Below are 72,089 nucleotides of genomic sequence, written 5' to 3'. Positions count from 1 at the left end.
TTTTTACACAGATTAGGTATATGAAAACACATAGATAATTAAATATGCAGATGTAGACGTCATTGCTGACGAAGAGAATTCCAAATGGAGTAGCTCCATCACTATTTTTTGATGCTACTGAATAAAATAACGACGCTGACAGCTATATCAAGAGGCCTTGGAAGTAGGTCATGTCAGATATAAGAGGTGCCGCTACGACACCAGGCAGTTGGCCTAGGCGAGGGGTCACCTACACAACAGAAAGGTAGATTTGCTATGGCGTAGAAGCCCGATTACTGCATGCCCTTCCCGTAGGCTCTGTTTGTGGTATGTGACAGGAAGTGGTGCTTCAGCAAAACAAGTACGTACCAAGCCAGTATAAATACTCCTCATTCTTAGATAGATGTATACAGTCTGGCAGCCACCATCTAAGAGGAAACAGTCTACGCTGATCTACGTGTCGACATGGTTCTATAAGGAGCCACTACGAGACTTGGCCTCCTCTATCTGCAGGATTACTGCTGCCTCTGAGGCAGATGCTATGGGCTTAGGGTCTTCCAGCCCGTAGGCCACTTCTGGCCTACCTCCAATCGCTGCCAGCCTCCTGCCTCATGGGCAGTCGTTCGAGGCCAGGGCAGTGCAGCCACCTATCTCCACGTACGCTAGTTCACTGATAAAATGTATTCTGAATTAATGATGTTTTCTTGAAGGCTCGACAACCTAAAACAGGCAACCACTCAACTACGGTGCCAAGGATGGGGTACTAACGCCTTCCGACTCTGTCAGCTTACTTCCACTACCCACCATAGTCTGGACATTACAAGTGGTGACAGAAGACTGCGCTGTGGTGTCAAACACCGCCGAAACGGCCGCCTGCAACTGGACCTGGGACCATGTTTTCAATGACAGCTAAGGCAGCGAGAGGCACGGTGGGGTGAGGGGACTAATTGTTTTATTCCTGATGGGTCATGTGCGAGGGATATGAATATCACAGGAACCATAAAGTTGTGTTTGTGAGATCGGAGGAACCACCCGATTTATCTTAATATCATGGGAACTCTAGGGAACACTACGTTCCGAAAGTGAGGTGTACACAGGGTAATTTCAAAAAATGGCTCTGAGCACTATGGGACGCAACTGCTGTGGTCATAAGTCCCCTAGAACTTAGATCTACTTAAACCTAACTAACCTAAGGACATCACACACATCCATGCCCGAGGCAGGATTCGAACCTGCGACCGTAGCGATCGTGCGGTTCCAGACTGTAGCGCCTTTAACCGCTCGGCCACTCCGGCCGGCCAGGGTAATTTGATAGGTCATAGGACACCATGTACTGAATCAGCAACACACTTCATATGGTCACTTTGGTAAGCAATGTATGGAGTCGAGAAGGACAATGTTTAGACAAGGAGTTTAGGATAACTATTTCAAATTGCCTATATTGTTTTCTTGTCCTATGTTTCGTTGTTTCAGTTGTGTCCTATTATTGTGTTTTGTTTCTGTCTGGTGTGATTTGATGGATACAAGTTCCACAGTGTCACTCTTAGGCACAGAGTGCTTCCAACTCGGATGCTGTTGAATCTTTGATCAACCAATTAGTGCAGCTGAAAACAGAAAACTTGGAAATGTATAGGAAGCTAGTTGCCATGGTATAAGGAAGTGTCGCATCTAATTAGACCGCTCCTTCAGTAGATTCAACTGCTGAAAGTTTGGTTACCTCCTTTTCTGGTAAGCCAAGGGAGGATGTATTTTCATTTATTCGTGACTTCATGGCAGCCGCTAGGCTGGGAATCTGGGCAGAAGACTAAGCTACGCTTGACAAGGGAAGTGAAAGCATTTCTTACATACCGTGAAGGGTTGACAAACGCACTTACATTCGAACAGTAAGTGAAGTTCTTATGCAAAAATCCAAGCAAACACATATCTGTTAATGGAGAATGATGAATCCAACAAAACCATTCTCCAAAAAGAGGAGCTTACAGTACTGGATGCCTTTCCAAGCATGCTGCCACCAAATTTTTTTAAAGTGGGTGTGGGCACCGAATGATTAGGAAACCCATTAGGATACCTACATGACACGAGCAGAGAGATACCGCATTAGGAGTGAAAGAAAAAAAGAAGTACAGACATAAGTTGTTATAACTGTGGATCTTTGAGACACATCCAATGACAGTGTTACCAACCACAATGTTAGGGATGTGGTGTGACAGCAGCAACAAGAAAATTGTAGAAACAAAAGGTATAACGGGCAAGAGTGGAATAATCAACCTTAAACACCAACAGTAATTCAATGTCCCCACTAAATTTCGATGCTGTGAAAATGTAGACAGAGATGGAATGCGTCTTTGGTGGAGTTGCGACTGGTATGAAGCGTAGATTTTTGTTTGATACAGGGGTGCACGTGCCAGTGGCGAGTCTGGAACTCTTAGGTGAGAGTCATTTCAACCCTCCACGTTGTGTTACGTCGAATAGGCAATAGTGATGTAGAGTTGCAGGGAGCTGCATGGTTGAGTTTTCAGGTTTGGGGCGAAATGAATCCAAGTGAATATGGAGGTTGTGCCTGATCTAAGAGGAGGGTACTGTGCGATCCTGGCATTGGATTTTCTCGTTAGTAATCAGACTAAGATTGGTCTTCGACTATACAAAGTGGAACTTAGGGGAACATTGTTCCTGCTAGAGGAAATTGTTGCCAGTGATAAACACCCATAAGGTTCATCTATCATGAAGGACAACCCAATTAAACAGCAAGTGAAATCTCTAAGACTCAGTTCACGTGATGAAGTGCCGCAAGACACTTGGAAATTGCTTTGGGCGAGCACGGACGTGAAACTACCTGTTAACATCTTGTGTTGTAGGATCACTAGAAGAAAATGAGGTGCTGGGTGCATCAGAGTATTTTTAATGTACTCTAGGAGTGTCGTGTGGATACAGGGAACTGACAGGTTAAAGAATGGTTCCTGTCAGTGTGGATAACTTCAGCAGTGATGAAGCAAGTTTGGCCAAAGAGTTGTTAGTCGTCAATTTAGATTTTCTAGACGAAGATAATCCACACAGGTCAAATATTGACTGCAGCCATAAACAAGCCATCAGTACAGCTGCATCACATACAAAACTATAGCATTTGAAGGGAACGGAGGGGACAGCTATGAACACGTTGTTAGATTTCAAGGAATTGTTTGATTCTCATGGTCCATAATGAATCAGTGCGCCAGAAACTATGTAGAGTACCCCATCAGTTATAACTGATAGGGGAGAACTCATCAACCAGTAGCTGAACAATGCCATAATATAGCTCTAGTCTCTGGGCGACACCTGTCGTCATTGTACCTAAGAAGTCATAGGAAAATGTGAGAAAGAATAGATTCTGTGGTGACTATCGATACTTAAATAGCAGGACAGGAGCAGATGCATATCCAGTATCCAACATTATGGAAACTCTGGATAACTTATGGCAGTGTCAATGCATTTTTACTTTAGATCGAAGGAGTGGATGCCATCAAGTGGAAGTGGTTCCAGAGGACGGAGCAAATACTGCACATTTTCAGTCCCTTGTGCTTAGCAGTATTGGCGAATGCCATTTGGTTTAAGAAGTGCACTAGTCACGTTTCAGAGGTGGCTGGACAGATTACTTATTGGTTTAAAGCTGTCCCAGTGCATGGTGCATCTTGCAAATTCAATGCGTTTTCAAAGAATCTGGAGGACCATGTGTAACGGTTAAGGGAAGTTTTTAGAGGTTTATGATCCGTGCATCTCACATTCAGTTTGAGAAGTGTCACATACCCTTGGAGATGATCAGTGAGGACGGAGTGAACATGAGTCCTACGTTGATACAGTCAGTAAGGGATTTTCCCATACCCCACATGAGTAAGGAGTAGCAGTCGCTTTTCAGATTGGCAAATTATTATAGAAAATTTGTGAAGGAACTTACTGATATCGTATGACCACTTACGCATCTGTTAAAAAAGAGTATGAATATCCAGTATAGAGCCGAACGACAAGTTGCATTTGAAAAATTAAAAGTGGGATTAACAACAGGCCCTATGTTGGTCTTTCTGGATTACATGGAGTTTATGTAGCCATGTGATGCTTCCAACTAGGCGGTAGATGTGTTTTGAGCCAGGAGATAGAGGGAAAAGAGCATCCAGTGGCTTACCCTTCCCGGTTGTTGACTAAATCCGCATGAGTGAGTTTGACTTTGAAGGAATTCATAAACCTGGCAGAAAATATGGTAATGAAGATGGAACTATTAGGAAGGCTGGTGTGGTGTGGGTTCTGAGTCACAGCCTTACAGAGTAACAGAGAGTGCAAGTGGCCGACAGTGACTGAACAGCTTAGGACTCAGCAGCAGTTTGCCGTTCGTGACAAGTTGTAATGCAGGTCAAGTAAGCTATGCCACACCTGCTGAGCCAAAAGAGGAGGTGTTAAGTGAAATATACCATCAGGTACTATCTGGGCAAGGGAGATGTAGGCCAACAGAGTGGAGAGCAGTGGAACATTACTAGTGGAGAACAAGGGAAAAGAATCTAGACCAGTATGTAAGTAATCGTGCACTGTGTGCATTTTATCCAGACTTAAGCAACCAACTAGTACCGCTGTAGAAATTACTGTAGGCAACCATACCTTGAGAGCTAATTCGAATTGATTTTTTGGGGCATTTCAACCAGGCACCAGTGGGAAACCACTGTGTTCTGACAGTTATTGATCATTTATCATGGTATTTTGCAATGATTGCCATCTGAAATCAACAAGCGACTGTGGTGGCACGATCCACGGTTCTTAGCTGGTCGCTGAAGCTTGATGTCCCTGAGAGGAAAGTTACAGGCCAAGCTACAAACTTCAGCCCAGACACGATGGACCATTTACGTCACAGTCTGGGGATTCAAAAACTAACCACCGCATCTTTACGCTAATGGCGGGGCAGAATGAGTCCATCGAACTACTGGGAGAATGTTGAACTACTATGTCAACAGTCTCCATAACGACAGGGATGTTTACTTACCATATGTTGTGGTATCACACAGTTCGAAGCTGCATACCCACACTGGTCTTTCTCTATGTGGGCTAGTCTATGGGAGGAAGATGCCATCAATATTTGATGTAATCAAACGGGAAATCTGGAGGAATGAAGAGCCAGTTTGGAACTTACAAGGACACTGCAGGATTTATGGAAAAGTGTACAAAAGGTGAACACCAAGGTCCTGGAGTGCCAAGGAAGGATAGGGATGCATACAGATAAATAAACACTATGCTAAGTAGGACAATGGACGATGCTGACAAATCCATACACAGCGAAGGGTAAAGCAAATAAGTTCATCATGCAATATGGACGGCCATACCAGGTAATTAAGATGACATCAACAGTGAATGTTGAATTACAATCACCAATATGAGCATCTGTAGTTTATGTGGGGCACTTTCGAAGCTTCAGGGCATTCTAGACATTTTGCTGCAGGTTTCAGTACCAGTCAGTAAGAATAAGGAGAAGAGGAAGACAAAGGATGGAGAGTAAGAGGGACTAGCACAAGCCACACACGACATGTCGAATGTATTAAGCGTTGGAAGTTATAGAGAATCCCAGCTGGTTAGTTTTTAGCATGTTCAGTATGTAAGAACTTTTGTTGCAGTTGGGATGTTTTGTTGTTATATGGGTAGGAAAGACTCTTAACACAGGTTCGTATGTTAGGTGATTAAACTATTATATTGTTAATGTACGGAGTTTAAGGATTTTATGTTTTTTTCCTTTGTGGGAACAGATTAGGGACGTCAGGTCTATTGAAAAAGAGAGGAAGAGTGATTGAAGTGTCCTTTTCCCAGGTTGTGGCAACACGAAAGATGGGCTTGAAGAGCATCATAGTTCTGACAGCACTGTACTTTACTGGAAAGGAAGTGGTGAGGGCACTGCAGGAACAGCAGTTGAAAAGTTTGATGTTGTTTCCAGTCAAGAGGATGCCATTCTGACCAGCCACTAGTGAACATTAAGGCTGATATGTGATGCACGGAAAGTGAGGAATGAAGTACGAAGGCATTACAACATTGCACACTTAGACAGGGAAAAAGGGAGTGGTGGACAAAATTTAAGGGGAGTATCAGTTACTACGTATGTCAATGAAGGGCTCCATAAAGTTTCCCAAGCGTTAGACTTGGTGCTGTATACATTACGATGACAGAAGAGAGTGTGATTGGATGCAGGTGGGAGGCTACTGACAGTGGTATTCAGGACTGAGGATGCCAACAGTGTCGAAGTACAAAATAGTACTCTTGAACAATTGAGGGAAATATATCAGATACTAACAAAGCTGTAGTATAATGGTACACCACGCATTTGGTGAAGCTAGAACTGGGAATAGTGAATGACATGTATATGCTTTGTGAGCTAACAATGGAGTTAATGGGGTGTGTCATGTAGGACCTGGGCATTATACAGACCCGGATGAATTCACTAGACATGCGACTGATCACAGTGAGACTTTTGTGGTCAATAGCTGACAGCATAGGGAGTGCACAAGTGGAAGTGACGAGATTGCAAAAGGCCATACATCAGGCTGTGCATGGGCAGCCAAGCCCTACGCTACTGCCCCATGAGCAATTTCTGGTGAGCTTACGGAAAATGCAGAAGGAGCTTCCACCCAGGTGAAACATCATTAGCTCTGTCAATGAATAGACCCTGTCACATTATTATGATGTTGTAGCGACCAAGCATGATTCTAGGTGCTAGTCAGATTCCTGATGGCAAGTTATCAAAGATGATATGAGTGTCACACCATCCATCCCTACCCAGTGAGATGGGAGGCTCTCAGAAAGAGTGTGTAGATACGAACAAGGGAGCTGTTGTTGATATCTGAGGATGGAAGAAGTTTTATTTTGATGTCAGTGGAAGAGCTCCATCACAGCAAAAGACAGCAAGTAACAGTATGCCCTTTTCTGGTAGCCCAGACTGACACAGATGTAAATGGGGTCCACTTATTTTTAGAGAAGACAAGGAAAAAGGGTGCCCCTGGGACAGCCAGGATCCTATTTACAAAGGGCCAGTATGCACTGAATCCATTCCATACATGATTACAACTGAGGCATAGACATGTGGTACAGTGAGAGTTGTGTGGTAGTGGATTATTGATTAATGGCACAAATTGCGAAATCATGGGGTCAACTTTTCCTCTTCCACTTACAATTACTGGGAGAACCACTGTAAATGTGACACAGCCTTCCTGGTATACTGGTCAAACAGACTACCACAAGTACTCCCAGCCCAGAATCAGACATACCTTAACAAGACACAGTGACCTGATCTTATCTTCTCTTTGGACAAACTTACAGCTTCACAAAAGAACATATTACAGCATGTGCAACATTATTGACGTAACCAGTATTGCACAGTCATAACCATGAGTGTAACAATATCTGACACCATGGTGTCTTTGAATTTGCTTAGTAAAGCTTTCATTTGTGTTATGTGAGGAACTAATTGGAAAGTAATTATAAGGGATAAGACGAGAGCAAAGAATTTGGTAACATTACTTTAATAATTTGTAGGTGTTCATTTAATGAACTTAATGGCTATTACGTAAAAAGGAGAAAAGCCAGTAGACTGATGCCATAGGTTAAACATTCAGCCAATGAACCTTGTGGCTTAAGCCGACTAGAGGCTGTGGGAGTGGCCCATGCCAGAGCCGACACAATGTAGCTACGTCAGATACAACAAGAACTACCACTAAAACACCAGGCAGTTGCACTGTGGGCTGGACGAAGGGCCAGCGGCGTAATAACATCAACACAGCACAAAGACAGAACAACTGTGTCGCAGAAGCCCAAGAACTTCTCACCAGCAGTGAAGGTTCTGTTGGGGATACATGACAGGAACTGGTACTTTTACAAAATAAGTTTGCACCAAGCCAGTATGAATACTCGTAATTTTTATATGTATGCAGATTGGCAGCCATCATCTACGAGTAGAGATCTATGTCTGTTTATAAGTTTACATGGTTCTACAAGCAGCTGCCATGAGATGTGAGCTCCAGTGACAACTGTGTCCCGGACCGAGTCTCGAACTCAGGACCTTTGCCTTTCGCGGGCAAGTGCTCTACCAACTGAGCTACCCAAGCACGACTCAAGCCCCGTCCTCACAGCTTTACTTCTGCCAGTACCTCGCCTCCCATTCTGGAAATATCCTAAGGACATCACACACATCCATGCCCGAGGCAGGATTCGAACCTGCGACCGTAGCCATCGCGCGGTTCCAAGTTGTAGCACCTAGAACCACTCGGCCACCCTGGCCGGCTACTAATATACAATTTTAATATTTTTGCCTACTAGGTAATTTGCTTCTGCTAATTGCATATTTATTAAAACAAATTTAATGCAGGCTGTATAGAAATGCGCTGCCAGAAAACGAAATTAGAACACCTTAAAAGATCATGTGAATTTTGATTCAAAGACAGGATGTGCCATCTACTGGATGGTAGATGTTTCAATAATGGTTTCAAGGTCATCCGATAGCGGATGGCGTAGTGGCATAGTTACTACGCTTTTAAAAGGAAAGCCAACGGCCATGAGGCTTAGTTCTGTGAAGGCGTGCAGAGCAAGCAGTCACAATGCCATAAAGACATACCCGTCCTTCCTACAGCCAACTTCGTGAGTTTGAGAGGTGTTAAATTGTGCCCTTTCGAGTGGCTGGATGGACATTTTGGACAATTGCAACAAAAGTTGAACATGACCCGTCAGTTGTGCAGTGATGATTGCAACAGTGGTCACGTGAGCATTCTCGTACTGCCAAGTGAGGTTCTGGACATCCACGCAGCACAGAAGCTTGCTGAGACTGCCGTATTGTAAGGGCAGCACTGGCAGATCGTACAGCTTCCACAGCACAGATAAGAGCAAATGAGACTCCAAAAGTGTCGACACGAACTGTTGCGACCCAGTTACTAGCAGTGGGACTGTGGGCTCACGCCACATCATTGACGTTCGTGGCTCGACTGGTGCCGACAGAATATCACCTGGGGGATGGAATGGAGCGCCGTGGTCTTCAGCGATGAAAGCAGCGTCTGACTGTATGCAAGTAATCGTCGTTTACGAGTGCTATATAGACGTGGTGAGCGCTGTCTCAGGCAGACACACTGATATCACCCCAGGAATTAAGGTCTTGGATGGGATAAACTACAACTCTGGTTCAACTTTGGTGTTTATGCAGGGACTGGTGTCCAACACTCGATACTTGTAGAATTTTGTTCGACAAGTTCTGCTGCCGTTCTTGGATTGGGAAGCTGACGTGCTGTTCCAACGGGAGGACGCCCGCATGCACACTGTCTGTGAAACTGAACATTATCTGCATGACTTGCAGCAGCTTCCCTGGTTAGCACGATTGTCTCACTTGTCTTCAGTCGATCAGGTGTGCGGCATGACGGAACGACAGGTGACTCGTACGACTTGTCCACCCACAACTCTTACAGAGCTACGTAAACAAATCGAGCAGATGTGGAATAACGTATCCCAAGACATTATTCGGCAACTTTATAATGCACTGCGTGCCAGAGTCATTGCCTGCATTGACGCCCGTGAAGGATACAATGCGTTCTAATGTGTTTCCACAAAGATCAATACCTGGTACCTCAAAACAAATTGAGCTATTAATCAGTAAATGTAATCGCTCCATGTATTGTTTCTACAACAAATTTTGAATGAGATAGAAAACTGTGAATGGATCTTCTAATTTCTTTTCCCTTCAGTGTGTGTTTTGTCAGTCCCCACCCCTGATTACCTAACCTCGCTCTGTAAGGAGCAGAAATGCATTTCGCTTCATCATGACAGATGAATTAAATTCATTGAAATGAAACGAAATACAGTGGCATGGACTGACATCAAAGAAATCCAGTAAGAAATACTGAAACTGTGATGTAGTAAAGATGTGACAAGAAATACATCAGTAAATAACGATCCAGTCCAGAGAGAGCCCTGCCTTATCTTAATACAACTTGGACGCGACTAACGATTCTCCCCTTCCAACATTAATCCACGTCATCGAGGGTTAGCAAGCTTTTTTTTGTCTTACTTTTTGTAATGGAAGTTTGGCCCGTCCTTACTACTAAGGTGATTAAGCAAAATTCCCACTTCCCTCTCACACAAAACGTTCCACTATTATACTGCACAGAGCTTACTGGTATAGAAGTGGCACTCACCAGTTAGCAGATTAGGAACCTCTGCTTCGCGAAACCTGTAGAGACAGGCCGAGTTAATGAAATTATATTGTTAGCTGTGAGAGGCTTGCAGAGTGCGAAAATGTCAAAGTTAACGAAAAAGCGCCTAATTAATGAGTACTGTAAAATCCAACACGTGAAGTAAGAATAAAGTGTTATGCAGCGTGACATGACAACTAGTCTGCTACTCGTGTGATACTTGCAAACGTTCGAAAATGTCGACGTTAACGAAAAAGTGCTTCGTTAACGAAATAAATAACCATTCGTGGGACTGAAACATGTGAATTAAGAGTAATGCGTTATGCAAATGTCATATAATATCTTGTAAAATAATTTATGAAATAAATAAATTACTAAAACTGACGAAATTATCTAAAATTGTTAAAAACTGATCTGTTGCCAGGAACCGAATCTACTATCGACAGGTGAGAATCTACAGCAGAAGTTTGGACGTTGAGACCGATTACAATGAGAAGGGTGACTTTTTCCGGTCACTTTTACGTAAGGTGTTTTGCTATATTCCCGGTTTTCTGCCATTTTAAACTAGCACAAGTGAATTAATAGAAATTTTCTCGTAATTTTATTCAGTTTAATATCATCATGTAACTGCTGTGCTACTGGAACTGACGACTTCGGTAGTGGAAATTTTATTTATTGGCCTAGAACGTACACTACACCACCATAAGTACCACTGCAAGTAATAGTCAACCGTCTTCAGCTATGGCTTCTCGAAACTCTCAATCTCCTCAGCTGCTTCTAGTGCGGTTCCAAAAGGCTGTGCCAGACATTTGCTAATTTGACTCATTTGAAAGCGACGGTACAGTAAGCTCTCCTAGACAAGCAATGTCGTATGAGGGAAAATACATGGGGATCTGTAGGAGAAAGACGAAGTTTTCTCTTCAAACTCTGTTATATACCTTCGTGAACCGATATCCAAGGAATGCTGTATAACATTATAACGATCATACCATTTGCGTGAGAATCATGTGAATAAGGTAAGAGAGATTTGGGCATGTACCGAAGCCTATAGATAGTCATTTTAGCATTATTGCATGCACAAGTTGAACAGGACAGTATGTTTGCTCTACTTACTCGTATACAACATACAACAACCAGCCCAGACAAAAAAAATGGCTCTGAGCACTATGGGACTTAACATCTGAGGTCATCAGTCCCCTAGAACTTAGAACTAATTAAACCGAACTAACCCAAGAACATCACACACATCCATGCCCAAGGCAGGATTCGAACCTGCGACCGTAGCGGTCGCGCGGTTCCAGACTGAAGCGCCTAGAACCGCTCGGCCAGTTCGGCCGGCCCAGCCCAGACAGTGCCCACTGAATCATAACTGCACTTTTCAGTATTGGAGGGTTTATGCCTGTGACTTTATCCCATTCCCATGTCATTTTTCTTGGGCAAACCAAATCCGGAACAAAATAAGATTGGTTGAGCTTCCTGATATATTCTTGTTTTGACACAGTCAGAAGTTGTACCTGGCGTGGGCGGAGAACGTATTCCCATGAGCAAGAAAGCAGCCTCATCGTAATGTATTTTCTAGCATTAAAAAGACGGTATGGTGGCTCCCTTGCACGTCATCTCTGAGTTATTGTCTAGTCGCCAGTATGCAACTACAAGCCATTACTCATCGAAAGTGTTCTAATAATAAACGTCCTACATACTTCCCATCAGCATCAGAGAGTGACTCTGTTACAGTGCTTCGTTCTATTGTCTTATGTTTGCAAGGCATAACCTGATGTTTGTAAGAATTACAACAACGGCAATGATACCACACTGTCCAAAATGAACTTTTTACACAGATTAGGTATATGAAAACACATAGATAATTAAATATGCAGATGTAGACGTCATTGCTGACGAAGAGAATTCCAAATGGAGTAGCTCCATCACTATTTTTTGATGCTACTGAATAAAATAACGACGCTGACAGCTATATCAAGAGGCCTTGGAAGTAGGTCATGTCAGATATAAGAGGTGCCGCTACGACACCAGGCAGTTGGCCTAGGCGAGGGGTCACCTACACAACAGAAAGGTAGATTTGCTATGGCGTAGAAGCCCGATTACTGCATGCCCTTCCCGTAGGCTCTGTTTGTGGTATGTGACAGGAAGTGGTGCTTCAGCAAAACAAGTACGTACCAAGCCAGTATAAATACTCCTCATTCTTAGATAGATGTATACAGTCTGGCAGCCACCATCTAAGAGGAAACAGTCTACGCTGATCTACGTGTCGACATGGTTCTATAAGGAGCCACTACGAGACTTGGCCTCCTCTATCTGCAGGATTACTGCTGCCTCTGAGGCAGATGCTATGGGCTTAGGGTCTTCCAGCCCGTAGGCCACTTCTGGCCTACCTCCAATCGCTGCCAGCCTCCTGCCTCATGGGCAGTCGTTCGAGGCCAGGGCAGTGCAGCCACCTATCTCCACGTACGCTAGTTCACTGATAAAATGTATTCTGAATTAATGATGTTTTCTTGAAGGCTCGACAACCTAAAACAGGCAACCACTCAACTACGGTGCCAAGGATGGGGTACTAACGCCTTCCGACTCTGTCAGCTTACTTCCACTACCCACCATAGTCTGGACATTACAAGTGGTGACAGAAGACTGCGCTGTGGTGTCAAACACCGCCGAAACGGCCGCCTGCAACTGGACCTGGGACCATGTTTTCAATGACAGCTAAGGCAGCGAGAGGCACGGTGGGGTGAGGGGACTAATTGTTTTATTCCTGATGGGTCATGTGCGAGGGATATGAATATCACAGGAACCATAAAGTTGTGTTTGTGAGATCGGAGGAACCACCCGATTTATCTTAATATCATGGGAACTCTAGGGAACACTACGTTCCGAAAGTGAGGTGTACACAGGGTAATTTCAAAAAATGGCTCTGAGCACTATGGGACGCAACTGCTGTGGTCATAAGTCCCCTAGAACTTAGATCTACTTAAACCTAACTAACCTAAGGACATCACACACATCCATGCCCGAGGCAGGATTCGAACCTGCGACCGTAGCGATCGTGCGGTTCCAGACTGTAGCGCCTTTAACCGCTCGGCCACTCCGGCCGGCCAGGGTAATTTGATAGGTCATAGGACACCATGTACTGAATCAGCAACACACTTCATATGGTCACTTTGGTAAGCAATGTATGGAGTCGAGAAGGACAATGTTTAGACAAGGAGTTTAGGATAACTATTTCAAATTGCCTATATTGTTTTCTTGTCCTATGTTTCGTTGTTTCAGTTGTGTCCTATTATTGTGTTTTGTTTCTGTCTGGTGTGATTTGATGGATACAAGTTCCACAGTGTCACTCTTAGGCACAGAGTGCTTCCAACTCGGATGCTGTTGAATCTTTGATCAACCAATTAGTGCAGCTGAAAACAGAAAACTTGGAAATGTATAGGAAGCTAGTTGCCATGGTATAAGGAAGTGTCGCATCTAATTAGACCGCTCCTTCAGTAGATTCAACTGCTGAAAGTTTGGTTACCTCCTTTTCTGGTAAGCCAAGGGAGGATGTATTTTCATTTATTCGTGACTTCATGGCAGCCGCTAGGCTGGGAATCTGGGCAGAAGACTAAGCTACGCTTGACAAGGGAAGTGAAAGCATTTCTTACATACCGTGAAGGGTTGACAAACGCACTTACATTCGAACAGTAAGTGAAGTTCTTATGCAAAAATCCAAGCAAACACATATCTGTTAATGGAGAATGATGAATCCAACAAAACCATTCTCCAAAAAGAGGAGCTTACAGTACTGGATGCCTTTCCAAGCATGCTGCCACCAAATTTTTTTAAAGTGGGTGTGGGCACCGAATGATTAGGAAACCCATTAGGATACCTACATGACACGAGCAGAGAGATACCGCATTAGGAGTGAAAGAAAAAAAGAAGTACAGACATAAGTTGTTATAACTGTGGATCTTTGAGACACATCCAATGACAGTGTTACCAACCACAATGTTAGGGATGTGGTGTGACAGCAGCAACAAGAAAATTGTAGAAACAAAAGGTATAACGGGCAAGAGTGGAATAATCAACCTTAAACACCAACAGTAATTCAATGTCCCCACTAAATTTCGATGCTGTGAAAATGTAGACAGAGATGGAATGCGTCTTTGGTGGAGTTGCGACTGGTATGAAGCGTAGATTTTTGTTTGATACAGGGGTGCACGTGCCAGTGGCGAGTCTGGAACTCTTAGGTGAGAGTCATTTCAACCCTCCACGTTGTGTTACGTCGAATAGGCAATAGTGATGTAGAGTTGCAGGGAGCTGCATGGTTGAGTTTTCAGGTTTGGGGCGAAATGAATCCAAGTGAATATGGAGGTTGTGCCTGATCTAAGAGGAGGGTACTGTGCGATCCTGGCATTGGATTTTCTCGTTAGTAATCAGACTAAGATTGGTCTTCGACTATACAAAGTGGAACTTAGGGGAACATTGTTCCTGCTAGAGGAAATTGTTGCCAGTGATAAACACCCATAAGGTTCATCTATCATGAAGGACAACCCAATTAAACAGCAAGTGAAATCTCTAAGACTCAGTTCACGTGATGAAGTGCCGCAAGACACTTGGAAATTGCTTTGGGCGAGCACGGACGTGAAACTACCTGTTAACATCTTGTGTTGTAGGATCACTAGAAGAAAATGAGGTGCTGGGTGCATCAGAGTATTTTTAATGTACTCTAGGAGTGTCGTGTGGATACAGGGAACTGACAGGTTAAAGAATGGTTCCTGTCAGTGTGGATAACTTCAGCAGTGATGAAGCAAGTTTGGCCAAAGAGTTGTTAGTCGTCAATTTAGATTTTCTAGACGAAGATAATCCACACAGGTCAAATATTGACTGCAGCCATAAACAAGCCATCAGTACAGCTGCATCACATACAAAACTATAGCATTTGAAGGGAACGGAGGGGACAGCTATGAACACGTTGTTAGATTTCAAGGAATTGTTTGATTCTCATGGTCCATAATGAATCAGTGCGCCAGAAACTATGTAGAGTACCCCATCAGTTATAACTGATAGGGGAGAACTCATCAACCAGTAGCTGAACAATGCCATAATATAGCTCTAGTCTCTGGGCGACACCTGTCGTCATTGTACCTAAGAAGTCATAGGAAAATGTGAGAAAGAATAGATTCTGTGGTGACTATCGATACTTAAATAGCAGGACAGGAGCAGATGCATATCCAATATCCAACATTATGGAAACTCTGGATAACTTATGGCAGTGTCAATGCATTTTTACTTTAGATCGAAGGAGTGGATGCCATCAAGTGGAAGTGGTTCCAGAGGACGGAGCAAATACTGCACATTTTCAGTCCCTTGTGCTTAGCAGTATTGGCGAATGCCATTTGGTTTAAGAAGTGCACTAGTCACGTTTCAGAGGTGGCTGGACAGATTACTTATTGGTTTAAAGCTGTCCCAGTGCATGGTGCATCTTGCAAATTCAATGCGTTTTCAAAGAATCTGGAGGACCATGTGTAACGGTTAAGGGAAGTTTTTAGAGGTTTATGATCCGTGCATCTCACATTCAGTTTGAGAAGTGTCACATACCCTTGGAGATGATCAGTGAGGACGGAGTGAACATGAGTCCTACGTTGATACAGGCAGTAAGGGATTTTCCCATACCCCACATGAGTAAGGAGTAGCAGTCGCTTTTCAGATTGGCAAATTATTATAGAAAATTTGTGAAGGAACTTACTGATATCGTATGACCACTTACGCATCTGTTAAAAAAGAGTATGAATATCCAGTATAGAGCCGAACGACAAGTTGCATTTGAAAAATTAAAAGTGGGATTAACAACAGGCCCTATGTTGGTCTTTCTGGATTACATGGAGTTTATGTAGCCATGTGATGCTTCCAACTAGGCGGTTGATGTGTTTTGAGCCAGGAGATAGAGGGAAAAGAGCATCCAGTGGCTTACCCTTCCCGGTTGTTGACTAAATCCGCATGAGTGAGTTTGACTTTGAAGGAATTCATAAACCTGGCAGAAAATATGGTAATGAAGATGGAACTATTAGGAAGGCTGGTGTGGTGTGGGTTCTGAGTCACAGCCTTACAGAGTAACAGAGAGTGCAAGTGGCCGACAGTGACTGAACAGCTTAGGACTCAGCAGCAGTTTGCCGTTCGTGACAAGTTGTAATGCAGGTCAAGTAAGCTATGCCACACCTGCTGAGCCAAAAGAGGAGGTGTTAAGTGAAATATACCATCAGGTACTATCTGGGCAAGGGAGATGTAGGCCAACAGAGTGGAGAGCAGTGGAACATTACTAGTGGAGAACAAGGGAAAAGAATCTAGACCAGTATGTAAGTAATCGTGCACTGTGTGCATTTTATCCAGACTTAAGCAACCAACTAGTACCGCTGTAGAAATTACTGTAGGCAACCATACCTTGAGAGCTAATTCGAATTGATTTTTTGGGGCATTTCAACCAGGCACCAGTGGGAAACCACTGTGTTCTGACAGTTATTGATCATTTATCATGGTATTTTGCAATGATTGCCATCTGAAATCAACAAGCGACTGTGGTGGCACGATCCACGGTTCTTAGCTGGTCGCTGAAGCTTGATGTCCCTGAGAGGAAAGTTACAGGCCAAGCTACAAACTTCAGCCCAGACACGATGGACCATTTACGTCACAGTCTGGGGATTCAAAAACTAACCACCGCATCTTTACGCTAATGGCGGGGCAGAATGAGTCCATCGAACTACTGGGAGAATGTTGAACTACTATGTCAACAGTCTCCATAACGACAGGGATGTTTACTTACCATATGTTGTGGTATCACACAGTTCGAAGCTGCATACCCACACTGGTCTTTCTCTATGTGGGCTAGTCTATGGGAGGAAGATGCCATCAATATTTGATGTAATCAAACGGGAAATCTGGAGGAATGAAGAGCCAGTTTGGAACTTACAAGGACACTGCAGGATTTATGGAAAAGTGTACAAAAGGTGAACACCAAGGTCCTGGAGTGCCAAGGAAGGATAGGGATGCATACAGATAAATAAACACTATGCTAAGTAGGACAATGGACGATGCTGACAAATCCATACACAGCGAAGGGTAAAGCAAATAAGTTCATCATGCAATATGGACGGCCATACCAGGTAATTAAGATGACATCAACAGTGAATGTTGAATTACAATCACCAATATGAGCATCTGTAGTTTATGTGGGGCACTTTCGAAGCTTCAGGGCATTCTAGACATTTTGCTGCAGGTTTCAGTACCAGTCAGTAAGAATAAGGAGAAGAGGAAGACAAAGGATGGAGAGTAAGAGGGACTAGCACAAGCCACACACGACATGTCGAATGTATTAAGCGTTGGAAGTTATAGAGAATCCCAGCTGGTTAGTTTTTAGCATGTTCAGTATGTAAGAACTTTTGTTGCAGTTGGGATGTTTTGTTGTTATATGGGTAGGAAAGACTCTTAACACAGGTTCGTATGTTAGGTGATTAGACTATTATATTGTTAATGTACGGAGTTTAAGGATTTTATGTTTTTTTCCTTTGTGGGAACAGATTAGGGACGTCAGGTCTATTGAAAAAGAGAGGAAGAGTGATTGAAGTGTCCTTTTCCCAGGTTGTGGCAACACGAAAGATGGGCTTGAAGAGCATCATAGTTCTGACAGCACTGTACTTTACTGGAAAGGAAGTGGTGAGGGCACTGCAGGAACAGCAGTTGAAAAGTTTGATGTTGTTTCCAGTCAAGAGGATGCCATTCTGACCAGCCACTAGTGAACATTAAGGCTGATATGTGATGCACGGAAAGTGAGGAATGAAGTACGAAGGCATTACAACATTGCACACTTAGACAGGGAAAAAGGGAGTGGTGGACAAAATTTAAGGGGAGTATCAGTTACTACGTATGTCAATGAAGGGCTCCATAAAGTTTCCCAAGCGTTAGACTTGGTGCTGTATACATTACGATGACAGAAGAGAGTGTGATTGGATGCAGGTGGGAGGCTACTGACAGTGGTATTCAGGACTGAGGATGCCAACAGTGTCGAAGTACAAAATAGTACTCTTGAACAATTGAGGGAAATATATCAGATACTAACAAAGCTGTAGTATAATGGTACACCACGCATTTGGTGAAGCTAGAACTGGGAATAGTGAATGACATGTATATGCTTTGTGAGCTAACAATGGAGTTAATGGGGTGTGTCATGTAGGACCTGGGCATTATACAGACCCGGATGAATTCACTAGACATGCGACTGATCACAGTGAGACTTTTGTGGTCAATAGCTGACAGCATAGGGAGTGCACAAGTGGAAGTGACGAGATTGCAAAAGGCCATACATCATGCTGTGCATGGGCAGCCAAGCCCTACGCTACTGCCCCATGAGCAATTTCTGGTGAGCTTACGGAAAATGCAGAAGGAGCTTCCACCCAGGTGAAACATCATTAGCTCTGTCAATGAATAGACCCTGTCACATTATTATGATGTTGTAGCGACCAAGCATGATTCTAGGTGCTAGTCAGATTCCTGATGGCAAGTTATCAAAGATGATATGAGTGTCACACCATCCATCCCTACCCAGTGAGATGGGAGGCTCTCAGAAAGAGTGTGTAGATACGAACAAGGGAGCTGTTGTTGATATCTGAGGATGGAAGAAGTTTTATTTTGATGTCAGTGGAAGAGCTCCATCACAGCAAAAGACAGCAAGTAACAGTATGCCCTTTTCTGGTAGCCCAGACTGACACAGATGTAAATGGGGTCCACTTATTTTTAGAGAAGACAAGGAAAAAGGGTGCCCCTGGGACAGCCAGGATCCTATTTACAAAGGGCCAGTATGCACTGAATCCATTCCATACATGATTACAACTGAGGCATAGACATGTGGTACAGTGAGAGTTGTGTGGTAGTGGATTATTGATTAATGGCACAAATTGCGAAATCATGGGGTCAACTTTTCCTCTTCCACTTACAATTACTGGGAGAACCACTGTAAATGTGACACAGCCTTCCTGGTATACTGGTCAAACAGACTACCACAAGTACTCCCAGCCCAGAATCAGACATACCTTAACAAGACACAGTGACCTGATCTTATCTTCTCTTTGGACAAACTTACAGCTTCACAAAAGAACATATTACAGCATGTGCAACATTATTGACGTAACCAGTATTGCACAGTCATAACCATGAGTGTAACAATATCTGACACCATGGTGTCTTTGAATTTGCTTAGTAAAGCTTTCATTTGTGTTATGTGAGGAACTAATTGGAAAGTAATTATAAGGGATAAGACGAGAGCAAAGAATTTGGTAACATTACTTTAATAATTTGTAGGTGTTCATTTAATGAACTTAATGGCTATTACGTAAAAAGGAGAAAAGCCAGTAGACTGATGCCATAGGTTAAACATTCAGCCAATGAACCTTGTGGCTTAAGCCGACTAGAGGCTGTGGGAGTGGCCCATGCCAGAGCCGACACAATGTAGCTACGTCAGATACAACAAGAACTACCACTAAAACACCAGGCAGTTGCACTGTGGGCTGGACGAAGGGCCAGCGGCGTAATAACATCAACACAGCACAAAGACAGAACAACTGTGTCGCAGAAGCCCAAGAACTTCTCACCAGCAGTGAAGGTTCTGTTGGGGATACATGACAGGAACTGGTACTTTTACAAAACAAGTTTGCACCAAGCCAGTATGAATACTCGTAATTTTTATATGTATGCAGATTGGCAGCCATCATCTACGAGTAGAGATCTATGTCTGTTTATAAGTTTACATGGTTCTACAAGCAGCTGCCGTGAGATGTGAGCTCCAGTGACTGCAGGCCTAAAGCTGATTCTGAGTCCCATGCTGTAGATTTATAGCATTCCAGTCTTTGGGCCACCTTCAGGCCTACTTCCAGTCACCGTCAGCCTCCTACTCCAGAGCACAGACATTTGAGACCATGGCAATGCAGTCACACAACTACCTTCGCCTGTGTGGGCATACTACTGCTGCACAACTCCACTCCAGAGGGCAGACACTACTACTGAGGGCTGCCTACCTTCGTTGGGACCCTCTTGTACGCCCTGGACTGAGCTATAAAGCTGCAGGTAGATGGTTCGCATATACCGTCACACACCAATGAGCCAACAGTTCTGCTGAGCCTCTAGAGTAACCTTGGGCCGCCAAAGGCTGCACACAGCTTACTTACATCAGCCCCTCTTACATCAGCCCCTCCACACCCACTATCTTCAGCACATATCCTGGTGGGCTTTGCTATTGTAGAGTGACACCATGATTGTTGCGGTTGATTCGCTGATAAAATGTATGTTGAATTAGTAAAACTTTTAAATTGTATGTTGAATTAATGAAGTTTTCTTGAGGGCCCATCAGACTTCAACCATATAATCGCTCACCAAAACTCTGGCAGCCCGCCCAGGGTGATGTACTAAATACATCTAACGCTATCAACGCGGTTCCATCACCCACCATAGTGACCAGCCACCGCTGTCCATTAGAATAGTGTGGAGCTTCCAAATGCTGAAAACCAAGCCTCTAAACACACTGTCATGGATTCAGAAAACACCAGGAAAAGTTCCTTGCAAGTATCTCTGTATACAGAGCCCACAAATAATCAACAGTGAGCTTTGGAGGTCTTGGAGACCCAGCTGTGGTCTATCATTTCTCCTAATATGCAATACACTGGTCTGTGTCATTTTTGAGGTCATGGTTTTTTAGCTCATTCGTACATGCTGAACTGAGAAATGTAACTCGTATTGTTCAGTCAGGTCAGATTTCATTGCTATTGTGCTTTGATATACGTCATTTACGAAATTTTATATAAATATACACATGGGTCGTTGAATAAGCAATGCTCCACATTTTTTTCTCAGAACATATTTATTGTTAAGAGTCAGAAATTGGTAACAATATACATAAACATTTAATGTCCAAGTTCTATTTTTCTACATAGTCTCCATCACTTTCTATGGTCTCACGCCAACGATGTGGGAGAACGTATATTCCCTGCTGGTAAAAGCTCTTGTTCAGCAGCCGTAGTCATGTTTTGCATGACTGACACTCTCGTCATCTTCAAAGTGTGTTCCCCATAGAGAATCTGTAAGCGGCCCAAAGAGATGGAAATCCGAGGGTGCCAGGTCTGGACTGTAGGGTGGATGAGGCAATGATATCCAACCCAATTTGGCAATGTGTTCTTGGGTTCTCAGACTTGTGTGTGAGCGTGCATTACCGTGTTTGCGCACGATTTCTGCTGGATTCTTGTTCCACCGAACACGTCGGAAACGGTTCTTGAGTTTGCTCAGAGACTTCACGTATGCCTCTGAATTGTTGGTTGACCCTATTAGCATTACATCCCCGAGAATGACGCCATCACAATCACAGAAGACTGTCACCATGACTTTTCTGGCAGTGTGGGTTGTCTTGACTTTCTTCTTTTGTGGTAAATGAGGATGATGCCACTCGATGGACTGCCCTTTTCTTTCCGGTGCAAAGTGGTGCACCCAGCTTTCGTCTCCTGTAACGATCCATGACAGAAAGGCCTCTCCAGCGGTCTCAAAAGCAGTCCAAATATTCAGATGAAATGACCTTTCTTTGAATCTTGTGGTCCGCTGTGAGCATTCGTGGAACCCATGGTGAGCACCTCTTTGAATATCCAAAAGTCTCGATCATTGCAGACGCACTTCCACTGCCGAACGACATCCGTAAAGACAATTGTTGAGTTGTGATATATATATATATATATATATATATATATATATATATATATATATATATATATCTGGATGAAGTCTAAATTACATATATAAGATCGTACAGTAACATCATCATCATGTCATGGCAGAAAGGCTCCTTTTAAGGACTTTGACATGTGTTTTGCACAAGCATGTTCACATCCCAGCGACCCCTGCACCTCTCCTCCAGCACTGTACACATCTCTGTGAAAATGCTCACGCAGCTCTTCGTTATAATCTCTCTTATCAGGGAAGTAATCTGAATGTGAGCAGATAAAGTATATCTATATTGTCATACGAGCACCAAGAACCAGGAAGTTCTGCTGGAGTTCCTCGACATCATTTTGGTGTTCTGGGGCCCTATAGTTACCAAGGAAAGATTTTTATTATTGATTTCAGTGCTAACCATGCATTCCACTCAGTATCCTTTATACTCTCGTCGAATTTTGGATCTTTCATAAACTCCCTGATCTGAGGAACGTCACGTGGTAATTTCTGTTTTACGAAAGTAAGAGCCCTTCTTCCTGTGACTAATCGTTCAGTAAACCAGGTGTCAGGACAGGTCTTACTTCTTAGATGCGTTGTATGTAGTACTTCTTATCTGCCCGACTGTCCCACAGATATAAGAAGCATTCACATTTGGTGTAACCACCTTCTAGATTCAGCAGTATGGGCACAAACTCTAACAAATAATGTTACTGTGTACCTGCGCATGGTATGACATATTTACAAAATTAACATATAAAGCTTTCAGTATATTAAGCTCAAAAATATACCTTTAAGTCTCCACATATCTTTCAGTTGTGATGTTCATATTTCAGAATAGTTAAGAAACATTCCTCACTGGTTAGGTCTCACTAATTTGTTCTGAATGAATCACTGGGACAGATGCAGTCACGTTAAGAAGGTGAAGTAGTACAGCTTTCAAACTTCTAATTAATCAATTGATAAAAAGCTGCCATTCAGCAGAGATATAAGTTGTACCTAAAGCTTCAATGAGACTACCAGCGTCATGACAATAAACCAGAGAAGCTTTTTTGCCCTTTTTGAAACTTTTCTTCACGACTATGGTGCCAATAGAAGTTTGTTCCTGGAGCTAACAGTCTATTTTCAAGAAAACAAGATCCTAGTGAGTGGATGAATTCTTTGGATATATACAAATCTCGTGTCAAATCATGCAGTTTAGCTTGGGTTAGGAGCTTTGGTTGGCATGAATCTGAGGGGGCTGGATACGTGTCATCAATATCCCAAATATCCTTTGTGCCTTTCATCATCTGGGCCAGAATAGTAGCTCTCGTTATCATGGGATGTGCACCCGGAATTCATGGTCCATGGGACACTGGCCTTATGGTATATGGCATGTCGGGATATTTTGTGCCGTCTTTGTCTTTTGGCTTATGGCTAAGAGTGAAGGAAGTTATATCGATTAAGAATTTTTTGTAACATTGTGCAGCCCTGTCAGCAACTGTGATAATTGAACATGTAACACGTCAGCCTCAGTTGCAAGTAGAAACCAGTCTTGACCAAGATTTCAGCCCAAATAATTTGGCCTTCTTCAGAAGCCAGTGACACTAACCAATTTCTTGCCAAAGTTTGGCCATGTCAAATATAAAACTGTATCACCGCAGTAACCAGTCATATTTTTTTTTCCTTTATTGAATTTCAATACCCCCCGAAGGGGGCGGGCTGGCAGCAGCTTAGTATGCCGCTCTTCAGCCTACAGACTTTGTTAGAAAGATGAAGAGAATAAATAAGAAAAACAGGCGATAAAATCGGAGACTTAAAGGGTAACATGGCGAGGGAGGGAGGGCATCATCCAGGAGGGGGAGTTGATGGAAGCCACCTTGGGAAAGGAGATGTAGGGTGTAGAGATGGAGGGTAGGGGGGACACAACGGTGAAGACGGGGCAGGGGGCGGGGATGGGAGAGGAGAGGAGCAACCAGGAGCTGAGGGGGTTCAAGACGGTGGGAGGTGTAAAGGATTCGGATATGTTTGAGGAATAGGAGCAGATGGGCGAAAAGAATGAGATCATAGAGGATCCACGTGGGGAACGGTCGGCGTATACGGAAGGCGAGGTGGAGTGCATGACACTCAAGGATCTGGAGGAACTTATAGAATTTGGGGGAGGGGGGGCAGATATCCAGGCAGGACTGGCATAACAGAGGATGGGACAGCTTAAGGATTTGTAGGTGTGGAGGATGGTAGAGGGGTGCAACCCCCACGTCCGGCCAGAGAGGAGTTTGAGGAGTCAGAGGCAGTTGTGGGCTTTGGATTGGATGGAGTGGAGATGAGGGATCCAGGTGAGGTGACGGTCAATGGTGAGGCCAAGGTAGGTGAGGGTGGGGGTGAGGCTGACAGGATGGGCGCAGACAGTAAGGGAGAAATCCAGGAGCCAGAAGGAGCGAGTGCTACGACCTACGATGATTGCCTGGGTCTTGGAAGGGTTGAGTTTCAGGAGTCACTTAACCAGTCATAAATCTACATTACTTGGGCAGAAGAGAAACAGCAGACCCCACAGCGCGGACGAGGTCGGTAGGCCGCCAGAGCTATCGTAGGTACATAAGAATTGAGAATGTTTTTTTGGGGCGACAAACCATCACGCTGGTATCCGTGCATTATACCATTCATCGACATTAGCTACAGGATTGCAGTCATCACGGTAGCGTTTACGAAGTACACTGAGATGACGAAAGTCATGCGATAGCGATATGCACACCTACAGATGGCGATGATATCGCACACACGACGTACAAAAGGGCAATGCATTCGCAGAGCTGTCGTTTGTACGCAGGTTATTCATGTAAAAAGGTTTCCGACGTGATTGTGGCCGCACGACGGGAATTAAAAGACTTTGAACGCCGAATGACAGCTGGAGTTAGACGTATGTGACATTCATTTTCAGAAATACTTAGGAAATTCAATATTGCGAGATCAACAATGTCAAGAGTGTGCAGGGAATACCAAATTTCAAGCATTACCTCTCATGACAGACAACGCAGTAGGTTACGGCCTTCCTTAACGACCGAGAGCAGTGACATTTACGTAGTGTTGTTAGTGCTATCAGACAGGCAACACTGCGTGACATAAACGTAGAAACCGATGTGGGACGTACGACGAACGTATCCATTAGGACACAGCGGCGAAATTTGTGTAAACTGGCTATGGCAGCAGACGGATGCGAGTGCCTTTGTTAACAGCACCACATCGTTTGCAGCGCCTCTCCTGGGCTAGTGATCACATCGGTTGGACCCTAGACTACTGGAAAACCATGGCCTCGCTAGATGGGTCCCAATTTCAGTTGGTAACAACTGATGGTAGGGTTCGTGTGTGGTGCAGGCCTCACGATGCCATGGACCTAACTTGTCAATAAGGCGCTGTGCAAGCTGGTGGTGCCTCCATAACGATGTGGGCTGTGTTTACATGGAATGGACTGTATCCTCAGATCTAACTGAACTGATCATTGGCTGGAATTTTCGGCAATTTGGAGACCATCTGCAGCCATTTATGGACTTCATGTTCCAAAACAATGAAGGAATATTTATACATGACAGTCTGCCCTGTCACCAGACTACAGTCCTTTACAATTGGCGTGAAGAACATCCTGGACAACTGGAGCGAATTTGGCCAATCAGATTGCCCATCATGGAGCCCATCAAACATATACGGGACATAATGAAGAGGTTAGTTTGTCCACAGAATCCTGTGCTGGCAACACTTTTGCAATTATGGACGACTGTAGAGGTAGGATGGCTCAGTATTTCTGCAGGGGACTTCCAACAGCTTGTTGAGCCCATGCCATATCGAGTTGCTGCGCTGTGCCGGGCAAAAGGAGGTCCGACATGATATTAGGAGGTATCTCATGACCATTGTCGCCTCAGTGTTCTAACACGTGTGAGACTGGTTCTGATCTAAATTCCTACCACAGTTGCGCAAGGACGCTCTGTGAGTGTATTAGGAATTTGGTGTTGAACCTACAGCCTGCAAGGTACGAAGATACCATCTCATGCATGAATAGCTCAGAAGAGTGCAGCAGTATGGACAACTATGTAGTCAGACAATGATCTCAATGTTGGTTCTACTACACTGCCTGTAAAGGAAATGTGGTATCGCTAACAGAAATTAGTGTACGGGTTCAGGCATAACTATATGTTAGCAAAAATAAAAATGTTAGATTTTCGTTATTAAAGTCTATTTTTACTCTAAGTATGACTTCATTACGTAGCAATGTTAACAAAGTTATGTACAGGATGGTAAAATATTGATACTGAGTGTTAACAACTGTGAAGCAAAATTCCTAACTATTATAAGGTTCTTTAATCGTAAGATGGTTGATGACCATGTCTGGAGGTGGATAAAAATACAAACAAATTAAATATAATTGGGGTCTGAGATTTCAATTACGCTAAAATGCACTATGAAAATACCCAAGATTGAATGGGGGTTGATAAAGAGCAATAAAAAAGAAATACACAAATAAAACAATTCACAACTGATCAATCCTTTTCGTTAGATAGGACATCTCGCGTTTCTGCTTCAATCAAGCCGGAAAATCGTGAATACGTTTAACTACAGGTCATGGTAGAATGTACGAAAATTAGGAGAGATGGAGATGACTGCAGTTTTGAGTGTCAATTGAATATCACTGCTGGCATAGCCTGATTGCATGTGATTGCCACTGCTGTGCGTCGGCGGTGGCAGTGGTGGCTGTAGGTGCAAGCTATGAATCTGAGAATCTATTCTAAATCTCTCTTGACTGTTAAACACCAGTCTGTTACATTTCCTACATATTAGGTGAAGACGAAACTTCCTAGCTAAGTTAAGTAACTGGTACAGGCTATATATCTGGAACAGCGTGTATGTCATTGCCCTCAAATCACTCGCAAGCATTAGCTATCACTGGTCGGTGTGATTCTCCATACTAGGAAACTTTTCAGTTTAACTCCTGATGAGTTAAGATGAGCCTGTGAACAAGTGTTCACAAAATGACCCTCGCAATCGTCTCAGAGCGGCGCGAGTCGTCTTCCTTAAACACTCGACAATTTTCTGCAAGATAAGAAGCCAATTACTTTGTCTGCAATTTGCCTATATCAAAACTGGTGGCCACACGTTTTCTTTCTGGTCAGTCAAGGCGTTTGTACTTGTTATAACCCAACCCATTAGCGTTTCTGTAGCGTATCACAGGTGCCCTTTCTTTCGTAGGGCAGAGTTTATCTTCTGCTATGTAATATGAGATAAACAGCTGCGAGTTTTAATGCAGGTGGCTACAGTGAGTCACCCCTGTTTTGAGTTGGGTTTCTCTGGATGTTTATCTATGATCTCCGGCGATGTTCCTGTAAAAAAAAAAAATGGTTCAAATGGCTCTGAGCACTATGGGACTCAACTGCTGTGGTCATCAGTCCCCTAGAACTTAGAACTACTTAAACCTAACTAACCTAAGGACATCACACACATCCATGCCCGAGGCAGGATTCGAACCTGCGACCGTAGCAGCAGCGCGGCTCCGGACTGGAGCGCCTAGAACCGCACGGCCACCGCGGCCGGCTGTTCCTGTAAAAAGGCTTTCCAAAATGTCATCATTAAAAGCAGGGACAAGGGCTGCTTTGGCCAGCAGCCTACGCAGTGGCTGCGGTATCCCATTCTGTCTGCTAGGTGTCCCATAGTGAGGGTTTCAGCTGCGTGAGATGGCGTGCCATCTAAAATTCTCTTTTCCCTCAGAACTGCGTCTCGTAGCTCGGGTTGGGAAAATAACTTGCATGCAATTACTAGTGTGGTTGTTAGTGGTTTATATTCATGAAATATTGGTTTGTTTATTAGCTTCACTTTGCCTATCAATAAAATTCGTACTTTCTCACGTAAGTATGTCATATGACAGGTCGAGTTAAATGGAATTGTTTCAGGAATTCAGCTTAAGATGTGTTATTTGTTTGACACCTTGCTTGAACGAGACTCATCATAATGCTCTTTTTTTTTCAATCAGTACGCCATCAGCGGCGTTCGCGTGCCTGTTTCATTCAGAAATGGTGAGATTGCCACCAATCCAGCCTTCAATGGATAGCTTCGAAGTGTCAAAGTGTCAAAACAGGCAGATCAAAACCCCTTGCAAAGAAAGCCCCACCGCCCACCCAACACTGAGGAAGAAACTTTATTCTCTATTACAGCCTTGGTGATCATCTCATGCTGTTATCAAACTGTGTAATCTCTTTAACTCATTCGTAATTACATATGACACAGTATTCAATGATTCTAAATACGCATTATTGTCATAAGAGCACACTTTGTATGAACCATAATTTCACGGTCTAACACCCCCAATCGGGTATTGCCTATTAAGCTAGCCCATTCGACTGACCTGGGTGTTCATTTCCATCCTTTGACATCTCCGAGACTACTGGTGACATCCCAAATCCACAACTGAGCTTCATTACTGCTTGATTACGTCCATTACTGTCAACACGTATGGAGACAGGTAGAATTCTGATTCATAGTCTATTGTTTAAGAATTTTATGTTGTCATCGCTCTTCTGTATGCGCGCCAATTTATGCAGTTAAAAATCTCCCACAAACTCGTGATTAGATCTGACTACCTTGATGTGAAACGCTCTTGGTATTTGCAGAAGTTTGTCACAGTGGTGTTGCTTGAGCGCTTGGACACCGTAAAGTGATATGACACTAATAAGATGGCATGCGATAATCTCTCCAGCACAGATATTGCCGCAAGAATAATGTTGGGATATGAATCATTCTACTATTACTAAATGTGTAAGGGAACGTTTAGTTGCACTAATTCATGTATAGAAGCTCGAAGGAACCTAATCTCACACTGATCTATGTAATAAGTGAAAAAAAAGGTTACCCCTGTGTTTGAAGAAGGAATCTCGCAACTCAGATATCATCCGTAGAATTTTTTAAAGAAATGATTGCACCATTTGTCTTGATTTACTTAGGAACACTAAGGAATATCTGATAATGGAGTTCGAAACAGAAGTGCACCTTCCAGTTAATCATTCAGTAGTCTGAGTCTACTTTCCTCGATAGTCGGAGTTACTAACAAACGCTGTCAGCGGCACGTAATATGAGGGTAGTCGATTAGAATTCTGAGAGTGTAGACGTTTTTATTGTCTGTATTCTGGTGTAAAAGAGATGAGAGAGGATGGCCTACAGCTAATGACCACCTATCATTGAGCACCACTTTAGGTGTAATGACAAATATCCCTGTAGTGTCTCATGAAGTGTTGGCACGTGACACTATTGCTCGATTTTCATCCGCCGAATGGGGCAGATCCTTCAGTCGTACTGCAGATTTTGTACTACTACCACACTAAAATTGTTTCGAAATATTGTTTATCCATCGACAAACTCTCATAAACCGAGCATTGCACTAGGGATCTCTCTTTATATTCATCCACATGACATATTAACGAAACCAACACATTACGCCATGCTAAGGGGAGAATGCGTGAAAATGCTTTTTAATATACAGGTTTGAGGTTAATTACAATAAAAACGTTAGGCAATAAACTGTAGAACTCTGTAAACGGAGAGCTCATCACATTCATCAGCGGACATGCAATGGATTGCTGTGTTTGTGCAACATTCCACATTTCCGCTTCACCAAAATTGTCGTATTTTTAACGGAGAAAAGCTTTGGTCACCAAAGACAGCAGAGCTACTAAAAGGCGAAAACGATAGTCGTTGGAGACACCACGACTGAAAATGGCGTAAAACATGCTCTGGATGCCACTAGAGAACATTTGCAGCTGAGACAGCTTCATTCTTAGTCCAGACTGATGAATATAGGGCAGACTTGGGTCCTGATCTTCTCAGACGAAGGAAAATGCATACATATACCTTTACATGCAGCTAGACTCCGTTTCACCTTTCTGAGGACACCTTTGCCTAAACATAACCAGGGATGAGATAATATCTGACCTTGCCATCCGAATCAGTGGAAATCTTTGGCTGACAGAGTTGAAGAAAAATGGCAAAGAACTCACTAGGTGAAATCACAACAAATTTTGCCCAGTACAGTCAACACCTACTAGATATCTCCCAGACACGAGTCAGACTACTTTGTGGGTCAGGAGCACCCAGGCATGTATGTCACTAAATGGAATCAGCACAGGTGTGGTGAACTTCAAACTTTTTTCGTCTGATACTTTTCAAAATTGCTATAAACTGCTTATCACCACTATCTACAAACTCTTGCTGGTGAGTATCCCGATTAGAATGGCTGTGGTGGCTCAAATAGCACGCAGCCGACTCCATGCGACCAATCTGGCCTGTAGTCATCTTTTACAGACAACAGTACACATGTACAAACCTCCAACACAGAGCTGCATGAAGAAGGTGGGAAAGTTAACACCTGGAATGGAACCTGGATTGGTGGCAATGGGTTCTTTTCACTGATGAGTGCAGAATTTGGCTAACGCTGATAATTGTCATAAAAGAGTGTGGAGGCGAGCAGATAACAATGTACATTTCAAACAAGCAGTCCCACAGATTGAACAGAGAGGTGGATCAGTCACGTTTCGGCCCTGTATCATGTACCAGCGTTGGGTGCTAGTCATCGCTATCAAGGGCAATATGAGGACTGTTCAGGATCCTCCAAACGTGTCCAGCCCTACAGTTCAGCGATGGGATGGTCTTTCAGAACGACAATGCACGACCACATCTTCTGAGGGATCAGGAATTAAACAAGTGAAATGGGCTGAATTAGCTGCTGGCTTCAACCCGACTGATGATGGCTGCGAGCTGTAGATACATGCAGGGCGTCGTCGCCGGAACCCTCCTCAACATTAGATAACCTCAGGAGCGCTGCCGTCAAAGATTGCGTTTGCGTCAGTGAGACCAGTCACAGAACCTGTTGGTGATAGGTCGTCCGAAAGCGGCGAGGTTGCTGGTGGAAACAAGCACGAACTTCTTATACCGCTGTAGTTACCTGAAATACACTGACCTGCATCACTCAGGTGATGATGTCTCCTTTTCACAGTAGAAGTTCTGGCCGTGGATTCGCCAGACTCAGAATCTGGATGAATGGCTTTAACGGTGTAGAATGATGTGCGGTCTGACAGGAGTTAGTGGTTGAATAATAGGGCGCACGTTTTCTGAAGGGGTGCAACCCTAGTAATCTGATCCTGATGAAAAGCGCAACGGTCCTACACTCGCCTACCGCCCCAAAACAAAGACAGTTACATTTAGGAGACTCTACTTACAGTGCCACAATTTAACTGATAAGGCATATTCTACCGTGATCAGAGAGCACCATGCCTACACGCAACCGCGCACCTTTGCTGTCCCTTCCCGAGTGCCGCTTTGTTACCTTCGCATAGGGTAGGAAAGTGCTTCTTTATGTTTTGGGCCAATCAGGTCCCTCTGTTTTGTTGCCTATACATATATTGCCTTCTGGTGTCGACCAATGGCCGTGTTCTTACGTGGGTGATGTAATGCCGCGTCACCAGGGACGCTACACACAGCACTTCCAGTTTCCTTGTTTATTTACCCTCTCTTATCACAATCTAGTGGCTACATATTGCCCAACATCCCATAATCCTAGGTATTACCACGTATTAACAAAATCATTTTACATTGCTACCCCCTTAATTGTTTCTAAAGTAAGGAATTCTGAAAAAATTGCGACCACAGTTTTTAATATCTGTGTTCAAGATAGCACTTCCCTGTTCTGTATTTCTTTTTGTATTGTACTTCCTAATTATATTTTTTAGGTACCTGGAATCTTTCCAAATTGTTATGACGTTTGCTTAATATATATTAGGTGGTTACTGTGGTGTCACCGCCAGACACCACACTTGCTAAGTGGTAACCTTTAAATCGGCCGCTGTCCGTTAGTTTACGTCGGACCCGCGTGTCGCCACTATCAGTGATTGCAGACCGAGCGCCGCCACACGGCAGGTCTAGTGTAGAGAGACTCCCTAGCACTCGCCCCAGTTGTACAGCCGACTTTGCTAGTGATGGTTCACTGTCTACATACGCTCTCATTTTCAGAGACGACAGTTTAGCATAGCCTTCAGCTACGTCATTTGCTACGACCTAGCAAGGCGCCATATTCAGTTACTATAATTACTATATTCCAGAATGTATTCTCAACAGATGATATTGTGAATCATGTACCGTCAAGAGCGACGTTCATCATTAATGGATTAAAGTTAAGTATCAAACTAATTAATCCGCTTTCTGAATTCTCATTCCTTGCCATGTTCCAGACCTCACGTCAGTATAGTTCTCCCCTCCTCACGCCAGCCTGCGTGAGTTACACCGCCTGCATTTCGGCCTCCACTCCTAACACGGTGTTGGCTCTTCTGCTAACACAAAAGTTACTCTTTCTCGTTTTAATCTGGGCGCACTGTTGTCCGTTTTTGTATCTCTAATCACTGCAATTCTCACAGCATTTGACTTCACATCAGTAATAATATCTGTACATAGTCATTTCTGTTCTCTCATTTGTCAGCACTTAATCTTGATTACACTTAAAATAAATCACAAGCTTTTCAGTCGTAGGTCGTCCCAAGTTTTTTTTTTTCGTATATTATTTTTACGTGTCATTTGGTTGACTAGATGCGGATTTTGTATTGAAGTCGAGGCGTCTTGTTTTGTGATGAAGACCTCGATTGCTGTTAATGCTTACGGCCAGGTCAGACATCCGTCTTCATATCTACTTACATACATATATACAAATCATAAATTAGTAACAGATAATAATCCATTAAACCTAGAAGAAAATACACGGTAATTAGTTACATGACATACAGATAATGATTCAAAAAAACGTTTACAAACTGACATGGTACATCGGACATAGAACAAGGATCAGTAATCACATAGGAAAGGGGGGTCACAAAGGGCATCCGGTACTACTAAATGGCGTAGCAGTTATTTAGTCACACGCTACAAATGGATGCCCACTACAGGAGATGCTCAAAATTTTGTCCAGATCCGATACACGCCTGACATCGACGCTACATTGAACGGGACATCCTCTGAGATACCTGGTGTATCTCGAAGACATCCTGTTGCCATAACAATCCTGTCCCCTATGTTCTCTGGTGATGTAATCAGTGTTTCACAGTCAAGGCCCTTCAGATAGCCTCACAGGAAAAGATCAACTGAGGACAGATCGGCAACCAATCCAGCGGGCAGAAAGGTTGCCTGCAGATGTGCCCTCACTTGTCTGCTGAAAGACGTGAGGGTTCCATTGTGCTGAAATCGAATGCCGCAAAGAAGAGACATGGGAAAATCGGCAGAACCTCTCGCAGGAATACGAGATACGTGCGACCATCAGGCCGGTTCGGGAGATGGTACAGCTTAATTAATCATTCTTCGACGATGTCTGCCCACAAATTAAGGATAAATTTGCAGTGTGAGGGATGCGTATGCGTAGCATGTAGGTTCACTTCAGCCCACGTATGAAGGTTGTGAACGTTTATCACACCTTCGAGTGAGGACGCATCATCGGCGAAGAGGCCACTCGCTGGGAAGCTTCGGTCTGCAGCGGATTCCTGCAGAATACACCACGCAAATCCCATGTTCTTGTTGCAGTCCACCGGTGGCAGTGCCTCGACACGTTGGAAAAGAAACTGATGCAGTCATTCCTACTGGACAATGCACCAGACGGAGGGTTGGAGGATATCAGTGGCGTGGGATACAACTCGTGTACTTGTAGACAGCGTACTCTGCACCATTTAGAGAACGCTTTCTTCCGCCACAACAGGCCGTCTTGTTCGTCAGCGAATAGCATCCGACTTGTGCACATAAAACGAGCCAGTTTCGCACAATCGGCGATGCAGGGTGGCAAATAACGTGTGAAACTGCATTTCTCTATAGGGATATTTCGTACGATACAGTCGCACAGCTTCTCGTCCATTGCAGTTGGCCGCGTCAAAAATCAAATGCATTTCAGCGATTTTGCGGTGCGTGTAGCCAGCCACGTTACCAAGGATACCAAGGCGTGAATGGCGATGAACTACGTGCGCTCCGCCCGTGTTTGTATAACAAAACCTCTCGTGACCGTGGCGCCCTGTCGTGGTGGTTGCGCCTTCCGGTTCCTATGTGATGACTGATCGTTATTGTACGCCCAGCGTTCCATGTCTGTCTGTAAACATTTTTTGAATCATACTGTGTAGCTATTGTTTATTTACATCGGTCAGTCATTCCTATCCATAACATGCACATTCACTTTTTCGTGTCATTGGCCCTCCATTCCGTTACTCCTTTCGTGTGCACCATTGTCCTATACCCAGTTTTTTGCGTCTACTCTGTCGCGAGGGATAGGACAGGCCCCTCCCGATGCGGCCCTCTCAGCGACAAGCCCCGAGCCACAGGATCGTCTGCGCGTGCCTCCCCGACGCTCAGACTGTCTGTGTCCTTCGGTGTACACTTGCTTCTAATAATGTTTTGCCCTGTTCGGTCTCACGGCATACCATGCAAACCATAAATTAGTCTTCCCTGAACTAATTATAATATAAAATGCACACGTTCTTGCTCAGTCTAGAAGGTGTTAATGTCTGTATTACCAAGTTTCTACTTCGTTTTTTGTTGCCTATTTTACTTCATTATCATTTAGAATAAAAATATTAGATCTTTAAGGCTGAGAAATGTAGAAATTTAATAGCAGAAAGCTCGACCATAAGTGTATTCACTGCGTATCTCATTGCGGCTTATTATTCTTTTTTCAATTTGCTCAGTCTTGGGTGACGTACTTGCCTTTAATTTTTTCTTTCATTATTTGATTATTACGATGCTATTACATGAGATGTTTTTTTCCATATTTCTATTGTCCTGCTTTGCTCTTTACTTGCTACCTTCTGTTTCGTATTTCTCGGCTTCAGCGTTGCTTTATTACCATAAGTGAAGCCTCTTCTATTAGCTTCTTCATCACTAGTACCTGGAACTTTCTGTGGTTACCAGGCCAATAAATTCTTACTTCCCTAATTCCTTATTACTGAGTGGTACCATACCTGGTTACCTGTCCTATATTTCTAATTTAGGTTCATGTGACACAACACTAGTTGTACACATTTTACATTTACTCTTTCTCTTTGCTCTACCTTGTTAGTCTCTAACTTTTCCTTGTTTGAATCGTAATTGAAAATCCAACACAAGTCCACTGTTTGGCAAAACTGAGTCATATCCAGGATGTACTTCGTGAAACATGGATGCAGCTTCTATACAAAAATCACGCATGTCCTACACATACTGATGCTTTTACAGACATACTGTCTTTCGTGTTCTTTAGAATAACAACATGAGTCTTGGATTCATATTATTATTGCAAAGAATGGTAGAAACAACATCACTCCTCGATTCGTGTGGGGAATGCTATTTGTATCGGATGGCATTGGTATTCGTAACTAATATGTTTCAGGTGTAAGAAACTGTGTTTCAAGAGGATTTATGAACATGGACAGATAGATATATTCAGTAAATTTCATAATTTTGAAAGTAGGAACTCGCAATATGGATATCTTGCAGAGCTGATTGAAAAAGATGACGTGGTGAGCAGAAGAACCTGGAAAGCGATGACCACCGTTAGCTAAGAGCACTGAATTATCTATATCACTTGTTAACTGGAAATGATGAGTGGATCAAAGTGTGCAACCACGGATTTTTCAGCCTATTTGGCATTAAAAATGAACGTGTGCGACGAATTTATAACTAAGCTTAAAAACAATATTCCACCATATGACAGAGGAGGATGTGTAACTTCAAGCAATGCAACACCACAGTCAGATCTAACGATAATTTAAGAGTATATTAACACATTTCCCACGAGAATCTCGCATTACTCTAGCGGAGAAGTCTATTACTTAGATGCAGATTTGTATGTAAAAACTAGGTATGAAATGTTCATAAAGTTACATCTTCATACCGAAGTGTCATATGAAGTATATTTAAAGGTTTCATTGAGTGTATTAATTTGCGCTTTGAGTGGCCACAAATCGATCTCTGCTACTCTTGTGAGTTACAGTGAAAAGTAATATTGCATCATCGAACGATTCTGCAAAGCTTTTAGCTGTAGCGGAACTAATGAGTGCAGAAAATGAGGGTGTGGTGGGATTATGTCTCGATTACATCGAAAAATAAGGGATCCTAAGCTCTCAGTACAGGACACATCTTACTTTCGTCAACTTAACGTTAACGCATTCTAACGCATTCTGTATTACAGGCCTAAACAGCAACAAATCCAAGCTATATCTGTCCCACGGAGGTACTTCCCACAAAGGATCTAGTGAAGTATGTTCGCTTTTGGTTGAGTACATCAACACGGAGATTCCCGAATGCGTTATGGAATTGCACTTGTTCTCTGATGGATGCCCTGCACGAAACAAGAACAAACATCACAGAGATTTGGGTAATGAAATGCTTTGTCACCTCTGGCAGATTCCAAGATGTGTCTCAGCATTTTCCTGTTTGTTCCTGAAAAGCCTCTATATGGAATTGGCTCGGTGGCCTTTCGTGGCCGTTCCTAGACATGACTCATGGAAAAATATACTGTTTAAAATAACCTTTATGTAGTCTTCATCAACGGTGTTATCATTATACTGTTAGGTGAAATAAGAAATTTAAATTCTAATGTCGCGATTTACATTGTTATTGTTCCTGATTTTTCCTAAACTATGCCGGCCAATGTGGCCGAGCGGTTCTAGGCGCTTCAGTCTGGAACCGCGCGACCGCTACGGTCGCAGGTTCAAATCCTGCCTCGGGCATGGATATGTGTGATGTCCTTAGGTTAGTTAGGTTTAAGTAGTTCTAAGTTCTAGGGGACTGATGACCTCAGATGTTATGTCCCATAGTGCTCAGAGCAATTTTTTTCCCTAAACTATGTCCGCACAGTAACAGTTTCTTTGTCAATCATCTGTGTAAAACATAGTAGACAGTGTGTGAAGGCATTCTAGAAGTAATATACTATATTAATTTTATATAATGAATAATTTTTGGTAACAGAAACGAACTTTGCAATCAGAATGTTAGTCCTGCAATAAACCTATAAGGCCATGAAATTTTTTAAAAGCCGTATGTACAAGAAGTAACGTTTAGAGTTATTTAATTTATTGCTAAAATTTTCATAACAGGTAAAGTGGATTTTGAAGTTAATGCATGTATCATGCACTTCACAATATAGCCTGAATACTGTTTTTTGCTTGTCTTGAAAATGTACTTTTTTGGACTCATGTTGTTTTTGCAATTACCGATTCATTTGAATAAATATAACACATTGCTTCAGCCGGTTTTATGTGAGTGTTTCTCTTAGTTGTGCCTGCTATTACTTTATACCGACTTGTAATTTTTCACTTACCTGCTGTTTCATCTTATGTGGCATTATGTAGCTTATCTTATATCCCGAATCTTGATATTTTATTTCTGTTTGTTGTTTGCGTGGCATTTTGTGTCTAGTTTTCCGTAAGTACCTAGTGCTTTTCTTATCTTTGATATTCATTAATTGTTATTCTGTTTCGTTGCTATGTATTTGCTACTGACCTTCGAAGTCTGATTGTTTACCTCATGCACAAGTGTCTTGTCATTTCCTATCGTGATTTTACTGTGTCTCGTAGTGTTTTTAACGCTTTTTCTTTTGTTTCACTTACCATTGATAGTTAAAGAGTATTTCTGAGTCGTGAATTCTCTGAGTTGTTCTCCTGTGCTTCTATTCGATAGTTAAAGAGTCTAGTTCATAGATTTATAGATAGTAGAGGAGTACACAGTAATGCATGAAACAAAATAAGGAAACAACACAATTGTAACTCGAGGCCGTGTAATCACCAATTACATACTCACTAAAGAACTGTGAGTTCTCTGAAGTGTGATTAGAATATTCTCCATAATAATCCTCTCTTCGTCTAACTTGGTTAAATCTTCCCCTTCCTCTTCGAGAGGGACTGTTATAGTAATTGTTTGAAGCAGAATTGTTATGATAATGACTCGGCCCTGATACCACGAATTGCACTCTCTCTTCCCTATCTCGTTGTGCATGTGCTTGTTCTGACACTCGGTTTCCTCTTGGTGATTGCGCCTCATTGCGAGGAATATCGTTCTGCCTGTTACTCTTTAACTTATTTCTATGCCAACCTTCCAAGTTTTGATTATTCCCTCAAAATGTATCTAATTGGTCCAACGCTTGCACAATTGTATTGACGTCAGATCTGGCTATACCAGTTAGCTTCTCCTGAACTAATATTGGCAGTTTAATCATTATGACTGTAATTAAGTCCAGTTCTTTAAATGGATCATCCAGATACAAATTCTTATCTAGACATGTTTGAAAGACCTTTTTGTAAATATTACAACCACTACTGTTGAAATTTCGACCTTCAAATAAATCCCTTTTGACACAGTGTCAAGAATTGCACGACCCCTGCGCCGGAGGTTCGAGTCCTCAAAATGGTTCAAATGGCTCTGACCACTATGGGACTTAACGTCAGAGGTCATCAGTCTCCTAGAACTTAGAACTACTTGAACCTAATTAACCTAAGGACATCACACACATCCATGCCCGAGGCAGGATTCGAACCTCCGACCGTAGCGGTCGCGCGGTTCCAGACTGTAGCGCCTAGAACCGCTTGGCCACTCCGGTCGGCTTCGAGTCCTCCCTTGGGAATGGGTGTGTGTGTTGTTCTTAGCATAAGTTAGTTTAAGTAGTGTGCAAGTCTAAGAACCGATGATCTCAGCCGTTAGGTCTATTAGGAATTCACACAAACGCGCGCGCGCGAGCACACGCACACACACACACACACACACACACACACACACACACACGCGCGCGCACGCACGCACGCACGCACACAGTGTTGAGCACTGCTTGACCATTATTGATTCACAAATGATTTCATCTGCTGGCCTTAGACCTGACATTGTGACCAAGTTCACATTTCCCATGCTATTGCGTCACCTTGGCTAAATGCTTCAAATGGCTCTGAGCACTATGCGACTTAACTTCTGAGGTCATCAGTCGCCTAGAACTTAGAACTAATTAAACCTAAATAAAGGACATCACACACATCCATGCCCGAGACAGGATTCGAACCTGCGACCGTAGCGGTCGCTCGGTTCCAGACTGTAGCGCCCAGAACCGCACGTGCGTCACCTTCCAATCTGCTAATTATACATCCAATCTTATTATTATCATCCTTCTGCTCGGGAAAAATGACTGTAAATTGTTGTTTAAATGCTACCGTGAGAATGCTGACTTTGGTAAAAAAAAAACTGTGGACTTTGTATATCTTTAAGCACTGATGGTCAGACATAACATAATTCTTATTTTTGTCTTTGGATCATTCTTGCTCGTACCACGATTCTAACCTTTGCTTTATTTCAGATTCTCGTTTGGACGGGTTTTGTGCTACGACCTCAATTTCTACTTCTGGCCTTTGGTTAATTATTTAATGAATTTCTTCCAGTTCTGAGTGAAGGTCGCCTTCTTTCTTGTTACAAGACGTTTTGAAATCGTTTACCTTGCAGCGTAGACCATTGTGAGTCTGCTTGATCTCATCTTACTGCTGTTTCCTAATTTGCATGTGAACGAGTTCACAGTTATCATTACTTTCTTTCAGTTCACTTTCTAATTTTCCAGCATCCGTTTCTAAGGATGTTATTCCGTTTTCTTAGTCTTTCAACTTCTGTTTATTTGTAGATACTAGTTTTGAAAGGTCTTTTTCTGATAATTCTTGCCTTTCTTCCATTTCCTTAACTAATGTTAAGGTTTCTAAGAGAATCTTTCTTTTCAGGATTTGATTACATTCTTCTATTTTTTGATTAACTTCGAATTTTTTATTCATCTCTTTCCGCGACTCTTGATTATCCTCCAGTAATGTTTTCCATGTTCCCCGAGAAATCTCATTACACTGTTATTATTAGTATAAACGTTTAAATAATGTGAGCTATCATTAGACTCAACATCCTGATTACCAAAAAGTGTGCTGTCTTTCCTGCAGTACAATGCGGATGACTGGTTTGAAGCAGTCCTTATCCTTGCACGAAGTGTATTTGAGCAGTCTGGATCAGATGGGTGACTTTGGTATTTGTGATACCGTTTGTGTTTTGATATTATTTTATTTTGACACTGTATTGTTAATTATTTCCGACACATTTGCGTCTGACATGGTTGACACATTTAGTGTTACGAGGCTATCAGCCGGATCATCTGCTACATCTGTATTTGATGATTCTCCCAGTGTATCCAACGAAATTTCGTCCATATTGTTTCTCCAAATCTCGTGTTTGAACCTGTTCCACTGACAGAATAACGTACTTTCCTATTTCTTAAGACTACAACTGTCTTGTTATCACTCATTTTTTGCTCACAGATTACTCTTTGCATGCAAATTAATCTTAATATTTATATCTAATTGATTTTACTAGCAATTAGCGCGCCCTTCTTAGCTATGGCGTTGTTTGAATATTGTTTCAATACTACTGTTGTCTTTGCGCTGCTTGGCTGTAACTTTAACGCATGACGTGGGGCAACACGGTATTGAATGCTATCCAGCGTTTCATTTCACAGATATGCACTTTCGAACCGACTGCCTCTTTTTTGTTATCTTTTTGTTTTTATTGCACAGTAAAATAACTTTTTAGTTCCATAAGCCTCATTCTTCAAATCACTAACCCGCTTCCATCTAAGCCCAGAAAATTTAACATATATGGAATTTTGTCATCTTTATGCTTTATTTACGATAGCAATAAAGATTTTGTTGTCCAATTAGATATTTGGAAAATAAAAATACCATTTTTTTTCACAGAGCGATTTCCCTCCACCCCCCCCCCCCTCCCAACATTGTGACATGATGTCTAAGACAGGTAAAAGCATTTAACTAAGTTTTCACAAAGTTGAGCTGACCTAGTGTTTCTTTACAACACGTAGTTAAAACTTTGTTAAATTTTTCCCAGTTTTATGAGTTTTGTTTCGTCCGTATGAAAAAAAACATTTGTCACAAAGTTTGGAAATTTGGTGAGATTTATTTTGTAAATCTTCTTAAAATCCAAATACCAATAGGCCTAATCTCATTCAAACAAAACAAGGATGATCTGAATCAAGCAAGATACAATTTCAGTTGTTATACTTGATTCTGCATGTATACAGGGTGGTCCATTGATCGTGACCGGGCCAAATATCTCACGAAAGAAGCGTCAAACGAAATAACTAGAAAGAACGAATCTTATCTAGCTTGAAGGGGGAAACAAGATGGCGCTATGGTTGGCGCTGCCATAGGTCAAACAGATATCAACTGCGTTTTTTAAAATAGGAACCCCCAATTCTTATTAAATATTCGTGTAGTACCGTACGTAAAGAAATATGAATGTTTTAGTTGGACCGCTTTTTTCACTTTGTGATAGATGGCGCTGTAATAGTCACAGACATATGGCTCACAATTTTAGACGAACGGTTGGTAACAGGTAGGTTTTTTTAAATTAAAATACAGAGCGTAGGTACGTTTGAACATTTTTTTTCGGTTGGTACAATGTGATACATGTCATGGCCATCGATAAAATGGGGGCCAATTATCCTTCCTCTCATAATGCCGCACCATACATTAACCTGCCAAGGTCGCTGATGTTCCACTTATCACAGGCATCGTGGATTTTCCGTTGCCCAATAGTGCATATTATGCCGGTTTACGTTACCGCTGTTGGTGACTGACGCTTTGTCGGTAAATAGAACGCGTGCAAAAAATCTGTTATCGTATCGTAATTTCTCTTGTGCATAGTGGCAGAACTTTACACGACGTTCAAAGTAGTCACCATCCAATTCCTGGTGCATAGAAATATGGTACGGGTGCAATCGATGTTGATGTAGCATTCTCAACACCGACATTTTTGAGATTCCCGATTGTCGCGCAATTTGTCTGCTACTGATGTGCGGATTAGCCGCGACAGCAGCTAAAACACCTACTTGGGCATCATCATTTGTTGCAGGTCGTTGTTGACGTTCCACATGTGGCTGAACACTTCCTGTTTCCTTAAATAACGTAAGTATCCGGCGAACGGTGCGGACACGTGGATGATGTCGTCCAGGATACCGAGCAGAAGACATAGCACACGCCCTTTGGGCATTTTGATCACAATAGCCATACATAAACACGAATCGACCTTTTCCGCAATTGGTAAACGGTCCATTTTAACACGGGTAATGTACCACGAAGCAAATACCGGCCGCACTGGCCGAATGTTACGTGATACCACGTACTTATACGTTTGTGACTATTACAGCGCCATCTATCACAAAGCGAAAAAAGTGGTCCAATTAAAACATTCATATTTCTTTACGTACTACACGAATATTTAATAAAAATGGGGGGTTCCTATTTTTAAAAAACGCAGTTGATATCCGTTTGACCTACGGCAGCGCCATCTAGCGGGCCAACCATAACGCCATCTGGTTTCCTCCTTCAAGCTAGACGAGTTTCATTCTTTGTAGTTTTTTCGTTTGATTCTTATTTCGTGAGATATTTGGCCCAGTCACTATCAATGGACCACCCTGTATATATGTGCTGTTTTATAGTTACCCATTTAATCTACGGAAATAATTTGCTCGTTTATAATGGCTGAATAAAATGTCAGTAAAATTTTACTCTTTTACAGAATGGTTAGCACTTATAACTTATTTATATCGACACACATGTAGGTAGCCAACTCTCCGACGTACCACTCCCCTACCAGACTGCTATTTAAAACTTCTCGACAATTTTCTTCAGGATCGCAGACTATATGTTCGCATTGATGACAAGAATTCAACAACACGGCCTGTCCTTGAAGGACTTCCACAAGGATCGGTCATCTCTCCACTGCTGTTTAATTTATATATTAACGACCTCCCGACGGTGCCACATGTTACTGCCAGTTTCTATGCCGACGACACAGCGCTCCTGACTGCAGGCACCAGAATGGACCACCTCGTCACACGGATGCAGCGCCAACTAGATTTAGTGGACCACTGGACCCACATGAACAAAATAACGGTCAATGCGGAAAAAACCAAAGTTATTGTCTTCACACGTCGGAGACCCATCGTCAATGACCGCCTGCGGATATCAGACCAGCCACTCCCCTGGGCAACAACTGTAAAATACCTGGGAGTGCATCTAGACGCCAAACTGTTGTATAGTCATCACATTATGGAGAAGAAGACGTCTGGCCTCAAAATGCTGGGAGCTCTCCTCCCCTTTCTGAAGAGCTCATACCTCAGCCAACGCACGAAACTCCAGTTGTACCATGCCACAGTCGAACCATCCATTTTGTATGGATCGACCTCTTGGGGTACTACGTGTGCCACGAACTACAAGCAGTTACAGGTTGTACAAAGCAGATGCCTGCGATGGATCACAGGAGCCCAATGGTGGATCCGAAATCAAGACATTCATCGAGCCTTAAGCGAATCTTACCTCTCAGACAAGGTCAAGGAGAAGGCACGAACCTTATTTCGGAAGTTGGACATGATACGTGACAGTACACCACAACTCACCACAGTAGGGGCGGTAGAACCCTTACGCAACCACAAATATAAAGTACCGAAGGCGATAGTATTTGAGCCTCCGTAAATGATATCCCTACGTAATTCTCCATAATTTAAGGACATATCGTCCTTTAGCACTTCTACACACATGTTTTCAAACACACACCAAAAGCAGCGAGTTAAAGGACCCTTCTGTGTGCCCAAACTAAAGCTGAAAGAAGAATAAATAAATAAAGAGAAAATTTTTACCCCTTCCATTCCCTACAGAAGTAAAAATCAACGAAGTTGATCAGACTTCAGCACCACCACAAAAAAAAAAAAAAAAAAAAAAAAATGGTAGCCAACTCTTCAAACTTGTAGGCAGTAGAAGAAATTTTCCAAGAAATCCGCAAATACATTTTTCCACCTACAAACAAAAAAGCTTTGTGGGCAACTAGGGTGTAACGCACTTATTTGCAGCTTCCACCACTAACAGCTGTACTATTCGAGAACATACTGCCGTAGAGTTATGTGTTACATGTTGACCCGCGTTACAGTATTTACGAACAAAATGATAGGGTGCGCTGCTGTCACAAAATAATACCTTTGTCACAAAGTTGCTCACTTTTACGGTATTGAAAAGGGTCTGGCACGAAAAGTGAGTACCACTATCATTGATTATAATTGGTCAGTGGGTATCATCATACCGTCAATCTAAGCGACGCCGCCGGAAGAAAAGAGAGGTTAGAATTTACGGTCCCATCGACGGCGAGATCATTAGATACGAAAATGGCACCAGCTTTGTTAGCTCCTTACCACTAGTCACTTTGTGGCTAAACAGTTTCAACATAGACCATCTCCGTTACACCTACTGGCGGATAAACAAGAAAACTTTGAAATCGAGGAGATAAAGCGACGTATAATGCTCGAGCAGTGGCTGTGAACATGTGGCCAGTTACCAGGTATGAATTTCGTGTGCAGAGCTCAATCGTCATAGGTTCAAAATGTTTCAAATGGCTCTGAGCACTATGGGACTTAACATCTGAGGTCATCAGTCCCCTAGAACTTAGAACTACTTAAACCTAACTAACCTAAGGACATCACACAGATCCATACCCGAAGCAGGATTCGAATCTGCGACCGTAGCGATCGCGCTGTTCCAGACTATATCGCCTAGAACCGCTCGGCCACTGCGGCCGGCTCGTCGTAGGTATCTCGAAGAGAAATTCTTATTGAAATAACGCAGGGAGAGCCGCGGGCACAGTAGGCTCCGAAAGTGAAGACTGACAAGTGTGCAACGCGCTGCACCCTTCCCTTCTGAAGGGCAGAAAGAAGATGTGGGGCGCGGGTGTTGAGTGTTCGGGGGGGGGGGGGGGAGCTATGTCAGCTGGCGCCATGGCGAGGGCGGTGACAGTGCAGGCGGCGCGCTCATTTCCGTTGCAATCAACAACTGAGGCAACGCATGGTCTCCCTTTTCCGACGGAGATCTGACACCAAGTTTTGCAACCACTAGCGAAAGTAGTACTACGGCTACTGCCGGCAGACAGTTTTGATTTTAATGTAATTAATACCCCCTATGCTGCGTCATTACAATCAATACGGAACAGTAATCATTAAAATATACATGCACATGCAGCTAGCAACAGTCTATCGTAGAACTGTTACTCAGTAAACGTCATTCAGGTAGTGATCGAGTACACAACAGCAGCCAACGATCACGCGAATTCGTATCAGTACAAAAGGGACATTGTTCAACAATCAACGACATGCATCTGCCACATCACAGCCCAGTAGAAACAGTTGTTACATGTGCTGTTATATGGTTTCGTCCACGTATGTGTCTGTCTTTGCAATTAGCAAAATAGTTATTTCTACATTCGCTCGATAGAAAAGGTATTATTATTACTCTACAACAGGATAGTTTATGAATATAGAGGTTAGTTTGTGACACTTGGTCATTTTTTGTGCGTCTATGCTCGTATCACATCCACGAAACCATGAACGCACAAAGTGGCTAACAGCTTGCCAGACGTTATGGTTGCCTATGCTTCTGACGTATTTTACCTGACTTTCAGAATCAGTATGGTGTGACGTCTTCATCAGATGAAGGTGGAGCTTCTAACCGTCTTGTCATGGAATTGGTGAGAACCTGTATGAGTTCTTTCACCTTCGGAGCAGCTTGGATGCAATTTCACAATGCAAGAAATTTTTTCGTCGCGATTCATGAATAAAAAGTTCCGATCAAGTACATCCTGGGCTTGTACGATGTACTAAAAGTCAGGCGAACGTCGACCAGAGAAACAATGGTACCTGTATCCAGAATGAGATTTTCACTCTGCAGCGGAGTGTGCGCTGATATGAAACTTACTGGCAGATTAAAATTGTGTGGTAGACGGAGATTCGAACTCGGTACATTTGCCTTTCGCGGGCAAGTGCTCTATCATCTGAGCTACGCAAGCACGACTCTCGCCCCGTCCTCACAGCTTTCTTGGGCAGCTCAGATGGTAGAGCACTTGCCCGCAAAAGGCAAAGGTCCCGAGTTCAAGTCCGGGTCCGGCATACAACTTTAATCTGCCAAGAAGTTTCATATCAGCGCACACTCCGCTGCAGAGTGAAAATCTCATTCTGGAAACATTCCCCAGGTTGTGGCTAAGCCATGTCTCCGCAATATCCTTTCTTTCAGGAGTGCTAGTTCTGAAAGGTTCGCAGGAGAGCTTCTGTAAAGTGTGGAAGGTAGGAGACGGGGTACTGGCGAAAGTAAAGGTGTGAGGACGGGGCGTGAGTCGTGCTTGGGTAGCTCAGATGGTAGAGCATTTGTCTTCTAAAGGCAAAGGTCCCTACTTCGAGTCTAGGTCCGGCACACATTTTAATCTGCCAGGAAGTTTCAATGGCACATGTAGCTCTCTGAAGAAGGCTTCCACATTTCTGGCAACGTGTGGCGGGCGTTGCTTTGCTGGAGCTGCCTGACTTCGACTGTGGAACCTCCCAGATGCAGCGGTTGCTATTCAGAGGGTAGAATTCGAGATCATGTAGTAATACTATCATATTTAGCCAAGGAAGATGTAACAGTTTTATCGTTGTTTACAATAACTTCAGTGCTTTCCTGGTTGTCTTCCTTTTGCACACAGAAGACGTGGCTTGATGTTAGGTAGTCACACATTTCCATTTTATTGAAAATCCCATCAAAGGCTTGCATTGTATCCACATCCATATGATGATAGTCGGAAAGAAACTGATACAATAGTCAACTTGAAGCATTAGAACATGCATTTTTAACATCGGCTAACTCCATTTTACGTGACATGAAATGGTCACAGATTTTTTTTCAATATTTCCTCGAAACGGTGCTTAGCGTTTCCCTGCTAAATTTTATACAATATTATTAGAACAGATGCACCGAAATAGCTGCTTGTAATAACTAATCTTTATTCGCGACAGAGTGGAACTGTCACACGTAAATAGCATTTTATTTTCAATATATTTATGTCATTTACTACCTTATTAAAACAGTGGCAGTATAAGACAGTTCACTAACGACATAATATAGACGTCACGTTAGTCTAGACGTACTTGACAATGGCGATAAATGTCGAAACAGTCTGTCTTGCATAAAGATTAGTTTAATAATCAGCTATATTGGGGCATGTATTTTAATAATCATGTCATTATCAGACATATATTGTTCTGCTGGCCCTAAAGAAGAAAAATTGCCACAACACGTTTATTGCTGATGCAGTATTCCCCACGTGTAGGGGAATATGGCAGTTTCATCTTGACACTATGTCTCTTTACACTATTAATGCACGCATATATGGTGCTTTTCTCTCCTATATATTGCTTCTACCACAAATTCCGATTACGCCCTCTGTACAATCCTTTTTCTCTAACAAGGGGAGGCCACAACGTTTGGAACGCGGATTTACTGCAAACTTCGTGCTCTCGTAGTACTCCATGAGGACAACAAAATGTGTAAGCAGTAGCGCGTACTTCTCAAGTGTTATTGAGAAAATCACAAGATAATTTCGGTCGTCAAATATATACCTGCGCGTGGCCACTTTTACCATGAACAGGCTGCAGCCGAGTGGTTAGCTTTCAAGCCCCGTAATCGATGGATCGAGTCCCGTTCGTCAGCTTCTTTTTTTTATTTTCAACACAGTCATTTACTTTACTGTTTATTTTACAATTGATAAAATGGGAAAAATACGTGTAAACGGATGAACTTTTATTAAATTTACAATGTTATTTGGCTATCTACAAATTTTTGTTATCACAAATAATATAATATTCATAACTATCGACTAGTAAACGACCAAACGCGTAAAGTGATACTGAAAATGGATGCTTATCCGTGATTTGAGAAATCCGTTATACCTGGAAGGAGCCTGAAACTACCTGTTGCCTGCAAGTTTTGACCGGCACACATGGCTTTCGAAAGATGTACAATTAATCGTCGCTTACGTTTCGGCATTACGAGTACAAGTTGCAGGATGGTATTTTTCTTCAAAACATGGAAAACATAAATTTATGAATATTATATTATTTGTAATATTAAAAATTTGTATACTGCCAAATAACATTGTAAATTTAATAAAAGTTCATCCGATTACACGTATTTTTCCTATTATACCAATTGTAATATAAAAAGTAAAGAAAATGACTGTGTTGAAATTAAAAAAAAAAAAAACTGACGAACGGGACTCGATTCAGCGATTACGGGGTTTGAACGCTAACCACTCGGCTGCCACAGCTTCATGGTAAAAATGGCCACGCGCAGGTATATATTTGACGACCGAAATTATCTTGCGATTTTCTCAGTAATGCTTGAGAAGTACGCGCTACTGCTTACACATTTTGTTGTCCTCATGGAGTACTACGAGTGTACGAAGTTTGCAGTAAATCCGCGTTCCAAACGTCGTGGCCTCCCCTCGTAAGTGTAGTGCGGTGTCATCGCTCGACTGTATCTCGTGCTCACATTTAAGTCCTACAGCTTATACCACAAATTTCTGTTACTCTTATGCGTATTTTTTTAAGTGTATCTGTATATCCGTGTGGGTATGTTACAGATGGTTTGTATGGTAACAGGATCAGATATTTTTCCACACAGTACACCCCGATAAAACATGAAGTCGCTACGCTAGTGGTAATACAAACTGCATCCGGTGTGCTATTCTCACATCATGAAGCTCTTGTTAAAAGTTGATACAGACCAAAATTTTTTACCAATACCACACTACAAGGAACGAAATGGAGTCTTTTTAACGCTGTGGAAGAATGCCGAGTTGACAAATGATGGTAAGGTCTGTCATTTCTACGCTTTACCACTAAAATCATGATTCGCAGTGGTAAATGCAACTCAGATGGCCAACGGCAAAGATAACAGTCAGGCCTCTACCGGCTACCTATCGCTGTGTGAAGCACTCATCAGAGGAGAACGTAGGGACTACAGCTGACACAAGATGTATGTGGTCTTACACCGCTCTAAAACTGTCTTATTACATCTCTCTCTAAACCCAGAGGAAATTTCTAGTAATGAGTCGTTATTAACATTCAATCACTTTGACATACTGCCTCTAGTTAAGTATTCCAGTACAGAAAATACGTTTTTAAGTCGAGTATAGTGAAAAAACTTTCTCGAACATTGACAATAAAAATTACGCAACATTAAAATGTAGTGCTTGGAGCTGAATAGGTCGCTCCAAAAACACAGTCCGTGAAAAATGGCTTTGTCACTCAAATTGCTCACTTGACGCGCTTAGGACTTAATTGAGCAATTTTAGTAATAAAGTTATTTTTCACCGGCTGTATGACTTTTTTGAAGCGATCTTTTCAGCCCCAACACAGTAATACATATCAATGTAAACATGGTCGCCTGTCTCCTAAGACAGTACATGTTTCAAGTACCGTCTGTAAAGTAAGATCATGGTCGGGTTAATCAGTAGAAAAATGTATTTCACAACAAATTAAAACATGTACGTACATCACATATGAACAAATGAAAACCGCAATTACATGCAGTCGTCCGCAGCGTAGGTAATTGCTTGGCAACTCCGGGGCATGATTGAAGCCACGTGATCCGCTTATTCACGAAAGAGACCTCCAAATACGATGATAAAGTTTTAATAGGGTTACCGTCAGGCGACTATGAGAGCCAATCCAGTACCTGCACACCTTTCTTTTTTTTCCAGTCGCTGCAGAGTCTACTACAGGTGTTTCGGATCATTGTCCTCCTGCTGTATCCAATCATAATTTTTTGTCTATGAACCAATGTAAGGCAGTCAGCACCAAAGATCTTTGACGAACGTCACAAGTAAGCTGAGCTCATATCTCTTCTTGTGCATCTCAGTCAAGAATTCAAAGTCAACTAATGCTTTATGGACATTGTATGAAGGGCATACTTTCCCTCTGTTAGACTGTGAAAGAACTATGGCAATATCTTTTACCATCTGTGTGTAATGACGACCACGCTCATACTTAACAGACTGTATCTTGCTTAATGCAAAGTTGGGCTATTAGGGAAGCTAAATTCCTGTATATCTTTCGAAGAAAAGTTCAAGAAAGTCAACTCAGAATTGTGTTTAACAAGAAGCGTTTAGTTAATGCTGTGGTTCCTAATAACGCCAAGCATAAGTTTAAATCTTTTAGCTTCTGAAGGATCAGGTATCTGATGAGGAAAATAAATCTGAAACACGTCAATTGAGCTGTTTGAGTAATAAAGTAAGTTTTCACCGGCTGTATGACTTTTTTGTAGCAACCTATTCAGCTCGATTTCAGTACTACATTGTAATAAAACAATGGTCGCCTACCTGTACAAGATTTAATGACGCACCTACATAACTAGACAGTGAGTTGTTTAATGGAGACAGCCTGCTCATAACTAACAACCGTAATGGAATCATTGATGTTTACCAACGACCGTAATGGAATCACTGATGTTTCGTTTTGTTTGTGTAAACTGTGGTAAACTGTGCTCACTGTATTTAATAATCTGTCTAATGACAATGTTACTGACAATTTATCACGTTTCATTGTGTAACACGCATCTTTACGTTGGTTCCTACAACGTATTGTCAAACGAAGTTGTCTGCTATAGTTTTCTAAAAAGAAAAACAAAGAACAAAAACAAAAGACGAAATAAATAATAACATTTTTATGATCCTCCTGTATTGAAAAAAATGATTTTAAGGCGAAATTTCACTTGGTAATTCGATACAGTGGCCCCAAATTAGTTCAATTCGAAAAACTTTTAATCGGTTTGTATTAGCAGAGACGTTACAAACACGAAGAATAACAAGTAGTCGAACATAGCAAAGCGCTAATCTACACGTTTCGGCTTGCCATTGTTTTCCGTCATAAAGAAAATGATTTTAAAGCGATATTTTATGTGGTCATCCGATACATGGATCCCAAATGAGCTTAGATCGATATTCGTTTAATTAGAATGCATTTACAAGGACATTTAGAAAACATGAAGAATAGCCCGTACACCAACATACCAAAGCGCTAATCTATTAATGTCAGCTTCCCAATTTGATCCCTATTATATAACAACCCCGCTACCTGTATTTCTAATTTAGAGCCCTAAAATTTCTTAGTATAACATCTTACCACGCTCCAACAGTAAATTCTTTAGTATGGACCTACCTAAGTCTATTTGATACACTGCATCATTTTCTGATAACCTGTGGGATATTTGTATTTGTGAAAACAATAGCTTTTTTTTCTTAAGAGCCGGCCGATGTGGCCGAGCGTTTCTAGGCGCTTCAGTCTGGAACCGCGCGACCGCTACGGTCGCAGGTTCGAATCCTGCCTCGGGCATGGATATGTGTGATGTCCTTAGGTTAGTTAGGTTTAAGTAGTTCTAAGTTCTAGGGGACTGATGACCTTAGATGTTAAGTCCCATAGTGCTCAGAGCCATTTTTTTCTTAAGACTCATGGAATAACAACAATACCAAACCACCAAACGCTGATACAATATGTATGTAGACGCAGATGGGTGGAAAAGTGGATTCCATACAACGATATTTCCATCGCTTGACAATATTACGCCGGCCGGATGACCGAGCGGTTCTAGGCGCTACAGTCTGGAACCGCGCGACCGCTATGGTTGCAGGTTCGCATCCTGCCTCGGGCATGGATGTGTGTGATGTCCTTAGGTTATTTAAGTTTAAGTAGTTCTAAGTTCTAGTGTACTGATGAGCTCAGAAGTTAAGTCCCATAGCGCTCAGAGCCATTTGAACCATTTTTTGACAGTATTACACGTAACCATCATATTATCGCATTCGTAATCCTCCTGTATACAGGACTGTTGTAGGGATCCTTAGGCTGAGCTTTCATGTTGACTGCAATTTCTCCAGATGTGTGTTGGAGGATGTAATTGGTCGAAATAATGTTTTGCAACCCTCTTATTCCGCGGACGATGAAACATATTTACTAAAGATTTTGTCAACGAACCTCAGCGTGCCATCTGATTCTCCAACAAGTTCGATCATGTAATCATTCTACACTAAGGTATTATACGCTTGTTACTCATTCCAGTGGCTCACTACCATCAGCATAATCAAACAGTAATTTACCTCTTCGCTTCTATATATACACAATATGCTACAACTTACAGCCAGTCCCTACATCAGTAATCGATCGTATGCAGTTAATAGCCGGCCGTTGTGGAAGAGCGGTTCTAGGCGCTTCAGTCTGTAACCGCGCGACTGCTACGGTCGCAGGTTCGAATCCTGCCTCGGGCATGGATGTGTGTGATGTCCTTAGGTTAGTTAGGTTTAAGTAGTTCTAAGTTCTAGGGGACTGATGACTTCAGATGCTAAGTCCCATGGTACTCAGAACCATTTGAACCATTTTTTTTTTTTTATGCAGTTGATATTCATCCTTTTGGCTACGGCCTACTGGCATTGCAAGCCTCCTATACCACCTTGTATATCTTCATCTATAAACATACTCTACAACCCGCTGCGCAGTTCGTGGCAGAGAGTGTACTTACAAGTAATGTCGATTTTCTTTCCCATTGCACTCTGACGTGTTTATTAAGGCAACAAATGATAGTCTATAAGCCACTGTACATGGTCTATTCTCTCTTTTGATCGCTACACCAAGTATACGACGGTCACAACATAATAGAGTAGCAGTCCTCGTTAAATGCATTTTTTTCAACAATGTTTCGTGACAAACGCGTACTTTTTTCCGAGCTTTTTCCGTTACATATTCGTGTGTTGAAGTGACACTTATATAAATATCATCCTCCTGCAGTCAAGCAATACGTACAGCAAAGCTCCATGTTTATCTAGAATGTGTTTTTGATTATACCGATTTGCCTAGTTCGTAAAAAATCGAAATGTTACAGCTACAGTTCCTTTTCTCTTTTTCGTATTCTTCTTTGAAACGCATCAAGTCTGAGGTCATTTATGGTGGGTAAGCCATTGTAAAGTGTACTATCTATGAAATACCCTGGATAGTTCTTCTTCTAAGACCAAGTGCATGTCATCTAGCATATCAATAAAGCACCCAAATGAAGGCCGTCGTTTATTTCCGTCCTCTATGACGTAAGTACAGTACACAGCATAATTCGAGTCAACAACAACTGAATGTATCATCTACGGAACAGTGCTTCCTGCACGCTAAGAAACACGAAACAGTTCTGGGTCTCTTCATCAAGTAATAAGTATGAAAATTCGATTCACACTTAATGCCCTCGATTTTGTTCGTACAAAATGCCACTTTGGAATAAGCCGTCCACCAGGTCTATTACCTAAACATGTACGTCCATCACTCGCATACGGAGAGAATCCACTTTCATCGTCGAAGACAACAGAGCGCCGTTCCAGTCTCCACTTGACTGTTTCACGACACCAGAGTAGTCGTGCTTGGCGGTATCGTGGTGTCAGTGATAGCCTGGCCAGAGGCACTTGTGCTCTCAGTGCTGCTGCCAGTAGACGGTCCCCAGCGGTCCTTGGTGCCACAGTAGGTGCAACATGTGCACCGATTTCTTCCCTGGATGATGTCCGGTCGCTACCACTGCTCTCGCAATGCGTCGATCTTGACGTGCATCTCTACCAAGCGAACGTCAGGCGTGGCACGCTCCACCGACCAATGCTGAAAGCAACAACACACCACTGTTACCCAGTGCCGAACGTGTGCAGCAGTCTGGTGGTATGTCCATACAGCTTCCCACAGAGCCACAATGCGACCCCTTATAAATAGCTGAAGTTGTTCAACAAGAGTACGTATTCGTAGGAAGGGCATGGTTGTAACCTAGAATGAATGTGGCAAACACTGTTCATCTCTCAAATCAGCACAGTTACCCTCCCCAGAGTCAAAACAGAGGCCACAACGACAGGCCTCCTGAGCGCTGTATGATCGCCGATGACTATGACAAACGAATCACTTTCACTACAACCCCTCAGTATCTACATACAATAACCTGATGTCACCGAACACAGTCCTTGAGGGTGCTGACTTTTTTCCGGCAGTGCATATCTGTTGCAGGTTTTGATAAGACTTCTATACCGTTGCAGTTGTCGTCGTCGGCGTGATGTCGCGGACTGAAGTTCCAGTGTGTGCACAGTATGAAATACGCGGCACTGATGTATTTAGAGAATATATTCGTCTATACAATATCCTACTCCGTGGCACTCGGGAAACAGTTTCAGTTAGTTTATTGATACGACACAGCTGAAACCTTATTCACATCAAAGTACAGTCCCGCAATGTTGAAATCTGATATCGTGTATACGTATTGTTTCACGAGTGACCCGTCGATTTTCGTCCAGTGCGCACGTGAACACTGCCATAGATAATAGTCTCATAAAAGCAAAATGTACTGTTCACTCAGTATTAATCACTGTCTTTCTGCAGTTCATATCAACACGCTGCAAATATTACTTTAAACGTTTTATCAGTGACTCTAAACATGAAAACAAACACACTAGCCATGACACACGTCAATAGCCTGCGTCTTTTATTCGTCGCCGCCTTAACACTCGATTGTGGTCTTGCTAGTCGCAAGCAGGCTCTGTTACGGCAAAGATACATACAGGTACTTTGAAGCAGTTACGTTATTGTAACACTTTAAGGTACTGACATTTGCTGATAAACATAAAGAGTAAATCAACACGATAAAAGGAAACTATCGTTACACAGGCTCCCTACAGCTACACCTTCATACATCGTGGTTTGGGCCAAAGAAGTCTTGTTAATGTTAATGTAGGACTTATTTTCTGGTACGTTAAGATCTACGAGCGTATGCTGAATGGCAATGTCTAGAAATTTTTTATGCGAAAACTCTTAAAGGTTTTTAAATAAAGCAACCGTTATTAAAATTCTAAATCTTTATTCTTCATACCTACACATTTATTTCTCAACAGCCACCCTGGCGCTGAACACATTTCTTCCAACGAGAGACCAGTTTCTTGATACCGTTACTGCACGCCAGCCGCGGTGGTCGAGCGGCTCTAGGCGCTTCAGTCCGGAACCGCGCGACTGCTACGGTCGCAGGTTCGAATCCTGACTCGGGCATGGATGTGTGTCATGTATTTAGATTAGTTAGGTTTAAGTAGTTCTAAGTTCTAGGGGACTGATGACCTCAGATGTTAAGTCCCATAGTGCTCAGAACCACTTGAACCATTTCGTTACTGTACAATGTTTCACTTTGTAGACAGAGCTATAATTTCCCCTTTGCTTACACCGCTTCGTCTTTATCAATGTGATGTCCTCGAAGGTGTTCTTTAAGTTTTGGGAACATGGAAACTGTATGGGGCCAAGTATGGTGGATGATCGATGATAGTGAAGCCAAAACGTCGGATTGTTACAGATGTTGCAGCAGTCGTGGGTGTTCTAGTATTGTTTTGCTAAAGGAGAGGGTGCTCCGTGAGTGGACGAATTCCTCGAATTCAAAACTCGATTACAGCTCGCTGTTTCTCAACTAACAACATAATTACGTTACACACCGACATGTTAAAAACTACAGTTCGGAGCCCTCTAGCGGCAGAGGAGTGCAAATATGTGGGCATGAAGAATAAAGAGGTCGAATGTTAACAGCGTTTGTTTTATTTAAAAAGCCTTAAGCGTTCTTACACAGTTCGGAGGCACTACCTTTCAGCACACTCTTGCACATTTACTTCTATACAGGTACTCCTGGCAAGTCACTGTATTTACTTCATTAAGCGTTACTTTTTGTGAAACTTCCATCTGCTAGTTTCAGAAGCTAACTGCTTACATTACTGTTCATTTAGGATTTTTGTACACTATTATGTAAATTAGTATGAGATGTTTACACAGATGACTGCCGTGTTAAAGAAAGTCATAACTCGTGGCAGTGGCATCACTTGAAATTGAGCTTGAAACTAATATATTTATAATCGCGTGAATCGTCGGTCAAGGGTTGTAGCTGCTTGTAATTCCGAGGACAGTAGCTCACACAGGAGAATAATACTGACTCTACACAGGTGTCATGTACGATATGTATCCGGGTTAAAACCCTTAGTTTAAATGGCAGATTAAAGTGTTTCAGACTGAAATAGACAAATATTCCCCTGTTGTATGTGAAGCTTATGGGACCAAAACACAGCGCAGTTCTGTTGAAAATAACGACGTCCACTCTTTTATCTCCTCCAACTGTACACCAGGGTAAGTGTCCCTTTATCTAGGGCCACTTTTATCTGAAATATGATTGTCTTCAGTGGCCTGTTAATCTTGCGAACTGCTTTTCGTGTGTTGTCCTTGTACACTAAATTATATACATAAAATTAAATGACTATTGATTGTTCGTATTCACATACGTATCGAAAAGTTTTCAGTTGCGTTACTGAGAATCGAGTGAATAGTAATCCATCTACAGTGAAAATGGTTTTTGTGTAATTAACAGAAAGCGAACAAAAGGGAGATTTGCTGTCGCACATATTCTTTAATGTTCATTATAGCGCAATACAGTTGCAGATGCAGATGCAGATGCAGATATTTGTTCTTTTTCACTTTTCATATGCAATTCATGACTCAGAAGCAATTCTTCCCCTAACCTGCAATGTGGAAAATTTACGATAATCTTCATAAGTTAGGCTAAAAGTCACCAAGGTTTTTTCATACATTGCTTGGAAGAATCTTCTGTAGCAGCACACAACAAAAGATAATGGAAGCGCAAGAAAGGCAGTTACAAACGCGGGGTGGGGGGGTGGGGTGGGGGAGGGATGGAGGAGGGAGGGAGAGGTAGGGTAGGGGGGAAAAGAGGGGCGGGGGAAAATATCATTGCACTTTTGTTACGAAAAAAGATCCTGATTACTGGTAACTGGCAGAGCCAAAGCAATAATGGGCTGAAGGAACAGAGATTCGTGCAGCATAGAAACCTGGATTTTCCATTGGTCTCGCTGTGAGTGGAGGGAAAGGGAGGTCTGTGATTGGCCAACGGAAGCCTTATCTTGGCGGCGGCCGCTCCGGAGGCTCACTCGAGTGGCTGAAGCTACCAGGAGCTGTTCTGTCGCTGGTCGCTCAGCGCACACAGGCAGCTAGCAAGCAGGGGCAGCAGCGGCAGTGCATCCGTTCCTCATCGCCGCAGTCCATCTCGTGGCGCTTCACTTCCCAGCAGTAGGTGAGTGAATTTTAGAGGTGTCTAATATTTGTTTGAATTCCACGTCTCTCTTAAACAATAGATGTTTGGCTAGTTTATTTCCATAGTTGCTCTGAAATTGTATGATCTGTAATACAGGCCTTGAGGCTGAGGCAAACGCTCAAATGGCTTACGTGCCTGTGCTGGAGGTGTTTCAGTATCACAACTATGAACATTTGCCTCTGATATGTTTAGATACTTCTATCACTGATGAACATTTCTTGACGGGTTTAACTTCTTATCACATCACTATCGTAACTAATTTTAATTACTGTTTTATCCAGGCAACAGTGTAGCGTATACGGAGTTTTCCCGTGATTGTTTACGTTGTTATTAGGTTGTATGGATTAAGTTTACGGGGAAATTTTCTTGTAACTGTGAGGCTCAATTGACACCGGACTTGTCACTGGCATTCAAGATGAGAGGGGTTCTAACGACCATCCGGCTATTCTCATTACGTTTTTCTGAAACCATGTGAGAGGAGTGCTAAAGCGTCCTTAAAAAAGGTCAACTCATCCTTGTGCAACATAAGCGAGATCTCAGCGTTAAGCCACAACGATCCTTTCTTTTATAATTATCAAACTTTCTACCGCAGTACGAATAGACGACGTAAATTTGTCGTTCTATTACTTTCGTCAACAACAATACAAGACAGTGTTTTAGTTTAACATATTTCAGTTTTTCACAGTTTCACTACTTGCATAATAAGAAGACAACTGAAACTTTTATCGAACTAATTTAGTAAAATTTATTAGCTGTTCGTTGAATCTCACATTGAATTAGAATTTCATTAGAGGAGCCTATGTCAATGTGTAAAATTTATGCTTAAATATATTCGGGATTTTGCCTAAGAAAAACTTATCGACATACGTTGAAGAGAAGCTAATAATTTCGTTATAACATGAGGCACGAGACTTGTCTAGGGTTAAAACCTTCTCGCACAGAAAAACTGTGTTGGCCCGGGACTTGAAACCGTAATCTTAGATTTCTCGGGCAGTGCTCTTGCCGAGTGATTTCATCAGGAAGGACTCACGTTACACCCTTCCTGTTTTAATCCACAAGGAATTGTCAGGATATGACACAGTCGTAACAGACTGAAACATTCATTCATTGTCTAGTGCTGTTTGCTTTTACGATTCAATTTGAAGGTCTTCAGAATAAACAGGTTTATCAAGGCGGACTACTCTGAGTGTATGATGTTATTTGGAACGTAATCTCAGGTGTATCATATGTTACGATTAACCAGAAGTATTATGCACTGAGATGGATCAAAAAATTGCGGATAGCGTTTTTTCCCTTTTGTTTCCTGAAATAGCATCACCGAATACTGTAACCAGGAGCACGTCCTCTTTAAGGCACATCATACTAGATTGTGCATTAATTGATAGTTCGCTGTCGACGAACGCGCCATTTTACTGAGCTGTATTAATTTTTACAATACTGTGTGTGTGCTTAAACATGAGATTATTAGGGTATAAAGCAAAAGTTTTGTGTTATATACAGTTTAGACGACATAAATTTTAAAACGTGCATTGCAGTCTTCTCGTCTTGAAATGCATAAGGTGAAAGTGAACACTTTAATGTAGTGCTCCCGTTTCACTTGAAATATGATACTCACCTTTAAAATGTGATGTACTGTAATAAGTGTTCCACATACATCATAACCCTGATGGGTAATCCAGCCAGAAAAAATATCTCCGTTATAAGACTACTTCGTGTACAGAGACCCATCAAAGTCGCTCGGTCTACAAGTAGGTACTTACATTATCTCCTTCACGCAGCTATCTCTAGTGAGTCTTGATATTTACTAACAGGAATAAAATTGTTCACCTCATATAAAGCCAAGGTAGCAATATGCTCCATTGTTGACATCATAATTATTCTCGTTTCTCGGTGGTTATAATTATAATGTGGTTTTATGAGAAAGTAACCAGTGGTATAGTACATAAGTATCTAGGGGTGAAATCCATAGAGCATATCTATCGTCTCCGAGGAGTTGCGTGATATCAAGTGCCTGTCTCCCAGGCCAGAGTGAGAGACTGGGAACAAGTCGTCAGAAGTAGGATGGTTATTTCTGGGCTCACACGGAAACTATCTGCGGAGCTATCTATACTCTGAAATTAAGACGAAACGATGATTAGCTATTCGCTTCCATAACGTAATTAAACAGCTTTTTAGGACAACATTACTAAATTACATTACGGACTAGTTCTTTTCATACGAGGTTTAGGGAGAGTAGTTACCATGGAATTATTTCTGTGTCTCAAATTAGGTTAAATGACGCAGGATGATTCAGAATTACAGGAGCAGAATCTCCGAAAGTCGTGCACTACTACTGCAGTACGATAGGAAGTGCCACACCTTGGCAGCCAATATCGATCATTAAAGCGAAATACTTTTGTTTGGTAGATGTTTCCATATTACGAAGTGATTACAAGAATCCAAATCATCAACAATTTACCATGAAGCAGTCTCCACAAGAAGAAACGAGCAGAAGAATATGTCATTCGATGATAAAGATCATATCACACTGTTAAAATTAGTCACTAGTCCCTGATTTACCAGACAAATCTCTGTGACCAAGTAAGGCACTATTCATTCAATGTGATAGATTCTTCAGATGCTTGGAGATCCTGTTTGCCACGCTTTTCAAATTACATTCTTCTCGAAGAAGGATTAGATAGGGGATCCTTTGAGAGGCTCTAAGGAGGAAGAAAGGAAAGAATGTGAACTCTTGTTTTCATCCAGGTCATTAGAGATGGAGCACAAGTTCAGTTGGGCAAAGATAAAGGAGGAAAACAACCACGGTCTTCTTGAAGGAATCATCACGGTTTTAACCTGAAGTGATTTAAAGTAAATGGTATAACACATATCTTGTACGGAAAACCTAATTCATTATGCTTTTCCCGATTATGAGTTTAGTAGCTGAAACACTGCGCGACCAGACTCTGTCTGTAGCCGTTCAGTAACCAGTATGAAGAGCATACGTTTAAATTTAGTGCAGAGCAGTGTTGAGTTTCTCGTCCGAGAATCCCGATTTCAGTTTAGCTGTAATTTTTCCAAATCATTTAAGGACAATGGGATAATGATTCGTTTAATCGAAGGACCCAAGGATGGTATCAGAAGACAACAAATAATACTCTACATGAGCTTCTCTTTGCATTGAAATAAGAGCGATTGCTGTCACGATGCTATAACAGCAAAAGTCAGCAAAGATGTCATTAGAGATGTAACACAAATTGGAGAGAAGTAGTGCAAGAAACTGAACAGAGAAAGTAGTGCAAGAAACTGAACGAAAAATAATCATTCTCCGTTCAGTTTTTTGCACTATTTTTCTCCAATTTGTGTTACATCTCTAACGACATCTTTACTGACTTTGGCTGTTATAGCATCGTGACAGCAATCGTTCTTATTTCAGTGCAAAGAGACGCTCATGTAGAGTATTATGTGTTGTCTTCTGATACCATCCTTGGGTCAGTATCCACCAATGTCACCCATAGTTTGTAAAAATTATAGCCACTTATCAGGGTCGTGCTGGAATCTGCAGTCGCTATCTTTCCTGTGAAACTAGTTTCAGTTCTTCTAAATTAGGTAAATCAAGTCGTACACCACTGAATTATGGGTACCAAGTTCACGTTTAGACTAAGTTTTATCTCTACGTCTTTGTGGATACCACTAGGCAATGCGGAGAAATCTATTGATGTTTCCTGTTTCCTTGTTGCATCTTTCAAGTTTCACTTCTGAATCGTCCCAATATCATAAAAGAGTTTTCTCCCCTAATTTTTTGACACCTTGTCTTTAATGTTGTTTTGTGTCTGCATAGACTTCCTTCCATCTTAAAATGGGGTTTTTAGGTGTATTCTTACATACGTTTTTTCACTTGATATGGGCTCGTCTTCAGGTTGCTTGTGACTTTAGATTTCAGTGGCGGCGGTCTATAAGATTCATCATCAGCATTTGCTAGGGTAGCAATGCACATACACTCTCGCCTGTATAAGTTGTATTCGTGAAAAAAAAAAAAAAAAAAAAAAAAAAAAGGTTCGAATGGCTCTGAGCACTGTGGGACTTAACATCTGAGGTCATCAGTCCCCTAGAACTAATTAAACCTAACTAACCTATGGACATCACACACATCCATGCCCCAGGCAGGATTCGAACCTGCGACCGTAGCGGTCGCGCGGTTCCAGACTGAAGCGCCTAGAACCGCATGGCCACTGCGGCCGGCCTAGTCGTAAAATGCTGTCTTAGTTCTATGTAGGTTGGTTACCTTGAAGAGCGACTATTTAAGGACTAAGGCCAGTGACGCAATTCTAAAGTAAGGGCTTCATTGCTTGTATAACAGAGTGTACAGGGCGTCGTCCTGCTGGGAGCTAAAGCGAGACCTCATTCCATATGGAAGTAGCTCTTACGACAAACCGAGGGCAAGCTCGGCCAAGACGCAACCTTCTGGCACTGCCGTAGCAATGCAGGATGTAATATACGAACAGGGTTTCAATTCAAAATAGTTGTCACTATGCAAACTGTTGGACTTTTTTAACACAGTTACTATCAATACTGTTGTCATAATGTACGGTACATATGACTGACTTAGAATAACGCACGAACGTCTTTTTAATACATAAATTTGACTAATGTAAGTCGTATCACGTTCACTCTTACATGCGCTAAACTTGCATTTTATTTGATTTTCAATTGCCATATCATCAATCAAACGGTAAGACACAAAGGCCTCTTCTAACGGCTTAAGCATCGTCCATGTAATAATTAGGCAGAGATGAAGAGACTTACCCAGGACAGACTAGTGGAGAGGGGTGCATCAGACCAATCATCGGCCAGAAGCTTACAACAACAACAACGATAACAACAATAACAACAACATTGCCTCCTCCCTAAAGGCGAAAATGAACCCTTTCGCTTATAATTATAATCAGCATTGGCGTAAATGTTGTGACAAACATCATTGAAGCTTGCTACATAGACAGTGGAACCTGGCATTGTCGATACTCGATAAGGCGTGAGCATCAATACATTGAGATGAACTTCCAGTGACTTTACCGCTCGTACTGACACAAGAGAGAAAATCATAGACTGTGGTACATTAGTCTTGGTCAGCGTAATAGACTGCAGACATTATTTCAAGTAGAGAAAGTTACTGAGAAAAACGAACAGATCCTATAGGGTACCGGATACGGGAGCCAGAAATACATATTCGAAATCTGATTTGCCTATGAATTATTGATATAAATTTAGTTTCAGTAACAACGTGACATACCTCTTGTCAAGCTGTATTTCAGTCGATCACATCTCCACGTTGTTTGATACTCCACGGTTCGACGGACAGCCCCTTGAAAATCTTGTATGGTTAGTTATGAAATAATCTATGTCGAGCGCTACATGGCACAGAATAAGTTGGATAGTGCTTTCGAAGAACTGAGGAGACTCCAACAGTAATAGCTTCATACAGTTTTCTTCATTCGTTATTGTTGTGACCGTAAGTGCCAAGACTGGTTCGAAAAAGCTCTCCACTCTAGTCTCTCGTTTGAAAACGTCTTCATCTCTACATAACTACTTCAGCCCTCACCCATATGAGCCTGTTTACTGTATTTCTTGTTTCCCTAATTAGATTCAATACCTCAAATGCCTCTAAGCACTATGGAACTTAACATCTGAGGTCATCAGTCCCCTAGACTTAGAACTACTTAAACCTCACTAACCTAAGGACATCACACACATCCATGCTCGAGGCAGTAATCGAACCTGCGACCGTAGCAGCAGCGCGGTTCCGGACTGACGCGCCTACAACCGCTCGGCCACAGCGTCCGGCTTTCAGTACCTCATCATCAGATATTTGATGTACTCATTTAATCTCCTGTATTCTTCTGTAGCACCACATTACAAAAGTTTCCATTCTCTTATTGTCTTAAGTGATTGTCATCTAAGTGTCATTTCCGTGCAAGGTTACACTCTAGATAAATACCTCCCAAAGAACTTCCTAACACTTAAATCTATAATCAACGTCAACGAATTTTTCTTCTCCAGAAATGATTTAGTATTCAGAATTTCCAGTAAACATTGTCAAAAGCTTTTATAAGTTCATAAATGCTGCAATAGTACGTTTTTCTTCCTTCAACGTATCTGCTAGGATAAAACGTAGGGTCAGTATTGCCTCTTAACGTTTTATATACTCTCTACTTTGGTCAATGTCAGATATTTTGTTAAGCAAATAGCAAAATTCATCAATCACTTTTAGTATCCCGTTTCCCAATCAAATCCCCTCAGCTGCACTTGATGTAATTCGACTACATTCCGTTACCGTTGATTTACTTTTGTTGGTATTCACCTGATAATCTCCCCACTACACATTCTCTTCAACTACTCTTCCACGTCCATTGCCATCTCCACTGCGCGTCAGAACTCCTTTTTGGTTGACTTTACCAAATGTTCACTGGGGTACAGATTGAATAACATCGGGAACAGGCTGCAACTCTGCCTAATTCGTTTCTCAACTACTGTTCCCCATTCATGTCGTCCGACTCTTATAACTGCGGTCTGGTTTATGAACAAGTTAAATAATGTTTTGTTCCAAGTAGTTTACTCTTCTACATTCAGAATTTCCAGTAAACATTCTCAAAAGCTTTTATATGTTCATAAATGCTGCAATCGTACGTTTTCCTTCCTTCAACTTATCTGCTAGGATAAATCGTAGGGTCAGTATTGCCTCACGTGATCCTAAATTTCTCCGCAGCTGATACTTATCTCCCCCGATGTCGGCATCTACTAGTCTTCCCAGTTTTCTGTAGATTGTTTTGTATTAGTATTTTACAGCTATGTATTATTAGAACGATAATTCGGTAATATTCACACACGACAGCATCTGTCTTCTTTGCAATTAGAATTATTACATTCTTCTTGAAGTCTAAGGGATTTACCATGTCTCATATACACTGATGAGCCAAACTATTATAACCAGGTGCTTGGTAGCGGGTTGGTCCATCTTTGGAACGCAATGCACAATGTGGCATGGATTTGACAAGTCCTTCGTAGGTTCCTTGACGTACGTGCCACTATGTGTCTACACTCGCAATTCCCGTAAAATACTGCCGGTTGTTTGTGGACTCGAAGCTGGCTCCCGATAGCGTGCCAGATGTCTTCCACCGATATCTGATCAGGTAATTCTATTGGCCAAGACATCAACGTGAGTTCACTATCATGCTTTTAGAACCAATGCATGACTACTCTGGTCTTGTAACTCTGTCAGTTATCCTGCTGGAAGATGTCATCGCCGCCGGGGAGACATCAAAAATGAAGGGATGCATGGTGTCCACAGTAATGTTCATGTATTCCACAGTTGCTACGGTGTCTTAGATTGCTACCATAGGCCCCATGAAAGCCCAGGTGAATATCCTCCAAGTCATAATACGACCTCCACAGGCCTGCGTCCGTGGAAAGTTTCCATTGGTCCACGGTCCAGTATTGATGATTACGCGCTCACTATAATCGTAATTATCGATGTATGCTCTATCGTTGTTGCTAAATACCTTGTGTTCTCGTATGGTATTCTTTCTCAGAACCGGTTGAATATCGCACCGTATTGACGTTTGTTACATCTAAGTACGTACTGCACTCGCATGAAATATGAGCAAAATCGACGATACACAGAACGTATGCTTTTCTTGTTAGTGCAGTTCTTTCTCAGGAATTGTTATGTTGTTTACGTTTTTGCAGGGCAGGCGTTTACCATATGGCATTCTGGTACGTCACTGTCACTGTCCTGGTTGTTGCAGCGTATCTTCCAAGGTAAGCACATTTACTGATTTAATTTCTTATTTGATCATACATTCGTATTCTTTATCGGATTTTTCACGTGATTTTGTATTTTCAATGATTTTATAGCAAACAAGGCAATGCAGCGATCTCTATTTGTGCACTGGTTACTATATATATAGACTGAACTTTATCTTCGTTGTTGGAAAGAAGACGCTATGGCCTTTCATGTTAGGATGTGCAGTGACCTCTATTTGTGCCTTGATTACCATAAAATCATTGAAGATATATAATCATGTGATTTCCAACAATAGAGCGAATGTTCCGTCCGTCGGTTTTTAATTAATTTTTTTTCCCACTTCATTCTGTATGTAACTATAAAAATGTGCCTGATGTCAGTAACATCAAACGTAGCAGAAAAAATAGTATAAAGTAGAGGACTTTGAAGGCTTTTCGCTGTTGATTGCAAGTTTACAGTTTTGTGTCAGTCACAAAATTTTTATTTCTTCTACTAGATCCTTCTACAGTTAAACTATCATCAATAGGTGGAAGACGACTTTTACGGGTATTTTTAGTGGCAAACACTGGAAATTTTTTGTAGTTGCATGCGAGGTGGCTATAAGGTCTTCTTGAAAGTGCTGAGAAGAGCAGTATGTGAGCTCCATTCACAACCCCATCATTGAGTCATATGATGTTCAGTGAAAAGCATGTGCGATTTCCACCCAATAATGCAGCGAATATTCTTTTCTTCTTGCATATGCAAAATGCAACAGAGCTTCATGGCCGTTTCACATGCTGTTGGAAGAAATTTCAGATGGTTGCTACTAGAAACACTTACGTATGTGGTACCATACTTTCAGCCAGATGATGGTTTACTGGTAGAAGCGGATGATGAATGTAATAAAATGTTTTGACTGACGCAGAGTCATATATATTTTTTTTAATTTTGCGTAGCATTCGTAATCCTCATAACACAGTGCGTAATGAATGAATCTTTATTCTCTGCTGTTGACGAAATGAAAATCACTAGTTACTATATTATCCGAAGCTTACTACAGTTCGTTTCTTCTTTTTTTCCATTACCTTCTCTACATATCCACTGTAATTGCACAAAATGACCATTCTCGTTGGAAATCATCGCTGAAGTCCAAAAACGGACAGCATAGTTAATTACTGCCCTTTATTGAGCGAAATATTATCATAATAGATAGCTACGAAATTTCCTTTAGGAAACACTTCCACGTGAACCATAATGTACTCATATTATCTATAATCACAAATAATGGCATCTAATTATTTAAGTTAAAATAATTTCAAACCGAGATTACTGGCAAAAGGTATCGATTCACTCGAAATGTTTGTCGCGACACACACTGTTCGCGATTTACAGTTTCTCTAAATGCTGCGGAAAATTCGGTTACAGTCACTGTGTAGCAGCAGAATTCACAGTGGACGACGCGCTTCCTTCTCTCATTACCTCCTGGAGCCGGAGCAACACATCGCAGCTCCAGAAGGGAGATCCGTTCCCCTTTATTCGCTCCAGATGGCCCACACGACGGTTCAAGTTACAATTTAAACGAGTACCGGGAGGCTGGCATCTGCTGCGAACGCTAAGTACCGGTCGAGATTTATAAAAACGGTTCCTCCCTTCATCTTCGTGCTGGAGTCAACCAAGAGTTGCAGTAGCACGGTCGTTTTAGCTTAACGGGTATTCACAACTGTTGTTGTCGTTTGGCTATTGGTATTTAGGTCATACTCTTAAGCTCTGTTTTCTGGCTAATAATTCGTCGCTTTCTGCTAGAGGCATCGCCAGACTATGAGGCAAGTGATCTAGTGGTTTCAACAAACGAGTACTTCAAGTTGGTAAGCACAGCCACTACAGCTAACTGTTCTGTCACATGCGTACAACGGTGTAAAGTCATCCTAAAGGCATCAAACATCGTCAACTCTACCCGAAGTGGGCAACGGACCACGATTGATGGACAAATGAACGCTACTTGGTTTATTTATCAAAAAGGCTCAAAACGTTTCAAGAATAATTTTTCTTCTGTTCTGTGACGTCTTTATACACTCTTGCTTCGTAATGATTAGACCCTGTAGACACTTTAGTTTAAGAGAATCACATTTAGTGTGGCTTTGATCCAGACCATACTGACTGCAGGATAAGTGCTATTGTGTTCCTTGAGTCATGTGTTAATGCTTCTTTTGTTGGTTTCATTATTCATTTGACTGCATGATACCCTCTACAGTCCTGCCGTGGTTAACGAAGAACGTAGTTTTTCTACGGAATCCAAGTTTTCTATTCTTCTTGTTGGTATCAGACTATGAAAAAGCATGTTTTGTTAGACTTTTGCTAGATCTACGGTACGTTTCACGAAAGGCAAGAATACTTTTACGTTAACAGACTGCTTCATTATTCGGGGCGGTTTCCCTGAATGAAATTATGTCACTTGTAGAAATTATCTTCCCAAGAGAGGTCTCAAATCTTTGTAGGAACTTGCTCTTCCCAACTTACTCTTAATAGGACGAAAGCAGTTTATGAGGAAGTGATAGCTTCACTACTGGGAACTCACCATGCGCAATTACCACGAATTTGATTAAAGAAAGCATTGTGGGACCATGGAGGAAGAATCTATGAACCACCGTGATCGTTCAGAAGATATGGCCATTATGGAAAACAAGAGAAAAGCACTGCGTCCTTCACAATCTGCTGGTACTGTCGAAGAACAATAATAACTTCCTCCAGTAGTGAGAACTATCGTCTTTTTTGTTACAAGAATTGAAAAAGAAACAATATATATGTACAGTATTCAAACCAACTAAAGTTGCGCGGAAAATTTAATTCCACAAATACCCAGTAACTGAAATACTACATATATTTAATCGCAAGAGTACACCAGATATCACTGCTGTAAAGTATAACTTTCGAGAGGTACAGGAGTGTACCACCAAAAAGTCATTAACAAAGGCTCCAAAGAATACAAGTTCAACTCTCAAGCAAGCAAACAAACGTAATCGAACAGAAGCGTCTGACTAAGTGCTGAGTCGAGCAGGCGACTAAATATAATAGCCAGAGAAATTTTTGTCTAAGTGTAACTGAAAGATATCCATAACACAGGTGAAGATTTTTGATAAAATTTGGATAATGTCATGACGGGATAGGTTTATCTGATCTTGCTATCGAAACTAGTTCAGAGCATGTATTTTCCGAAGTAATTAAGTCAGAGAACTTAATCACTATTTGCACAGCCTCTGACGATGTCTATCGCATCAGGAGATGAGATGATAGGTAGAAAATTGTTCCCAATTCCGCAACACAAGTCCCCAAAGCTACGTATCACCAAAGACCGGCTGTGAATGCCTGCCTTTCATGATTCTCATTCACTTCGTTTCATTCTACAAATATTAATGATATCGCATTTAAATAACTTCCAGCTTAGAAACTAGAGTTTCTGATGTGCCAGTTGCAGCTGTTATAATAGCATTTGCGTGGTAGATAACGATATCTCTCGTGTTTTGGTTTAATATCTAGTCCTACTGGTAACTAATTCTGTCTCTGTCACGATTCCCCTATCTAAATAAATTCACATTTCAGTTCGTTAGGTCTAGCGCACGTCATTTTCTGCTTCCAGAAGTCTGCAGTGTCGAATACCCAGTGCACATTCAGTAATGTTCTCATTTTTAGCCGTACATTCGGCTGGTGACTAAATGAAACTCTCCCTCGCTCCTGCTCCCTAGCAGTGCATGATATGCAGCGAAATTACAAAGTCTATGCAAAATTTCAAAATCGTTCCACGGTGAATAATAACACAACAAATGATACACTATGTGAAAAAGAAACTCTCAAAGTTTTTTAACGACGTTTTTAAATGTTCTATGTGTCTATCCCTCTTCGCATGGCACACGTGTAATAGGTGGTCCACCTTGGCTGTACCCAACCGAACATATCGTGAGACACGGTAGGAACAGCTGCCGCGTTGGTGTGTCGAAATGTCTTAAGTTTCTGTGGTACAGTTGGAATATAAACGCTATCCTTGATGTAAACCTAAAAGAAAAAAATCGCAGGGCGTCAAGTCCGGCGATCGTAGTGGTCACTCGAGTAGCGCTAAGTCAGCGCCCGCAACATGGCCTATCCAGCAACACGGCAACGTCTCATACGGGTAATCTCATACATAATTGTAGAAACGTGTACGGGGTACCAGTTTGTCGAAAGATGAAACACATGCTATCAGTTTCAAATTTCTGCATGTGTCACAATTGCAGCACGTCGAGCCAGGTGACACCATTGACAGTTGACTCAGGGAAAAGAAGGCTCCATAGACTTTAAATTTCGTTTTTGTTCTGCCGTTGAATGAGCATTCTCTGTTCCTCCACATGTGTGTATTGTGTCGGTTGATCTTTTCCAAAGGATGAAAGTGAATTCATTACTGAAAATTAATTTTCTTGCGAAGCCGACTTTTCCAGATGGTTCTGCATATCATTCCAGTACGGCAGACGGGCTTATGGCCTACGAGAGTTATAGTTTCTGCATAATCAGTCTTAGTCGCATACTAAGGATTTTCTGCATTTTTGGCTGGGGGATGGTAATTGGTGCACTAATTCAAGAGGTAGACTTCGTGGGTCTTCGCAACATCACGTCCCTGACACAGTCTACTGTCTGTCCTAACATGTCCTGTCGGCCCCTAACATTGTGCGTCGCCAAACAACCATCCACTTCGAATTTCTTGTGGCACATCATTAAGCTGTTGAAAACTGGTAATGTCTTGCAAACTTGCCACGGAAAACTGTTTCCACACTCACCATCGATTAGCAACAGGCAAACTGTAACACACAAAATGCTTTCTCTGTCTCGTTCGCCGCCATTTTCAGGAATTACGCTCGATGACACTCCTGTAGATGGTTTCCAAACTAACCTGCCGGCGTCATGTTGGGAAAAAAGCGTACTGTAACATTTGCTACGCTATGTTTAGGTCGGTGTTGCACTATCAGATTTTCTTTGTCAAATAAAATTTGATAGCGTAATAAGAACCTTTGGCAAACTTAGGCTTCGGTAAAAAATTTCTTAGATCTAACGCCCCGCCTTAGATTTGACCAAAGAAAGCGATAGTCTTCCGTTTACTTAATAGAGAAATGTAACCGGTTGCCACTTGGGGCGCTACCATCGCTACAACTGTCTAACATTTAATGTTTATCAACATGCTTTCGAAATTTACATGGTGCGTCGCACCTCCAGCGAAATTGATAGAAATTTATGAGGGAGAATAAGTACTCTATAACTTACTGCATCCCGAATACTTAAGTAGAATACAAAGAAGTGAGAGCTATAAAAGACTGCAGGGGCCATTACCCAAGAAGTAATATCTATAGTACGTACAAACAGTTATTTGCTTCAGATACTCCACCGTCAGAGCTTTGTAAACAGCTTCACACGTTTCTAGTTTTATTTCCGTCAGTGCGCATTGCGGTATTCTAGTGCTATGCTGTAAATTAGAATAGCTTTCTTTTGTGGATTTATCATTTCTGAGGTGAGTGTTCTGCTTCGTAATGTTAGGAGCTACTTGCTAGACGACGTACTAATCTCGTCCATTGGCAAAGTAACTTTTATACGACTTTATTTTCCCGACTTTCAGCTGCCGTAATAGATTTGTTCGATGCCTTTAGCACGGCTTCACCCATGTTCATTTCTTTTCTTCTGCTCCTCTTCCAGATGTAAATACAATTCAGTTGTGGCACACGCAACTGCAGAGCACAGAAATAAGTCTCCATCGGCCATTATGAATGAACTGTGACCTCAAGGCCTTTGTCAAAGAAAATTTGATGCAATGCAATACTCGTATTTGTGCCACGTCAGATAACTTTGTCAAAGAAAACATGATGAATATTTGATCACATTTCTTTGTCGAATAAAATTTTATAGTGTAATACCGGTCTTAGACATTTACCTATACCGTGTTTCTAAAATGTTTCATGGACTTTACAATTACCGTGACTTACACTCGGCGACAGACATCGCTCTTAGGCTGCAGCTCCGAACTACGGCGACGAGAGTCGAGGAGTCACGAGGCCCCCAGAGTCCAGTGGCGCCGGCGTAGCGGACGGAATGTAGTCGGGAAGATATTTTCACAGCGACAGACGCCGTCCTGGGGCCGCAGGCCAAACGGAAACGGGGAGAGCCGAGCTGTCACGATTTACGAAGCACATTGTAGCTTCCTTCCCTCTACAACAGCTAAAGTCGGCTGCTCCCACGGGACCGGCAGGTAGAGTTACTGGGCTGCTGTTACGCAGCTGCACGCCAGCTTTGCCTGCATCCAATGATACGACCTCATTCACGGCGCAGCACCCCCTTCATGATTTAGTTCAGATCACCTGAAGTCCACAGTTAATTGTCAACGTGTTCCATGGATCTATTTAAAAAACAGGACATGACTTTAAATTTTATTCGGCGTTAAACGCAGAAGGCGCGCAGCGAGTGAAGACCATAATTTCCTCAGTAACCTCTATGGATAATTCATATTCCACATGGACTTCTACATGGTTGCCAATAAACGCGATGAACTTTTGCTGTCTTTGTACGCATCTCTATAAAATGTATTTGAAAATGTGTGGTGTACGTTGTCATAAACACAATGTCCACCTCATATGTGTTAGTAAATTGTATTCCCTGATGACTGTCCGTCATTGGACCAGACAAGAAGAAATCGGTAGGGGCCAAATCGGGACTGTACGGTGAATGGGCGCCTCGGCTTTCCCAGTTGGTCGATATGCCGTCAAAGAGGTGTGCAATGTCGAATTGTCGTGTTTCACATGAATCACTTTCGTATTCCTTCGCACTCTCTTCTGTGTCTGTCGCTAGCTCTAAAACCTCTTACATACTGGTGCAGAGACATGCTAAGTTACCGTGGACTAATTCCTCGTTTCCAGACCACTAAAAGGCGGCAGCGATTTATCTCCTTTCACCAGTTCGGGAATAATCGTGCTTTTATTCTTATCGAATGCTTAAAGCAGAACAGGACAGACTTCCTTCCTTCTCACTCTCCAATCGTATATTATCTGCTGGAATGTACTAACATCGTACGCGCTTTTCGATACCCCAGGTTTTGAACCATGTCTTATATGGCATAGTGACTACAATTCTGTTGTGGAACGACCTGACCGATTGTACTACGTGTGTTCGCCTCACGACGATTAGTACACAGTACCAAAGCTGAGGATCTTCTCCCACCCGCCGGTTGTCTTCAGTGCTAATTTACTTTTCTGTCCGTTTTCATCCTGAACAACTTGCACACTTGCTAGCAATAAAGAAAGGATACACATAAATAAAGTATAACACCCATATAGATGACGAGGAGGATAGGTGACAGAGGATACCTTGTACCATTACTACTCATTTCCTTTC

This window comes from Schistocerca americana, chromosome X (assembly GCF_021461395.2).
Source record: "Schistocerca americana isolate TAMUIC-IGC-003095 chromosome X, iqSchAmer2.1, whole genome shotgun sequence".
NCBI lineage: Eukaryota > Metazoa > Arthropoda > Insecta > Orthoptera > Acrididae > Schistocerca > Schistocerca americana.
Note: the sequence above shows the minus strand (reverse complement) of the source record.